Source organism: Chenopodium album, chromosome 21 (genome assembly GCF_948465745.1).
Source record: "Chenopodium album chromosome 21, dcCheAlbu1.1, whole genome shotgun sequence".
NCBI classification, from domain to species: domain Eukaryota; kingdom Viridiplantae; phylum Streptophyta; class Magnoliopsida; order Caryophyllales; family Amaranthaceae; genus Chenopodium; species Chenopodium album.
This window is the reverse complement of record NC_137854.1, coordinates 27,628,056-27,700,144: the sequence shown is the minus strand read 5'-3', so window position 1 is coordinate 27,700,144 and position 72,089 is coordinate 27,628,056. Positions and strand designations below refer to the sequence as shown.

The 72,089-nt window shown below is 36.1% G+C and overlaps 2 protein-coding genes across 3 annotated transcripts; one reads left to right on the top strand and one right to left on the bottom strand.

Annotated features, from left to right (window-relative positions):
* The first annotated feature begins 35,600 nt into the window (after window positions 1–35,600).
* LOC145600590 (uncharacterized) lies at window positions 35,601–36,029 on the top strand. Its single transcript, XM_081656477.1, has one exon. It carries the CDS (start codon window positions 35,601–35,603, stop codon window positions 36,027–36,029), a length of 429 nt encoding a protein of 142 aa, XP_081512603.1.
* A 701-nt stretch (window positions 36,030–36,730) lies between these two features.
* LOC145600936 (protein virilizer homolog) lies at window positions 36,731–67,460 on the bottom strand. 2 transcript variants are annotated; one of them, XM_081656808.1, is made up of 28 exons: window positions 67,277–67,460; window positions 66,948–67,036; window positions 65,607–65,730; window positions 61,481–62,140; window positions 60,787–61,155; window positions 60,614–60,718; window positions 57,506–57,688; window positions 54,955–55,096; window positions 54,688–54,875; window positions 54,476–54,561; window positions 53,870–53,918; window positions 52,517–52,583; window positions 51,943–52,421; window positions 51,469–51,568; window positions 50,575–50,708; window positions 49,419–49,486; window positions 49,120–49,336; window positions 48,622–48,837; window positions 48,301–48,456; window positions 48,167–48,220; window positions 47,879–48,081; window positions 43,383–43,446; window positions 41,479–41,801; window positions 40,120–40,303; window positions 38,680–40,035; window positions 37,792–38,523; window positions 37,624–37,695; window positions 36,731–36,963 (listed from the first exon to the last, which is right to left on the bottom strand). In XM_081656808.1, exons 1-28 carry the CDS (start codon window positions 67,370–67,372, stop codon window positions 36,943–36,945), a joined length of 6,537 nt encoding a protein of 2,178 aa, XP_081512934.1. In that variant the 5' UTR covers window positions 67,373–67,460; the 3' UTR covers window positions 36,731–36,942. The 2 variants fall into 2 exon arrangements, with proteins under 2 accessions (XP_081512934.1, XP_081512936.1); XM_081656810.1 differs by having other exon boundaries at window positions 54,700–54,875; window positions 67,277–67,459.
* Window positions 67,461–72,089: the final 4,629 nt, after the last annotated feature.

Here is a 72,089-nt window from a genome sequence, read left to right as displayed (position 1 = left end):
TATTGAGATTACCAACATCATAAAGAAAGAAGGAAAAAAAAAATAGAAATGAGAGCAAAGTTTTTCTTCATATATCAATACATAACATGTTTAAACTTCTACATGAGACAATCCTTAATAAAAAGGAAAAGGAAAAAATAAATTAAGTTGTAGTAAAATGCTCTAGAAGTAATACACAACCCCCACCCCGTCAAAACCCCAGGTGTTACAGTAGCGAAGGATGTGGAAAGGTTAAAATACTTGTTCTTTCATTTCTTTCTCAGTATAGTTCTTGCAAGTTTCATTTGACATAATGCGATGTAGCTAAGAAACCACGCGCCCATAATTTGAATATACAGTTGTGGTAGTAACAACCGAAACAGTTAGTGTTTCTGTACCAGATATGGTACATTGATCACGGATTATGTTGTGCGAATTTCATTTAATTGTCTTTTAGGATTCATAATAGTTGTGAGTGATCAGAATAGTTAGAGTAGACTATTAGAGACTTCAAGCTATTATTGAGAGAGATGGAAAATCTTTCAAAATAACTCTAAATAGGAAGTAATTTTGGGACTAATGCTTTGTTGTTTAGCAAGTAAATTTTGAGTGCAACAGGAAATTTAACGTTCAATGTGGGAGTGCAGGGTGATTTGGGGTTGGAACATTTGATTCGGACAAAGAGAACGCAGGTTTTTGAAAAACAACATATTAAACAAACAATTTTGGTTCGGTCAATTGAAAACCCTTTACAATATGGCCCAACCGAAACGGTATGGCCTCATTTTTGCACCATGACCCTATCCATAAAAATTTAATGTCCCTGGCTTGCGACTGGCAGAATAACACACAAGACTTGGCTAGGTTAGTTCAGCGTGGCCCTTCACACATGCCGCAATATTCCCCCTCAAATGTAATCAAGTTCATTGATATGTTAATTGTCGAACAAGCAACAATTAATAATTGAATATGTTCCCCTAAACTGTAATATACAATAAACAGCCTACACAAGGTAGCAATTGGCCCTAAAGATATTTCCTCCAACACTATGCTTCTTATCACATTCACATCTAATTCCATCCTATTACTGATTTACCCCACACAAGCTTGTATCATTGTTTATTCAAAAACAAATTGAAGAGGAAAGATGGAAAAAAGTAATTGTGGTACACACAAATTTATATACTAGGATAAAAAAATCAGCAAAGTGGTATGAACTAGCATATCTGAACATGACAATGGCTGAATTAATAGATGAAGATGATAATTGTGATTAATAATCTGGAAATCAGAACAATTGATTGATAAGAGTTCACATTTCTTATTCTCTTTTTCCTACACTACCCTTCCAGTAAGGCTAGTTCAAAACACAATCATTTCCTACAATTGCTTAAGCTCATTTTAGAAACAAAGGCTTCCTGGTTGCTTTTTACCACAAGGCTAGTATTACAAAGAGAGATGATTTCAAAATTAACATTAAACGCTCCCTTGCAAGTATTAATAAATCAACCATATTTTTCATAAAACACTTGTTCAAACCTAGCCAAACACCAAAGGTTCAGCTCTTGGACACAAGCACATAAGTTCAACATAATAGAAACCAAGGAAAGAACAAATGCAACGCAAGTGCTTTGACAAACATCTCTCTTAACTATGTCTCTTCTCCTTATCAAGTAACTTGTTAATGATCCAAAAGCTTCCTTCAATGGCAAATACACTCTTCTCTGAGCTTCAATCATAGGAGCAAGCATGACAAAAATAGTTGAAGCACAAAAGTGTAGGCTTCATAAAACATATTTTGCCAATCATAAAGATTAGTAAGATATGTCCATGGTATTAATCCTATCTGAATGCTCAACAACATCCACTTCATCAAAGTAGTAATAAATTCCACTAATATTTCAAGACTAATCTTCATAGGAGCTATCCTTTGGATCTAGCTATCCAATGATGCCACTAAAGACAGGTCCAGAAATTACTAATTAATTATAATTTATCTTAAACAAAAAGCAAGAGACCATATGCGACTTCCAATAAAAAGCAACATGTGACTATGTCACAAAGTAAACAAACATTACATTTTTTATTTTCTTTTCAAAGAATTTGTTCAGCCTCTTAATTCAAAAAGTGTATTTCAGAAAATTAACGAATGAAAATTTTTAGCACTCGGGTTGAGTTGTGGAAATTTTATCCACATGAAACTTGTGTGACAGACGATGTTTACCAAACAAACAAATTTGATGGTTTCAAATAAGTGCAACATAAAACAGGTAGGTTGGACCAATGGACTCTAGCATGATGTAATTGACTTGCAACAAGTGACCAAGGCTTACCAAGTTATGAAACCATATCAATACAAGGGTACAATTAATTCATTCAATAGTTCTCACATGACCTTTATCCTTAATCAATCACCAATATCACTCACTGGTACATCACTAATTTTAAATTGATCTCTGAATATTGATCTGAATATCAAAAGCTATGCACCCAGTATATAAATCAGTAGAGAAGAGATTCCATGAAAATTCTACTTTCCCCATTTCTCTTCTACTTCAGTCTATCTCCAAAACAAATGTCTTAGACTCTTAGTAGTTCACTAATTCTTTGTGCATTTAATGTACATTCCAATAATGCTTACTGCTACTGGTCCTTTGTCATTTGTTAGTTAGGGAAATCAAGGGGAAATGGAGAGAAAAGTAAGAAAAGGCCACGCTCAAGCACAACTCCACACACGGTGTATGTAACACAACTACATTCTATTTTTAACATATAGAACACAGCTACATCGCTCATGACACATATAAGGAAGCAATAGCATTTACACACAAAATCACATGTCCAAAGACACAAAGCTTGACTTTTATCACATCAAACATTGGTTAATTAGGGTTGTGTCATTAAGAGACACCCATACATTCCAATAAAAATTGTGAAATCCTTTAAATCCAAAACAAAAGCTTGACTTTTATCACATCGAACATTGGTTAATTAGGGTTGTGTCGTTGAAAGACACCCATACATTCCAATAAAAATTGTGAAATCCTTTAAATCCAAAACAAAATCAGTCCCACAGTACTCGTTGAGCAAACATAACAGAACATAAAGTTATATTGATATACCTTCTGCCAAAAATGAGAGCAGCTACAGCATCAACCATCATGAAATAGACATATACTTTAAGAGTCCAAATCAACCCAATACTTAATTGAAAATCAAAGCAAAACCCACATCAAATATAAAAATACCCAATCCAATCCAATCCAATCCAACCCAAGTCATTCGATCATTGAAAATTAAGACTAAAAAAACAACACCCATTATTCAAAAATCAATGATTTAGAGTATAAATAGATTAAAGATGGGAAAAAAGAAATAAAAAAAAGAAGAAGAAATACCCAAGTAGGCGATTGATCTTGAAACTCAATGGTGAGATGAAGAAGAATGAGAGGAAGCATAGAACTGATTGTAGATGGTTTCGCCGACAAGGTAAACACAGAAGGCGCCGACACCAAGACCAAGGCCAGGAACAGCGTGACGAAAACGCAGTTGGTTGCTGAGAGTGGGGTGCTTCCTCCACTCATCGCGTCTCCTGAAGAATTCACCTGTTGATCCCAAAGGCTTCGCCATTTTTTCACTCTCTCTCTCTTCAACAAAACACTTTTCTGGGATTTTTGATTTTGGTTTTGGTATGATGAAATTAGGGGCGAACAACGACAATAGTCACAATGGTGAGGGGAGTTTGGGCTTTTGCCTATTGTTTATAATCTGGACTTGAAATGTTAAGCGTACGAGTGTATGACATTAAATATTTTCTATCTATGAATCCATATTAGTCCAACAAAGAATGAACCGAGTGGAACACCAAAAAAAAAAAAAAAAAAACCGATTTCTCTCTATTAGTATTACGGAGTACAAGAATAAGTCGCTAGCATTAGACTTGGCCTAACCCATATTCGATTATCCAATTCGTAATTTGAATTGGACCCAAAATAGCGACTCGATTACCCAATCTGATTGGATCCAACCTGATTTTTGATCTGATTTCTGAAGTGACCCATCCCGACTACCTCTCGAATCAAAGTCAACCCAAAAGCCAGAATGATCCAACCCGAAGTTACCTATACCCAAATAGACTCAACCTGTTTTTAACCCGAATTAATTGACCAGAACAAACCCAATAATCGAAGTGACCTGAACTAAAATTACCAAATATCTGAAATGACACGAACCAAAATACATAATGACCGAACTTGTTTTAGCCCGAGTTACTTGACCAACAAACCCTGATTGAAAATAGCTTGAACAAAAAAAAAGGCCACAAATGTAAAGCATAAGTATATAATTTGGATATTTTATGCATTCATTTTCTTCCTCTCCTTTTCTTCATTGAGTTAAAAGTCTTATAACAACTTGGTGAAAACATTGAAAATCAACAAACATACTGAAATATTCCTATTAGACTATAAGCAGAGTTGTTAGCTTGCGGTAGTTTAGATCACTAAAGTTTAAGGGTCTGTTTTGATTTACTAAAATGAACCGAACTGATTGGAGCTAAATTGAACTGAACTGATTGGAGCTGAATTGAGCTGAACTAAACTGGATGGAGCTGAACTAAACTTAAATATTTGACTATGGATTAATGATTTTCAACTATGGATTACTAATCTTTTGTTTATTTTAATTATATATATATAAGTGTAATAAATACGGAGTATATATAACTAAATAAAAACACATAAATATATATAAAAATATTTGTGATAAAAAAATAATAATTTATATAGTGGATTGTGGAAAAATATATAAGTGTAAAAAAAATAATTCTATATTTTTAATTTTTAATTTTTTTTAATATTGTATTTAAAAATAGATATACAAATAAAAAAAATAAATTTTTTAAAAAAAAAACGGAAAAACACAACCCTGAAACCTCAACACAAATTTTAAAAATAAACAAATTATTATTAGGAAAAATTGAAACTAATAATCTCACCTTTGCCTTTTCTGCTCAAAACAGTCTTACCTTTTCGAAATATGGAAACAAACTCACCTTATACCCCCATCTTTTTATAACAAGCCTTTTTTATTTAGTAACCGGTTAATTTAATTTAGCTTTTTTTTCTGGTTAATTCTTTTGATTTCATCAAATTACCGTTGGATCATTTAATTCCCCATTAACTATCCCTACCTATTCTACTCTCCCTCTCTGACATTTCCCTTAAATTCCCACCCCCTCCATTCAATTTTCTCACTCCTTTTCAGTTTTCTTCATCAAATCATCTTCTCTAAGTTTTTTCTCCCTTCTGTAATGGCAAGTCACCACTCAATTGGCTCAACTTCAAGGAAATCACCCTCCTCCTTTCAAATTTATTGCTACCACAATGAAGTAGCTCCATTGAGGACGGTGAAGTACGATGGTCCCACAAAAGGGAAGCGATTTTTCGAGTGTTCCTATTAGCCGGTTTGGTTTTCTCTGTTGATTTTTTTTTTTATTTATTTTATGTTTTCATTTTTATGGTAGAATAAGAATTGAATCAATTTTGTAGGAATAAAGGACTTGCGTTTCTTCAAATGAGTTGATAAGGTGGATGATGTACGCAATTTGCAAGGGATAGATTGTTGTTGAAAGGGATTCAATTATTTATGAAAACATGACAAGGTGGAATTGCTGAAAGACAAGATACGAAAGTTGAAGAGAAAAAAAAAAGAGAAATTAAAGGACAAGGTTGCGTAAATGGGGATAGCCAAAAACATCGACAAGAAATTAATTATGTGTTTGGTATTCTCTTGGGCTTTTTTCACTTTAGTTTTAGTATTGAAGGATTTTCTGTAGGACTGTGTTGGTGGGGATGGAAAGGGATGGTGATGGCTTTTTTTTTTTTTGGTATGTCTTAGGTTGGTGGGTTAATGTTGTGGGGTGTATCTCTTTTTGGGTAAAATATTAGCATGTAAAGCTGATGATGCTGATGTTTATGGATGTAGTAGCCTGTAATTATGCATCATAGTAGTACTTTTGTGGGGTGATATTGTCTTAGTTGAAAAGAGTAGGGGTTGCATTATGTAACTTTATTTTGTGGAATTGTTGCAGTGAATGAATATGATGACTTTATGGACTTTACATTAAGTTTTACTGTTTATTTTGTTATCTGATTTGTTGCCAAAAAATATTTGGGAAAACTGTGTCTTTGAAATGAGTTCAACAGACACAGAGGAACACAAGTATATAGCTGAATGGAATACAACTCCTTTTCAATTAAACATGACATAGTTGAAATTGTCTGCTACATACATACAAAAATTAAAGTTTTTGTGATCTTAGTCACAACTACATAATTCAAAGTACTATAATACACAAAAGTCTAAGGCAAAATTTAACTAATTTACAATCGCAATCCTCATTCAGTGTTGGCCAACATTTCTTGAAGTTGATCCTTAACATTTCTTGAAGTTGATCCTTAACTTTCTTGAAGTTGATCAACATTTCTTGAAGTTGATCCTCAACATTTCTTGGGCACAAACATCTAGAGGTGCACTGATTGCTGGTGCCTGCATTACCGAAAAAAATTAACTGGATTTTAGTGTCATGTAACTTTCAAATGAGGCCTGCCTTACCAAAAAAAATGACAGTCCAACAAATAAAAAAAAAAAAATTAGAGAACTTCCATAAACATTTACATGTGTCATATATGTTCCATCAGGTGTGACCAAAACACCAAACCCTTGAGGTGGAGCAGTTATGCCACCCCTGGATCCCCTGCCACCACCTCTTCCTCCCCTTACAGTAGTTTGTCCACCCCTTCCACCAGTTCTCCCCGCAGTTCCTTCCCCATTCCTTCCATGGACTCTCCCTCCACTAGATCCTCTCCTTACTCCCCTGCTTGCACCACCCTTGCTGCCAACACTATCCCCTCTCCCTAATCTTGATGGTTTTATAGTTGATGTGTGATGGGCAGTGGATTGTAACTGTGGTTGATGGTCTGTCACATGGGTCTTCTTTGGCCTGCCCCTTAGTTTGTTTGCTGGTGGCTCTTGTGTTTGAAATGTAGCAGGCGTAGGGTTAGGGCACCCCCTTTTATTATGACCATTTTCTTTGCATAAGCTGCATGTCATTTTCATCCCATGCTTACTTAGCCTTCCTGGATTTTTTGGATCTGGATCCTTTCTCCTGTTTTTTCTTGGTCTTCCTGGCCCCACTTTGATGGGTGGTGGATCAAGATCAAGTTGAACTCTTGGACAATGCCTTTCACCATCAATTGGTGGGATTGAGTTTGAATAAGCCTTAATGTATGCTTCTGTCTTATATGATGGATGAACAAAGTCTTCAGCATTTTTGTGTGAAAAAAATATTGCAGCAATAGTATGACAGCAAGAAACCCCAGTCATATCCCACTTTCTACAAGTGCAAGTCCTTGCACTCAGATCAACTTTCAGTGTGTCCAAACGATAATTAACTTGAAACACTGTAAGAGTATATGGGATTACATCACACATTGCATTTTCTTCTTTTTATATCAACAACTTATTTGCTATCCTAGGACACACATCACTCTTCCATTTCATCATTTCATCTCCCTTTGTAAAAAGCCTCTTCATCAGCTCATCATAATACGCAATTATACTAAAACATACACCAATTAACTCAATCAGACGATATTAAGCAAGTTAGGGTTCCCAATTTTACCTCAAAATGCTCTCCTGCAAATCGCACTTAACTCGCAATTCCTATGCAACTGCTTCGACCTTCGACAAAATCCAAGACTTGATGTTTGATTTCCCCTACAAAAATATTAAATTTTCATCTTTTTTTTCCCCTTAGTTTGTACCTCCCATGAAAATCCATTGAAGAAGAAATGGTTAAGTGAGGAAGATTGAGGGAAATGGAAAAGGTTAACCAGTTGTGTAGGTAACCATTTAAAAGGCTTGTTATAAGAAGACGGGGGTATAAGGTGGGCTTGTTTCCAGACTCCGAAAAGGTGGGATTAGTTTGAGCTGAAAAGGCAAAGGTGGGATTATTCGTTTCCATATATATATATATATATATATACCAATAAACAAAAAACTGTTGCGATATAAAATCAAATTTATGCATTGGAACTTTTTTATCATCTCCAATTAGCCATCCATATAATAAGTATAAAACATCACATCGTATGCCACTACATACAGTACACATGTAATCGTTAAGTATCCCAAATAAATAAATACAATGTAAGTAATAATTACAAATATAGATTTAAACATAAGATTTAAAATATTACCCAAATATTGATAACCTAAAACTAACACAAAATTACTTACACAAAATTTGCTTGATGGGGTTTTGTGTTGATACAAATTTATGTTTGTGTCTTATGATGCGTGTAAAAAAAAATAGTAAATAATTGCAATATAAGAAATAATTACAAATACAAATTTAAACATAAGATTTTAAAAATTAAGCTAAAAAGCCATTGATGACCAAAAATTAACACAATGTTTGTATTGTATTATGTGTCAATTTATAATGGTAGATATCACAAATTTTTATTTTATTATAATTAACAAACAATTTTTATTTCTTATCATAAATACTGTTAAAATTTTATCTTATAATGGTAGGTAGAAAACTTTATTATAAGCATTTATCATTTGAATATTTTTTATTATTGGAGATTTATCTTTTCCTATAATTTTTTTGGATTTCTTATGCTCGTAGTATTGATTTAATGAATTTTTCTTTTCCGATATTTTTAAATTATTTTTTTTCATTAAAATAATTTAATTCGTGATTATAATCTATGCGGCATTAAAATTTTAGATATATCAAATCTAATTCGTTACTTTTACCTAGGTGGTGATATAATTTTTTAATTAAAAAATAAAATATAAATTTTTTTTTTATTGGAAGAAATAAGTATATTTCTTACGTGGCGCTCTGAATGCTCTTAAAAAATGCGTACTTTATTTATATATAATAATAATAATAATAATAATAATAATAATAATAATAATAATAATAATAATAGATGCAGTGATCTTCGTGAAATATATATCTGCCAACTTTTTCTTAAGTCTGGAGGCAGAGATCTCACTAGGGTTACTCATAAGGTTAGTCTCCACAACTCTGTTAAAAAGTCTAAGAGCACCATTGATGGCCGGTCCTGAACCAACAATACCAGTATTAGGAAGAAGCCTAGCCTGAAGACCAGAAGACTGTAGATGCGATGCAAGAAAAGCATAATGCCGAACATCACCCGCCGAATAGACACCCAAACCACCATAAGAAAAAGGTAAGGTGGCAAGTCGCCATTGCCAATCACCAAAACCAGGCCCTGAAATTGTTACAATGCGCTCCAAAGTAGCACGAAGAAGCAACAACTCGCATTAGGGATCATTGAACATAGCAACAACGTTCATTAGCACAACGGTCTTCGACATTCTCTGTGAAACAAGCTCACCACAGAAAGAGGAATCAACACTGACAAGGCCACCCAGTAACTTAATACCATGCACAGAATGACCAATATCCAGAGGAAAGACACCGACGAGTCGGCAACGAGGGTCCTCTGAGGGCCAGAATACTTCTGTTTTCTCAACGTTGACATGGAGTCCGAGACGAGGTCCCTCCGCCAAAATCAACCCCAAAACCTTTCCTACCACTAAGGTGTCACCAATAATAGTCCCGTCATCTAAATACCAAGCTTGCAAACATAAGTCAAAAGAATCCCTAATTTGGCACACTAACGGATGAAGAACCAAAGCAAAAGGCAAAGGGCCTAGAGGATCACCCTGTTGCACTCCCTAACATGACCAAAGGTATGCTCCCCGTAAAACAGCCTGGATGGAGTAGAGAAAGAGAATTCCACCCATCGCGAGAGAGCTAGACAACAGAGACGAACCTCACAAAATATAGCCGAACGGTTTACCAAATTAATAGCATTCTTAAAATTCACCAACAACATAGAGAGACCAACATCACCACCACGCGCCTCAACCAAACGATTAACAACATGAAGAATATCCTCACCACTCCCGGGTACCCCAACACCAAACTGAAGACCTCCTAGATAGCTTTCTAGATGCGAACCAATTAAAGCAGCCCCAACCTTTGAAACTAGACACCTCCAAACTGTACCTACAGCAATAGGCCGAAAACCACCTCCAGGCTTAACAAGTGGCATGAGAGGAGCACTAGCAATATACTCCCCCAACTCAGCAAGACATTTCCAAGCGAGAAAAAGATTAACCACCTACGTTATTATTATTATTATTGTTATTGTTATTGTTATTGCTATTGCTTTTATTTTCATCATTATTTTCATCATCATCATCATCATCATCATCATCATCATCATTACTACTATTACTACTATTACGATGATTATTATTATTATTATTATTATTATTATTATTTGTCGTTGTAATATATGCCAAAAATTATGAAATTTGGCTTTAATTATCATTAGCAATATAATATCATTATACATGCATAAAGATGACTAGATTGGCCACCAAAACTAAATTATCATTAACAATATCAAACCTTAAATCATATATAGCAAAAATATTAGCAAAAGAACTGAACTGAACTGGTTAGAGCTAAACTAACTGAAATAAATAGAGCTGAACGGAACTAAATTGAACTGGACTACTGGACTGAGTTAAGCTGGAGAGAATAGGCCTTAAGAGGCTTGAATTTTTGTATTTTTTAAAAAAATATACAAGTAGATGTTTTGATTATAGTTTTGAAACCGAACTTGATTTGATATATTTTCAACAACAAAAAAAAAGACCCAAAAATCAACTCCACTTGAATTATCTAGACCCTAAACAGATATGGTTATTTATTGATCGAACATAATCGAAATTCGAAATGACCGCATCCAACCCAATATATTTAATTTGTTATGTATAATATCACGAATTAATATTAATCAATTTTTTTTATATAGTTATTCTTTGGTCATGTATCATCCTATGTGTCATACCCTTATTTAACCACATTCACATGATTCTCTATTATAATGTTTAATTTACTTGAAAATTTGTTCATAGGTATAACCTCCAATTTTACATTTAATATTCCTTATATCTCATACCGTAGATATTAATGAAAGATGATGTAGGTTATTATAATTTCATTCATTTATTAATATTGTTCAACATTATCCTTATTTAATTAATTTTGATCAAACTTGTAAATTTATGATGAGTTAAGGCATCGTCTGGGCCAATGACTAGTTATCTTATCTAAAAATACTATATTTTAACTAAATATTTCTTGTTACCATCCTTATAAGAATCCTATACGCTATCGAACCTTTTCGTGGTGACCCCGACTCGCCCCTAAACTTCAATGTGCTCACGTAATAGTCATTAAAAAGGGGCTCACATATTCAAGTCTGAATCTAACAGTCATGGTCTAGAAGATTTAGGAGATAGGGCGTGTCAATGGCAACTTGATAGGTTAGGTGGATGTTAAGGGTAGAATAGTTATTTCTCCTATTTTTGTTATAACTAACTCTTTTTAGAAGTTAGTTATTTGTTAGTAGTTTGTTAGCAGGGTATAATCGATTAGCAAACTATAAAAGCTAATCTTGTTTTCAGTTTCATTCATTCAAGAATTGAATATCAGTGGTATTAGATCCCCCAATTCCGCCATTTTTTGTGAAACTTCGAGCTTACTAGTGAACCTAACATGTTTGATAAAAAGCCTAAGTGAAGTTTTGCTTCAATTTGGAAGAAAATCAAGAATCCTAACATCAATTTCTAAAGATATTCCATCAAAGTTTGCAAGGATGGAAGACCAAGTTAAGTAGTTGGTGAAGAAGATTGAAGAGAAAGCCAGTAATATGCAAGCATTGATGCAAATGGTAAAGGAGCTCAAGAAGTGTGAAAGTACGTAATGCAGATTCATAAAGAGGTGTTAATGGGGGTACCCAAATTCCACCTCAAGGTAAAATTCAGTTTCCTACATTTTATGGGCCTAATCCTAGAGTTTGGATTAAGAAGTGTAGTAGATATTTCAGCTTGTGCAAGATTGCTAATGAGGTTAGGGTGGATTTAGCTTCACTTTACATGACTGATAAAGCTAAAAGTTGGGTCTCTAGTTATTTGTCTGTTCGAAAGAATGTGGAATGGGATGATTTTATAATTGATGCGACTGCTAGATTTAAAGATGGGAAGGGTATTAATGTTGTTAAGAAGTTTAATACATTGCAGGTTGATATATAATTTTGAAGATTATATTGATAAATTTGAGGATCTGAGATCAGTTTTGTTGGAATTTGTCTAATGAATATGTTCTTGACAGTTGTGTTGGTGGATTAAAGATAATAATTAAACCATTTGTGAGAGCCTTTAGCCCTACTTCTATAACTGAAGCTGTAAAATATGCAAGATTGCAAGAAGAGCAATTGGTTGCTTGTTTTTCTAAACCTGTAACAAAGCCTTTTCGAAATTACCAAAACACAAAACAATACACACCAAACACATATAAGCCTCCCCTGTTACGTACTATACACCTCCTATAAATCGACCTCACAAGTTTTAACTAAATACCAACAATGACCTTTTAAACACATTCCAACTGATGTAAGAGTAGAAAAGATAGCAAAAAGGCTTTGCTACTACTGTGATCAGAAGTATGATAGGGATCACAAGTTCAGTTTTAAAGAAATTTACTGTTTACTGTATAAAATCCAAGTGACATTGATGTTCAGCAATATTCTGAGGAATTTGATGAGGATAGCTTGGTTAGTGACAGTGGACGAAACCTTACATATATTTCTATGAGTGCTTTGTTTGGAAATCGAAACTTCGACACTATGAGAGCGGTTGTAATGATGTATGGGAAGCCATTATATGTATAGACTCTGGAAGTACTCACAACTTCTTAGATCTGTCACTGGCTACCAAGTTGGGCTATAAGGTTGAGAAAATTAATCCTCAATCAGTTACAATTGCTGATGGAAATCATATTGCTTGCCAACATAAATGCCTTAAGTTTGAATGGACAATGAGTAAAAAAAATATTAAAGCTGAGGTTATGCTTATTTCTTTGGGTGGGTGTGACATGGTGTTACGAGTCCAATGGCCGAGTACCTTTGGGCAGATCAATTGGGACTTTAAGAAGTTGCATATGCAGTTTGAGTTAGATGGGGAATTGTTTTCTTTGAAAAGAATTCCTCTTAAGAAAGTGCAGGTAGTAGATGATACACCTGATGCTAAGATGTTAGCTAATGTTGCACAATTATGTTTACTGCAAGTGGTGGAGATGAATGTAGGAAATATGGAAGCCGAAGGTTTTCTATCTGGAAACAAGACTGAATTCAATAATGTTACTGAATTACATGAACTTAAGCAGTAGTTTGGTGATATGTTTGCTAACCCTATAGAACTTCCTCCTCATAGAGGTGTCTTTGATCATGGAATTCAATTGGTTCCTACATCTATTCCTTTGAATATCTTGCCTTATAGATACGCATTTAAGCAAAAAGATGTGATTGAATAGCTTATTCAAGAAATGGTTGAAAGAGGTATTGTTCAGAATAATTCCAGTCCATTTGCTTCTCTAGTAGTCTTGGTGGGCAAGAAAGATGGAACTTGAAGACTATGTGTGGACTATAGGGAATTGAATATAAGGACTATCAAGGACAAATTTTCAATTCCAGTAGTGGAGAAGCTTATTGATGAGTTAGCTAGTGCAAAGGTGTTCACTAAACTTGATTTAGGGTCTGGTTATCATCAGCTCAAAGTGCTTCCAGATGAGGTATTCAAAACTTCATTTATAAAAACCATACAAGGCATTTTGAGTTCTTGGTCATGCATTTTGGCCTTACAAATGCTCCTGCATCTTTTCAGAATTAGATAAATCAGGATTTTAAACCTTTACTAAGGAAATGTGTGTTGATACTTTTTTATAATAATCTTGTTTACAGTAGCAGTATAACTTAGCATTGGGTACATTTGACTGAAGTCTTCAAGCTGATGAGACATCATAATATGTTTGCAAAAGAAAGTAAATGGTCTGTTGCAATGGAGAACGTGGAATATCTTGGTCATTTCATTTTTGCTAAAGGGGTGGAGACTAATCCTAAGAAGATTGAAGCAGTTTCTTAGTGGCCAACTCCCAAATCAGTTTAAGAATTGAGAAGCTTCTTAGGTTTGTCTAGTTATTACAGAAAAATTGTGAATAATTATGTTATAATTTGTAAGCCTTTGAATGAGTTACTCAAAAGGGTACTTTTTCTTGGAATCCTTTGGCTCAACAAGTTTTGAAAGTTTAAAAGTTGCATTAGTATCTTCTCCTGTTGCTGTTCCTAACTTCTCAAAACGGTTCATAATTGAAACTAATGCTTCTCAATTGGGTATTGGGGCTGTTTTGGTTCAAGATGGGCATCCTTTGGCTTATTCGGCAAGAGTGGGCCCAAGGGTAAGAAATTATCAGTTTATGAAAAGGAGTTGCTAGATTTTGTTTTTGCTGTGCAAAAGTGGGAGCAGTACTTGATTGGTAATCAGTTTTTGATCAAAATGATCAAAAGAACCTTATATGGTTGCTTGAACAGAAGATTTGTACACCATTTCAGCAGTTTTGGATATCTAATTGATGGGTTCGATTATGAATTTCAATATAGAAGTGGTCAAGAGAATTTGACAGTTGATGCATTGTCCAAAATGTAAGGATATGGCCGGGATGATACTAATGGCTATTTCAGTGATTTCCACTGACCTTGTATCACAAATCAAATCAAGTTATCAGTTAGATTTTAACTTGATTAAGATTATTGAAGAATTGCATGATACTACAAGCTATGCAGGTTTTTATTTGAAGAATGAACTATGTAGAAAGAATAACAGGATTGTTGTTGGGCCAAATGAGCAGTTAAGGTTGAACTTGATTAGTTGGCAACACTCATCTCTTGAAGGTGGTCATTCTTTAACTCTTAGAAGGTTGAAATGCTTGTTTCGCTGGAAAGGTAGGACAAAGCATGATAACAATTCATCAGAAGTTGTCAAGTATGTCAGGCTTCCAGGTTTGTTACAACCTCTGCCAATTCTAGAACAGGTTTGGTATGATGTCTCCATTGATTTCATCACTGGTTATCCTAAGTCTGTAGGAAAATCAGTTATTTTTGTGGTAGTTGACAGGCTTAGTAAGTATGCCCACTTTTTAGCCATGGCTCATCGTTTTACTGCTATTCAAGTGGCACAAACTTACTTTAATAATGTGTTAAAACTACATGGGTGGCCAAGAAGTATAGTTACTGATTGGGATTCTATCTTTTTGAGCAACTTTTAGAAGGGATTGTTTTCTCTATATGGGATAGATTTTCTGATGTCTTTTGCTTATCACCCTCAAACCGATGGGCGGACAGAGGTAGTAAACAAATGCTTAGAGACTTATTTGAGGTGTTTGTGTGGTGAAAATCCAAAGGAGTGGAGTCTATGGTTACCTTTAGCTGGGTGGTGGTACAACACCTACTTTCACATTTTAACTCAGCTAACACCTATGAAGCTGCGTATAACCAAACACCACCCTTGCATCTACCATACTTGGATGGTGAATCAGCCAATGAATTAGTGGAAAGAAGTTTACTGAAAAGAGAAGCTATGAACAACACCCTCAAGTTTCATCTATAGCTCAATTCAGGATGAAATCTCAATCTGATAAGTGATGGGCGTTAGAACGGTCGCACATTCCACACTCAATTAAACACATTTATTAACAAAAACCTTACAAACCAAGCATAATGATAAGTAAGAGTTCGGTCCACAAGGAACGGGATAAGGTTGCTAAAGATCTTAACACTTAAGCTAATTCGAAGTCTATGGTGAATTGGGGTTCGTCAAGTAGACAAACAAACTATGGTTCTAAATAAAAGGACTAAGGACACTAGGGAACGGGATCCACTCAACCAAGGCAATTAGGCAAACGGGAGTAAAATAGACAAGGTATAGCAAGGACTATATGTAAAATTAACCTCATGCAATTAGAAAACAACTCACACTACTAATCTTAGATTCCTCATTAGTTTAGCAATAGATGATACATAATCGAATTGCAATAAGTAATGAAATACTCAATTTACATTTCCATGTCAAACTAGGCATATCATGCTATCAAGTTCCTAACTCAAGGGTAGCTAATCCTATCATGAAGAACTAACAAGCAATCTCATATAATCAATTTAATCGCAATACAAACATCAATACTCCTCCCACATTTGCATAATTAATCCAAAAGGTTGAGCTTTACCCAACCCCTAGCAAGAAGACTACTCACAGTTCATGTTCATCAACATGCAAACAAGTATTAAGGCTCTAATTTCTTCAATAATTGGGAAAAAGTGATTAACAATTGAAATAACTATCATCCAATAACAAATCATCAAGAACTAAGAAGATTTGAATAACATGCAAGAGCAAATAAAATAAGAAATTGAATAGAGAAAAGTAGAAGGAAATTACTATTTGAAGCTTGAAATTGTTGAATACAAAGCGCCAATCTTGAGAAATAATCTTGAAACCAACTATTACAATGATTAATTTGATGAAAACTAAGCTAAATTTACTAAGAGAAATGTTTCAAAATAAGAGGAATCTAAAAAGTAGGCTACTTCTGTCTAGGTTACAAATGAATTAAAGGGGAAGTATTTATACTCCTGGCCTGAAACACATAGGGAAATCCGTCAAAAGAAAGCGGAATTCGCAGCGAGGAGCGCTCGCTACAAAGTTAGAAGCGCAAGCTCCACAGCCAGGAGCGCCCGCTCCTCACAGGGTGCCCCCTTTTGAAGTTTTGGCCGAAAGTTTGGAGCGCCCGCTCCTGGGTGTGCACGCCCGCTCCAGCTGGATCGCCGTCTCCATTCTCAAATCTTCTTGCCTTGAACACAAACCATGCACCGAATTCTTGCCAAAATGAGTCCATAGACCTACAAAACATGGACAAACTCAAACTAAGAGGGGGCAAGGCCGAGACAAAACATTTTCATTCAAAAATGGGTTAGAAAGAGGGGAAATGAATGCAAAACCAGGTTTAAATTAACACAATAAGTGGTCAAATAAACCTGACGCGGGTGCATGGAACTTAGTGGAAGAAGTGGAAGACATGACACGTGTCATGACACGAAGTAGGGCCAAGCTCCTTGGAGGTCACCTTTCGGGGCTAACCATCATCACACTTGAAGACAAGAAGCTTATCAATATATGATGCAAATACTTCATTCAGCCATATCTCCTTTGTTACAAAGAATTTTTAGGTGATTCAAGTTGGAGGTAAAATTAGAGTTCAAGAGCTTTCCAACGACTGGTCACATGCCAAATTTGAGCGAGAAACGAAGAAGTTATGAACGTTTGAAGTTGAGCTGTCCAGGAGCAGGGGAAGTTAGGCCGAACCTACACTGTGGTTCGCCCGAACCTTCAAGGCAGTTTTAGAGCTGATTTTTGCATCTTTGCAGGAGTGGCCGAACTCCAAAAGTTCGACCGAACCTACCCACAAGTTCGACCGAACTTACCCAGAGTTCGGCCGAACCTTTTCCCGTTTTTCTGTCAGTTTGTGCGAACTATTTAAGTTGTTTTGAGACGTTTTTGCATATTAATTTTTGTTGAACTTTGTAATCAAGAGACTTTCTCTCTCTACCATAATCTTTGTGATTATCTTGCTTTCTTTGTGATTGCATCTCTTGTAATCTTTGTGGTTACACCTTAATCTTAGCTTTACTTGGTGTTGACAGGGTAAAGTCGTATCACCTAATCAAAAGAAATACCTAAATCCTCTAACTAAAGTAGATAGGGAAGTAGGGTCGAATCCACAGGGAAACTGATCTTTCTACTCCTAATTAATTAATATAGTCTAAATTATCAAGGTAACCAAATTGTTGTTATAATATGAAACTATACTACGAAGATTAAGTTTAAGGAGAAAATCAGATATAAGAAGGCCTAGGGTCACAGGTTCACCAATAATTAATATTCCGGGATAAAACATAACAATCAATCAATCAACATTGCACAAATAACATGATTAACAGGCTCTCGCAATTTATTAACCAGCATAGATCTAACAGGCTCTCGCAATTTACTAGATCTAAGTTCCTATTGAAAATAGCCTTTAATATCGAATTAACATCTGCTCGATTCATCAATTCAATATTGCTAAACATTCACAATCAAATTACATCTGCTCGATTCATAATCCAATTGCAAAGAATTAGAACAATTCAATAAGAAATTATCATGCATAGTCAATAATCAATAATAATAAATTACCCCTTCATATTAATTATGGATCCCCATAAACCCTAGAATTAAACTACTCGGACATAATCAAAACTAAACAAAACATAATAATTAAACAAGACATAACAGAAATCGGAAAGAGTAAAATACTGAGATTAATTAAAGGAGAAATCGTACCAAGACGGCGGAATTACAAGAGTGTGAGGAACAAGGAAAGAAAATAAAATCTAGAGAGAGAAAGTTAAGTAGAGAGAAGAGAGAGAAAAACTAAACTAGAGTAATAATAATGATAAGAGATCCTAATCTTGCCTAATAGAATTACATTAATACTAAGCAAGAGTTAACGCTAAAACAAAACAAAACGGAAAGCTAATCGTCTCTGAGGAACGACACGCGCCCGGTCGGGCAAGGGCTCGCCCGACCGGGCCCGCCTTTTTCTCCCCAAAAGCTTTCTCGCGCCCGGCCGGGCGCGTGCACCGGGCGCATGTTGATTTGGCCCGCCCGACCGGGCGCGCCTCCGGGCGGAGAGATTGGACTTGGGCGATGCTCATGGGCTTCGAAATCTCCAACTCTTGGGCCTCCGAACTTGGCCCAAGTCCTCAAATCTTCATAACCGAGCCCTTAATCACCGATTTGATCCCTCCAATCGGCCTTGGGCTATCGAAAGCGGTCGCGGTCTTCCAATACTTGTAGATGCTCCTCGAAAAACCCGGGAAATTGCTCCAAGTACGCAAATTCGTACAAAACTCAAGCAAAACTACCAAAGCACTGGAAAACACAAATTAGTAATAAAAGTGGCTCGTAGGAGCCAAAAACACTACTAATTACGACCAAGGGACGGGGATAAATATATATATAAAATGAACACATCAAACTCCCCCAAGCCAAACCTTTGCTTGTCCCTAAGCAAAGAGCTCCTCAATGAACAAATAAAACATGCCTCACCCCAATATAAAAAATCAAGCACAAACGATTCAAGGTAAATCAAGTGAACATGCTTCAAAATCAACCAATCTTATCCATCTAATCACCCTTCATCCCCAACAATTGTCAAATAGAGCAAACCACAAGAGCATATATAATTCAAGACTAGTGCTCACACACTCAACTCTCATTTATGTGGCGAGTAAAAGATGTACTCGATCGCTCTCCATCCCAACCCCTTTAATGTGAACAATGCCCTCCCAAACTCACAACACTCGTGTGTTTAAAAAGACATACACTCAACCTAATAGTCGAATCGGAATATGTCAAGTCATAACTTGCATTGATAAACAACACTTTCATATTTACACAACCCTGTGCACAAGGTCAAAAGGTCTTTAAAGCTTGTAATGTAAGGTTAGGGTGAAAGGGTAGGATAAATTTGGGAATATGTGAGAGAAAAGCCTTGCTAAAAGGGAGCCATATCCTAATAAACCCATGATAAAAAATAATGATCATAACATCTCCAACAAAACTAACTCCAACACAAATCTTCCAAATATACTTCAATCATAAAAACCAACCCAATACTTACAAAATTTCACTCATAAAAATATGATAACATAAACTAGAGTGAATAAACAAACTCTAAACTCAAGCTCAAATATTTACAATGAAACTCAATTTTTTTCTTTTGATCAACCTTCACTTAGAACATTTGAACATCAAACACTTTTTTTTTCCTTTTGCTCTTTTTTTTCTTTTTTTTTCTTTTCTAGAAGTTCACTTTCTTTTTTTTTTATTTTTCTTTTTGAACTTCTCTTTTTTTTTCTATCACACTTTTATTTTCCAAATACATACACAATAAAACTCATCAAATAAAGATATGATCAAGAACAAATAACTTCTCAAACCCACCCAATTGTGCAAATAATGTGCACACTACAAACTCCCTCACCTCACTCACTAATAGCTCCCCCAAGCCAAGCTTGGGACTAGTAACCAAATGGGGCAAAATAGGCTTGTAATGTGGCTAAAAACAATAAAAAGTCAAGGCAACAACATGGGTAGCAAGAAGGGAACAAATGTATCTAAATAAATCTGAAGGCTACCTAAAAGAACAAATGCCTTCGTCCTCCACATGTGCATAATAATGAGCAATGAAACACTACTCATAGTTGCAAACCAATACTCAAATTCATTGACATACCAGGAACTAATCACGCATTCCTAACCAAATCAACTAGTCAAGCACTATATTCACAAGTAGTTGGACAAAATTGACGCATGTTTAGGAATCCAAGCAATTAAACTTCAAATCATGATCAACAAATCCACAATGCTCACAATCAAATACCAAGAATCAAAACAATTTTTCTCAAGTATGGGGCACAGGGAAGCATGATTTACAGTTCATTGGTTCGTATTTTTTATTTTTTTGATTTTTCAATTTTTTTTGTATTTTTCATATAAGGAAAGCAATAAACTAATCTAAAAAGCAATAAATCTAAACTAACAAAACACACCAAAAATAAACAAAAATAAAGAAAAGGAAAGAGAAAAGTATATACCAAATCCAAAAATCCTCCCCCAAGCCAAGATCGGACAATGTCCTCATTGGCTCGAAAGTAGCCCAGCTGGCTACTCATCCTCATCCTGGTCCATATGAGAGGACCCACCTGCTCCACCACTAGAACCTGCACCATCTGCACCAAAAGAGCTACCACCAAAATAGTTAGCTTGAAAAGTCCCCCCCGGCGGTCCCCCAAAAGGAATGTCCTGGCCGTACCCATGGAACGAGGAATAGTCTGTGTAAATACCATGGGCAGTGGGATCCCTATCATATCCCTGAGGTGGGGGCTGGAACCAGTCTGGGTAAACAGCATCGTCGGGAATGTTGCCCCGACGAGCATAATCATCATAAATGGGGTAGAGTCCCCTACCCTGGTTCCTCTCTAGGTAGCCTAGCCTCTGGTCGACAGAACCAATCATTTGTCTGAACTCGGTCTGGGTCTGCTCTATGCGACCTATGGCCTGGCCAATACTCTGCAAGTCCCAAACTGGGTCAGAGTCACCGTGAGGGACGGAATGGGACTGTCGGGGTGGTGATGGTGGCTGTGGAATGGGTTGAACTACGAGCTGTGGTTGAGCCTGGGCCTGCTGTGGATCCTCACCCCTAGCATGGGCAACTAACAGGGCGTAAGTGTAGGACTCTTGCCCTGGGGGAAAGGCGGTCAGGTCTGGGTTGGGCAAAGGAAAAATGGGCAAGGGTTGTTCAGTCCCTGTCCTAATGCACCAATGGGTGACCTGGTTCTCGTCTACCCGCAACCACCCAAGCTCCTCAAGGTACCTAGAGGTCATGTAGGTGTCGGGTCCCATGTTAGTCATCCGGTGGGGTCCACTCTCTACAAAACCGGCCTTCTTGATGGCTATCCTAGTGATAAGGCTACCAAGACGGATGGGGGTAGTGTGGTGGTTGCTGGCCGTAGCGTGCCTACCTAGGTGGTGGATGATATACCGGGCTATGTTCAATTTCTCATACCCAAACATGTAATGGCCAATTACAGCTAGTTCATTGGTCTGACAGTTATGGGGTTCATTCCTACCCAGGAAACATACACCGGCAAATCTTTGCCACATTTTAGGGACGGGGTGGTGGATAGGCCTAGCACTAGCATGTTGTGCAGAAACATGAGGAATACCAGTCAAAGCTAAATACACATCCTCCATTTTAAACTCAGCATGCCATTGTCTGTTTAATTCCGGTTCCAGTTCAAACAATTTACAAAATTCCACAAAAGAAAGAGTGATGTTTTTATTGTTAAGCCTAAAAATTAATTTTGGACCACTTTTATGGTTTTGAATAACAAGAGATGACAAAAATTCACAAGTTAATTCACGGTATGTCGCATAATGCATATCTACAAATTTACGCATACCAATATCGTTTAAAAATCTCCTAACAAAACCATATAAACCTAAAGCTTCTAAAGTGGGACGGTGTAACCACCGTGAGGGAATTACCTCTCTTCCGTAGAGCACCTCCAATTTCTCCCGTTGCTCCGCCGTCGCGATCTTGATCGTCGGCCACTGAGCGAGTTGAAGAGCTGGATCGTACTGTTGGGACGAGCTGGAGCTACCCCCGAGCAAATTTCGAGCCCTTTTAGCCGCCATTAGGTAGTAGTCGAAAATTTAATTTGTGGAAATGTAGAATTTTTTATGTAGGAATGTAGAGGATGAAGAGAGGAGTAAGAAAATGTAAAAAGTTTTGGATTTGGGTAAGAGAAGGAGGAGAAATCTTAGAGAGAAGTCAGAGGAAATTTAGAGTTTTTAGAGAGATAAAGCCGAAGGAAGAGAAATAAAATGAGAAAAGAGGAAGAAGACGGGAAGAAAAAAAGATGGGGAAGGCGCGCCCGGCCGGGCTAGAGGGCGCCCGGTCGGGCGATCTTGATTGGCACTCAGTTCAGTTCTCGCGCCCGGTCGGGCGCCGTTTCGCCCGATCGGGCGATCACATTCGTCATGAGCTCCCTCTCTCGCGCCCGGTCGGGCGCCATTTCGCCCGATCGGGCGATCAGAGGGACCTGGGTTCCTTTCGCCTCGCGCCCGGCCGGGCGTCTCACTGCCCGGTCGGGCCAATTTCTGAAGATTTTCGATCTTCTTCTCGCGCCCGGTCGGGCGACCTTCCGCCCGGTCGGGCGACCTTCCGCCCGGTCGGGCCAATTTTTAGTCCGTATACGTCAACTCTCGCGCCCGATCGGGCGAAACTCCGCCCGGCCGGGCCCGAGAGCAAGTTTTTACAAACTTTTTTTTCTTCCTCAAAATTTGACTAACTCTTTCCTGTAAACTGTACCAAAAACTCATAAAACTCATTAAATTCCCTCCTCTCTCCTCTTATAAGAAAAAGAAAGAAAAACAAAAATTAAAGCAAGTAAAATACGGGTTGCCTCCCGCAAAGCGCTGGTTTATCTAGGTCCCGCACGACCTTTTTACCTCCATTGAGCTCATTTAGGAAGTGGAGTTAGGAGAGTCTCCTCCACATCCCTAATGGTAGCACCATCATGATACACTTTGAGTCTTTGACCATTGACCTTGAACTCTTCACCTTTGTTATTCACCAACTCCACCGAACCGAATTTGTTCACTTTTGTGACAGTGAAGGGACCGGACCACCTAGATTTCAACTTTCCTGGAAAAATCTTCAATCTAGAGTTAAAGAGAAGGACCTTATCACCCGGTGTAAACTCTTTTGGTAGGATCCTCTTGTCATGCCACTTCTTGGTCTTCTCCTTGTAGATGCGTGCATTGTCATAGGTCGACAATCTAAACTCATCCAACTCATTGAGTTGGAGAAGTCTCTTCTTGCTCGCGGCCTTAGAATCCATGTTAAGCTCCTTGATTGCCCAAAAAGCTTTGTACTCCAATTCTACGGGAAGATGACATGCCTTACCATAAACTAGCCTATAAGGTGAAGTACCAATTGGTGTCTTGAATGCCGTTCGGTATGCCCAAAGTGTGTCATCTAACTTCATACTCCAGTCCTTCCTAGACTTGGCTACTACCTTCTCTAAAATCGCCTTGATTTCTCTATTAGAGACCTCAACTTGACCGCTAGTTTGGGGATGGTAACCAAGCCCGGTTCTATGATATACACCATACTTCTTAAGTAAGTTGTCCAACTGTCTCTCGTGGAAGTGGGAACCTCCATCACTAATAATAGCTCGTGGGACACCAAACCTGGGAAATATGATTCTCTTGAATAGCTTGATGACTACCTTGGAGTCATTTGTTGGTGATGCTATGGCTTCAACCCATTTGGACACATAATCGACGGCCACAAGTATGTAACAATTCCCATTGGAAGATGGGAACGGCCCCATATAATCGATACCCCAAACGTCAAATATTTCAACTTCAAGTATCCCAGTTTGGGGCATCTCATGCCTCCGCGAAATGTTGCCAGTCCTCTGGCAAGAGTCACAAGCCTGCACAAAAGTGTTAGCATCTTTAAACATGGTAGGCCAAAAGAAGCCTGACTCGTTAATCTTGGCCACCGTTCTAGAGGGGCCGTGATGTCCACCATAGGGTGAAGTGTGGCAACTAGTAAGGACGCCGTGAACTTCCCATTCGGGAACACACCTGCGAAATAATCCATCTGCACACTCACGAAACAAAAAAGGATCATCCCAAAAATAATGTTTAACATCAGAAAGGAATTTCTTTTTCTGTTGGTAGGACAAGTCAGGAGGTAGAGTACCACCCACCAAATAATTAGCAAAATCTGCATACCAAGGGTGATTCTCTACTACTGCATACAGGTTGTCATCGGGGAACGAATCATCTATAGGAAGAGAATCCTTACCCTCATCATACCTGATACGTGACAAGTGATCTGCCACTACGTTCTCTGCTCCCTTTTTGTCTCTTATCTCAATATTGAAATCTTGGAGCAAAAGAACCCACCGGAGTAGCCTTGGCTTGGATTCAGCCTTAGCTATTAGATATTTCAACGCTGCATGGTCAGTAAAAACAATGACTTTAGAACCAACAAGATATGATCTAAACTTTTCTAAAGCATATATAACAGCAAGAAACTCCTTTTCCGTGGTGGCATAATTGACTTGGGCCTCATCTAAAGTTTTGCTTGCATAATAGATAGCGTGCAAAACTTTATCCTTCCTTTGTCCAAGCACGGCTCCTAGAGCATAGTCACTTGCATCACACATAATTTCGAATGGAAGGTTCCAATCGGGAGCACATATGATGGGTGCTGATATCAAAGCCTGCTTAATCCTGTCAAAAGCCTCAAGGCACTCGTCAGTAAAAACAAAAGGGGCATCCTTAAGCAAAAGCTGAGTTAGTGGTTTAGCAATTTTAGAAAAATCCTTGATAAAACGGCGATAAAACCCCGCATGACCCAAGAAACTCCTAACTCCCTTAACATTAACTGGGGGAGGTAATTGCTCAATCACTGAAATTTTAGCTTTGTCCACCTGTATGCCCTTATCAGATACAATATGACCCAAGACTACTCCCTCTGTCACCATAAAGTGACATTTTTCCCAATTTAGAACCAAATTGCATTCGTCACATCTTTTCAGGATTTTAGCTAGGTTAATTAAACATGCATCAAATGAGGAACCATAAACACTAAAATCATCCATAAAGACTTCCATGATAGACTCTATGAAATCAGAAAAAATGCTCATCATGCAACGTTGAAAAGTAGCAGGCGCATTACACAAACCAAAAGGCATTCTACGATATGCAAAAGTGCCATAAGGGCATGTAAATGTAGTCTTTTCCTGGTCGTCAGGGTGGATCGGGATTTGGAAAAATCCCGAATACCCATCCAAATAGCAAAAGAACTTATGGTTTGCTAACCTCTCAAGCATTTGATCAATAAAGGGGAGAGGGAAGTGGTCCTTTTTAGTGGCGACATTTAGTCTACGATAGTCAATGCACATACGCCACCCTGTAACAGTTCTAGTGGGAATTAATTCATTTTTATCATTTTTAACGACAGTCATCCCACCCTTCTTAGGAACCACCTGTACAGGACTTACCCATTTAGAGTCAGAAATAGGATAGATGATACCTGCATCAAGTAACTTCATAACCTCTTTCTTGACTACCTCTTGCATATTAGGATTCAACCTCCTCTGGGGTTGAACGCAGGGCTTGTAATTGTCCTCTAAGTGTATCATGTGCATACAAAAATCAGGGCTTATACCCTTGAGATCATCAATACTGTACCCTATTGCCCTTTTGTGGGTTCGGAGAACCTCTAAAAGTTGAGAAATTTGTGGGTCATCCAGTGCAGTACTAATGATCACAGGGTACAATTCCTGCTCATCAAGGAAAACATATTTTAAATGGGAAGGGAGAGGTTTTAGTTCAGGTTTCTTCACCTCTGCAGGTTTTGATTCCTGAACCAAATTTACTACCTTCACACAATCATTAAGATCAGATTCCTCGGTGGCAAGAGCTCTTTCTATATCGTCCACCTCCTTGCTCCATACGCTCATGTCACCTGCAGACAAATTTCCACAAAGAATTTCCTCCAAGGGGTCCCTTGCAAGAACCTGTGGTAAGCTTTCCTCACAAATATCATCCATTATATCAAGCACATCAATCAAATAACAATTTTCTTCAAGCATTGGACCTTTTAAAACTTTCCCTAAATTAAACGTGATATTATCGTCGCCTACAGAAAGGGTTAGTTTACCATTTTTGACGTCAATAATGGCTCCTGCAGTATGGAGAAAAGGTCTACCTAATATAATGGGAATTTGCGTGTCCTCAGCCATGTCTAGAACAACAAAATCAACGGGGATAAAAAATTTACCAACTCTAACAGGTACATCCTCTAAAATACCTAAGGGGTATTTAACAGAACGGTCTGCCATTTGCAATGTTATATTAGTAACTTTTAAATCACCCATATTTAATTTAGCACAAACAGACGATGGCATTACACTAACAGAAGCACCTAGATCACATAATGCTTTATCAATGAAGACATTACCAATATGACAGGGGATAGAAAAACTACCGGGATCCTTTAATTTAGGAGGGGATTTATTCTGTAAAAGTGCACTACATTCCTCAGTGAATGCTACGGTTTCTACCTCATTAAAGGCCCTCTTCCTAGTCAGAATGTCTTTCATAAATTTAGCATATGCAGGAACCTGAGTAATAAGTTCTGTGAAAGGAACTGTTACCTGCAAATTTTTAACAACCTCCAAAAACTTACCAAACTGTTTATCCAACTTAGTCTTCAAGTGACGGTTGGGAAAAAGTAGCTTGATAACTGGTGGTGCTTCCCTACTCTTCTCCTGGGGTGCATCCTTCCCTGGGGTTGTACCCTGCAATGAATCATCAAAAATATTAGCATCAGGAATTTTACCCTGCAGCCCTGCAGGGGAAATTGGTACAAAGGAATCAGGATTAGCAATGTCAGATAATTCAGGTTCATCCTCTTTGGGCATTTGGGGCCCATCATAGTGTGAACCACTCCTTAGGGTGATTGCATTTGCATGATCCGTTGGTTGCATTCCCTGCGCTGGTAAAGCTCCCTGCTGACGAGATTGAAGGGTAGAAGACAATTGGGCAATTTGGGTGTCCATGACTTTATTATGGGCTATAATAGAGTCAATCTGTTGGTCTCTACTCTCCATATGCTTTTGCATATTAGTCAGCATTGCCCTAATTTCTGATAAAGCAGGGTCAGAAGATGTAGTAGGGGGCTGTGATGGGGGTTTCTGATTAGCATGAGGATGGTAATATTTCTGCTGTGGAGGGGGTGCTTGTTGTGGTTGTTGTGGAGGTGGAGGATTTTGAACATTGGTGCTACGGTAAGATAGGTAGGGATGGTTCCGGTAGCCAGGATTGTAGGAATTGGAGTATGGGTTATTTTGCTTGTAAGTTTGAAAAGCATTAACTTGCTCCATTGAACTCCTGCAATCTTGTTCAAAATGACCTACATTTTCACAATTTTCACAGAAAGCATAATTAGCATTATTAGAAACAGCAGAAACATTAGCAACAGAATTAGGATTGTTAGTAGTAAGATTATCTAGTTTCTGACAAATAGAAGTAAGTTGGGCTTGCAATAAAGTGACTGAATCAACATGATGCTTGCCCTTGTTAGCAAAGCCTCTAGCATTCCCATATTGGGAATTATGGATTGCCATATCTTCGATAACCTGACCTGCATCATCAACATTTAAATTCATAAATCTACCGCTAGCTGCGGAATCTAAAATTGTCCTAGATGCATTTCCTAAACCATTGTAAAAAGCTTGAATCAACTGCCACTTCGCCAAATTGTGGTGGGGACACTCCCTCTGCAGATCCTTGAATCTTTCCCAAGCTTCATATAATGCTTCATCTGCCTCTTGGGCAAAATTCTGGATGGCGCTTCTCAATAAAGCTGTTTTCTCTACAGGGTAATATTTATTATAAAAATTCAACGCAAGAGTCTCCCAGTTAGTAATACCAAGTGCAGCTCTATTCAAACCATTAAACCATAATTTAGCTTTTCCACATAAAGAAAAGGGAAAAAGAATCTCCCTGATTTGATCCTGCGTTACCCCATTCTGCCTAATAGTATTGCAGTATTGACAGAAATCTGCAATGTGAAGATTAGGATCTTCACCCTTTGCTCCACTGAATTGCTTCCTTTCTATCATCGTAATGAATTGGGGCTTGATCTCGAACTGGACTCCCTCGAGATCGGGCGTAGGAGAAAGATGCGGAAAATCTGTCAGCGATGGTTGCGAATAATCGCTAAGCTTACGAGGTGGTGGAGGTGGTGGTGTACCCATCTCTAGTTCTGAATCAGAAGAATGCTCCGAATCACTAGAGGAAGGTAATGGATTTCCAGGAATATCACTACTCCCGGAATCTGCTAAGATCTGCCTGTAAAGATTCTTTTGTCTATGAAACGAGCGTTCGATCTCAGGATCGAATGGAATGTAACCTGATCTGGAACACCTGGGCATAAACAAAGAACTAAAAAAAAAAACAGATATTAGTACTACCTCAAAGAACTAATGTCCCTTGAGGCAAAAGAGAAAATAATCTAAACTATAAAAACAATTAGAAATAAAAATAAAACCGTTTCCCCGGCAACGGCGCCAAAGTTTGACAGGGTAAAGTCGTATCACCTAATCAAAAGAAATACCTAAATCCTCTAACTAAAGTAGATAGGGAAGTAGGGTCGAATCCACAGGGAAACTGGTCTTTCTACTCCTAATTAATTAATATAGTCTAAATTATCAAGGTAACCAAATTGTTGTTATAATATGAAACTATACTACGAAGATTAAGTTTAAGGAGAAAATCAGATATAAGAAGGCCTAGGGTCACAGGTTCACCAATAATTAATATTCCGGGATAAAACATAACAATCAATCAATCAACATTGCACAAATAACATGATTAACAGGCTCTCGCAATTTATTAACCAGCATAGATCTAACAGGCTCTCGCAATTTACTAGATCTAAGTTCCTATTGAAAATAGCCTTTAATATCGAATTAACATCTGCTCGATTCATCAATTCAATATTGCTAAACATTCACAATCAAATTACATCTGCTCGATTCATAATCCAATTGCAAAGAATTAGAACAATTCAATAAGAAATTATCATGCATAGTCAATAATCAATAATAATAAATTACCCCTTCATATTAATTATGGATCCTCATAAACCCTAGAATTAAACTACTCGGACATAATCAAAACTAAACAAAACATAATAATTAAACAAGACATAACAGAAATCGGAAAGAGTAAAATACTGAGATTAATTAAAGGAGAAATCGTACCAAGACGGCGGAATTACAAGAGTGTGAGGAACAAGGAAAGAAAATAAAATCTAGAGAGAGAAAGTTAAGTAGAGAGAAGAGAGAGAAAAACTAAACTAGAGTAATAATAATGATAAGAGATCCTAATCTTGCCTAATAGAATTACATTAATACTAAGCAAGAGTTAACGCTAAAACAAAACAAAACGGAAAGCTAATCGTCTCTGAGGAACGACACGCGCCCGGTCGGGCAAGGGCTGGCCCGACCGGGCCCGCCTTTTTCTCCCCAAAAGCTTTCTCGCGCCCGGCCGGGCGCGTGCACCGGGCGCATGTTGATTTGGCCCGCCCGACCGGGCGCGCCTCCGGGCGGAGAGAGTGGACTTGGGCGATGCTCATGGGCTTCGAAATCTCCAACTCTTGGGCCTCCGAACTTGGCCCAAGTCCTCAAATCTTCATAACCGAGCCCTTAATCACCGATTTGATCCCTCCAATCGGCCTTGGGCTATCGAAAGCGGTCGCGGTCTTCCAATACTTGTAGATGCTCCTCGAAAAACCCGGGAAATTGCTCCAAGTACGCAAATTCCTACAAAACTCAAGCAAAACTACCAAAGCACTGGAAAACACAAATTAGTAATAAAAGTGGCTCGTAGGAGCCAAAAACACTACTAATTACGACCAAGGGACGGGGATAAATATATATATAAAATGAACACATCAGGTGTCGGCTTTGATTAAGACCCCTATTTCATCTATCTTTGTGAATTTGAGATAGGTTATCTTGGTTTGTTGGTTTGAACTTGTTGTTACTTGATTTCTCCTCCTTTTTACTTGTCTTTCCTTGGTTATTTCATATCATTTGGTATCAAGAGCCTAGGTTATTAGCCTAGAAAGATCCTACCTTTTTTATTTCTCTTTCCCCTTTCAAAAGATCTCATCTTTTCCCACAAAATTTGAAATTTTTTTCTCAAAGATACAAACTTTCTATCTTGAAACATGGGTGATAGATACTATTATGAAGATGATGAAGGTTACAATGAAAACTCTAGATTGGATGCTCTAGAAAGGAAGTTTGATAGACTTCTTGAGGTCTTGGAGAATAGAAGAAGTCCTAGAAGGAGGAGGAGCCCTAGTGAAGAAGATGACTCTCACTCTCCTCACCGGAGAAGGGAACACCGCCAACGACACTATGAGGACAACCGTGACCGAGACATCAAGTTGGAATTTCCGGACTTTGAAGGTAATCTTGATCCCAATGAATTTCTTGATTGGGTTAGAAGTATGGAGAATGTGTTTGAATATAAGGGTTATAATGATGAAAAACGTTTCAAATTGGTCATCCTTAAACTCAAAAAACATGCTTCTTTGTGGTATGAGAACTTTAAGAATCGTAGGAAGAAAGATGGAAAATCAAAAATCACTTATTGGGAGAAATTGAAGAAACATATGAACAAGGCTTTTGTGCCTAGAGATTATTTGCAAGATGCTTATCTTAAATTGAACTCTCTTAAGCAAGGAACTATGTCGGTAGAGAAGTATACTAGGGAGTTTGAAAAACTTTCTATCGTGAGTGGAGTTGAGGAAGAAGCGGAGCATAAGATTGCTAGGTATATTGGTGGGCTTGAAAGAAAGCTTGGGCAAAAGGTTGATGTGCATGCCCATGGAAGTTTTGATCAAGTGGTGCAAGTGGCTTTGAAGTTTGAGAAGTATGACAAGGTGAGTAGTGCTAGTGGGTATCCTAAGCCTACCTTCAAGAATTCTTTTGCTCCAAAGAGTGAGACAAGCAAGTCCATTATCAAGGATGACAAAGGCAAGGCTCCCATGCATTTTCCTAACAAAGATGATCACAACAAGATGGGAAATCGAAAGACTTGCTACAAGTGTAGAGGCTATGGACATTTTGCTAATGAGTGTCCAAATAGTAGAGCTATGATGATTCGTGAAATGGATGATGATGAGTACGAAGATGATAAGAGGGATTTTGGTGACCCTATATATGATGAGGAGGATGAAATTGTAGTTGACGCCGATGAGGGTCAAATCCTTATAGTGAGGAGAGCACTTCACTCCATTTCCACCCCTTTAGCGGAAGAGCAAAGGGAAAACATCTTCCAAACTCGATGCACCATCAAGAATCGGGTTTGCAATCTTATCATCGATAGTGGCTCTTGCACTAATGTGGCTTCAACAACATTGGTGAGCAAGCTCAATCTTGAAACTACCGATCATCCTACTCCCTACAAGCTTCAATGGCTTAACAATCACAATGAGGTGAAGGTAACAAAACAAACTCTTCTTTCTCAATTGGCAAGTTATATAAGGATGACGTGCTTTGTGATGTATTGCCTATGGATGCTTGTCATGTATTGCTTGGTAGACCTTGGCAATTTGATAGATATGTGATGCATGATGGAAGAAAGAACACTTATTCATTCATGATGGATAAGAAAAAGATTGTACTCAACCCCTTGTCCCCCACCATCAAACACAAAGAACGCTTGGGTACGGGAAACACAATCAAAGAGAACCTTCTCATTGGGGAAAATGAGATGGGAAAGGAGATAAATCAAGGACACATTATCTTTATTTGTCTTCTTAGGGAAACACAAGAGAGTGAGCGAGAGAACCCAATCCACCCCCTTGTCAAGGAAGTATTGGTTGAGTACCATGACGTTTTCCCCGATGATCTCCCACCCGGTTTGCCACCTATTAGGGGAATTGAACATCAAATAGATCTTATTCCCGGATCACAACTTCCTAATAGACCGGCTTATAGGTGTACCCCCGATGAAGCAAGAGAGCTTCAAAGACAAGTTGGTGAGTTGATTGAAAGTGGATTTGTAAGGGAATCCCTTAGCCCTTGTTCGGTTCCGGCTCTTTTGGTTCCGAAAAAGGATGGTACATGGAGGATGTGTGTGGATAGAAGGGCCATCAATAACATCACCATCAAGTATCGCTTCCCTATTCCCCGACTTGATGATATGCTTGATGAGTTACATGGTTCCAAGGTGTTTTCGAAGATTGACTTGAGGATGGGGTACCATCAAATTCGTATGCGTGAAGGAGATGAGTGGAAGACCACTTTCAAGACAAAGCAAGGCTTGTATGAGTGGCTAGTTATGCCATTTGGGCTCTCTAATGCTCCTAGCACTTTCATAAGGCTCATGAATGAGGTACTTCGCCCTTTTATTGGTAAATTTGTTGTTGTTTATTTTGATGACATACTTGTTTGTAGCAAATGTGAACTTGATCATGTTAAACATTTGAGGCAAGTATTTGAAACATTGAGAAGTAGGCGGCTTTTTGCCAAGTTGGAAAAATGTACTTTTATGGTGGATAGTATTGTTTTTCTTGGTTATGTGATTTCAAATGTAGGGATTTCAATGGACCCTAGTAAAGTGGAGGCCATTCAATCTTGGCCTACTCCTACTACTCTCACTCAAGTTAGGAGTTTCCATGGTCTAGCATCCTTCTATCGAAGGTTTGTGAAGAATTTTAGCACTATTTTGGCCCCGGTGACCGAATGCATGAAGAAGGGTACTTTTGAGTGGACACCATCGGCTCAAAGGGCTTTTGAGACCCTCAAGAAGAAGTTGTGTGAGGCTCCAATCTTAGTTCTTCCGAATTTTGATCAACCCTTTGAAGTTGAATGTGATGCTAGTGGGGTAGGAGTTGGAGCGGTTCTTGTGCAAGGAGGGAGGCCGGTTGCCTATTTTAGTGAGAAGCTTGGTGGAGCAAGAATGAGATATAGTACCTATGACAAGGAGTTCTATGCTATTGTGAGGGCTCTTGATCATTGGTCACATTATTTGAGGCCTAGACCATTTGTACTACACTCCGATCATGAATCTCTCAAGTACATCAATGGTTCTCATAAACTCAATGCAAGGCATGCCAAATGGGTTGAATTCCTACAATCATTCACTTTCTCTTCTAAGTACAAGGAAGGGAAGAGCAATGTTGTTGCCGATGCTCTTTCTAGGAGGCATTGTATGATTACTATTCTTGATGCGAAGTTTTTAGGGTTTGAGTTTCTTAAAGAGTTGTATCACGATGATGAGGATTTTGGTGGGTTGATGAAGAAGTGTGAGGAAGGGGTCGATGGCTCTTTCATGGTGCAAGAGGGTTTCCTTTTCAAGGGAAACAAGCTTTGTGTTCCGAAATGCTCTCATCGACGGATGCTTGTTAAAGAAGCTCATCAAGGAGGGCCAGCCGGACACTTTGGGGTGCAAAAACATATGACATTCTTCGAGAGCATTTTTATTGGCCCAAGATGTTTGATGATGTGCAAGATGTGATAGCTCGTTGTGGGGCTTGTCACAAGGCTAAGAGTCAATTCCGTGAAGGACTCTACTCTCCTCTTCCAGTCCCTAGTCACCCTTGGGATGATCTTAGCATGGATTTTAGGGTTGCTCTCCCTCGCACTCAAAGGCAAAATGATTCCGTGTTTGTTGTGGTTGATCGTTTTAGCAAGATGGCTCACTTCATTCCTTGCCATAAGACCGATGACGCTTCTCATGTGGCTACCTTGTTCTTTAGAGAAGTGGTGAAGCTTCATGGCATTCCAAAAAGTATTGTGTCGGACCGTGATCCTAAGTTCTTGAGCTACTTTTGGAAGACTTTGTGGAAGTTAGTGGGAACCAAGCTCTTGTTTAGTACCTCTAGTCACCCTCAAACCGATGGCCAAACCGAGGTGACTAATTGTACCATGTCCACCGTTCTCCGAGCTATCATTAGCAAACACATGAAAGATTGGGATCTTAACCTACCTCAAGTTGAATTTGCTTACAACCGCTCTCATTGCATAACTACCGGGAAAACACCATTTGAAGTAGTGTATGGTTTTAATCCCCGCCTACCACTTGACTTGTTGCCAAGTATCCCTCAAGAGGAGTTGAGCTTTGAGGCAAAAGATAGAGTTGAAACGATGAAAAGGCTTCATGAAGATGTCAAGAAGAGAATTGAGAAGGCAAATGAGAGTTACAAGGCAAGGGCAAACAAATTCAAAAAGCCAAGGGAATTCAATGTAGGTGATCTTGTGTGGCTCCATCTTCGGAAGGAAAGATTCCCGGCTAAGAGAAAGAACAAGATCATGCCAAGATCCGAAGGCCCCTTTGAAGTTGTGGAAAGAGTTGGACCTAATGCTTATAATCTCAAACTACCGGGAGACTTTGGTGTTCATGCTACCTTTAATGTTGGTGATCTTGCTCCTTTTCTCTTTGAAGATGATATTGGTGATGATGATCCGGAATTGAGGGCAATTCCTTTTGAAGAGGAGGGGTTTGATGCGGGTGCATGGAACTTAGTGGAAGAAGTGGAAGACATGCCACGTTTCATGACACGAAGTAGGGCCAAGCTCCTTGGAGGTCACCTTTCGGGGCTAACCATCATCACACTTGAAGACAAGAAGCTTATCAATATATGATGCAACTAATTCATTCAGCCATATCTCCTTAGTTACAAGGAATTTTTAGGTGATTCAAGTTGGAGGTGAAAGTAGAGTTCAAGAGCTTTCCAACGACTGGTCACATGTCAAATTTGAGCGAGAAACAAAGAAGTTATGAACGTTTGAAGTTGAGCTGTCCAGGAGTAGGGGAAGTTCGGCCGAACCTACACTGTGGTTCGCCCGAACCTTCCAGGCAGTTTCAGTGCTGATTTTTGCATCTTTGCAGGAGTGGCCGAACTCCAAAAGTTCGACCGAACTTACCCAGAGTTCGGCCGAACCTTTTCCTGTTTTTCTGTCAGTTTGTGCGAACTTATATAAGTTGTTTTGAGACGTTTTTGCATATTAATTTTTGTTGAACTTTGTAATCAAGAGACTTTCTCTCTCTACCATAATCTTTGTGATTATCTTGCTTTCTTTGTGATTGCATCTCTTGTAATCTTTGTGGTTACACCTTAATCTTAGCTTTACTTGGTGTTGGCTTTGATTAAGACCCCTATTTCATCTATCTTTGTGAATTTGAGATAGGTTATCTTGGTTTGTTGGTTTGAACTTGTTGTTACTTGATTTCTCCTCCCTTTTACTTGTCTTTCCTTGGTTATTTCATATCAAAACCACTTATCAATAAGCATTAGTCAAATAGAGAATTTAAGGTTGGTGAGTGGGTTTGGCTGAAATTGCAGGACTACAGACAGTAGACCGTAGTAAAAAGAAGTAGTTAGAAAAATGGCATACAAGTACTTTGGCCCTTTTCAAGTGGTTGTAAAGGTTGGTAAAGTTGCATACAAACTGACTTTGCCAAATGATGCTCAGGTTCATGATTTTTTCCATGTCTTTCAATTGAAGAAATTTCATGGAACATTGCCTATTGCTGCCCACATTCCACCATGGTTTCAAGGACAACAAGAATCAGTGCTTCCTAAACCAGCTGCTATTTTAGGCACAAGGATGGTTAAGCATCAAAATCATGTTGTTATTAAGTACTTGGTTCAGTGGGATGGTTTTCCTGATCATGAAGCTACGTGGGAATTTGTTACTGAGTTCAAGAGAAGATATCCAGAGTTTGAGTTACCTGACCCTGAGGACAAACCTCTTTTTGATGGGAAAAAGTATGTTAAGGGCAGAATATTCATTTCTTGCCAAATCTCTTGTTAGAAGTTAGTTAGTTGTTAGAAGTTAGTTAGTTGTTAGTAGTTTGTTAGTTGGGTATAATCAATTAACAAGCTATAAAGCTAATCTTGTTTTCAGTTTCATTCACTCTCTAAAATTCTCTTCTCTTTTCTCTCGATTTCTCTCAGTTTCTCCTAGTCAACATTGTTGACATATCGGTAGGATTTACCTCCTACATCAGTGGACGGATGATGGAAGATGAATAACTTAATTTAAAGATATTAACATTATCTTCTCTCTAGGCTAGAAATCACTAAAGATCATTTTGAGAAGAATGCTCTTAAAGGTGGTATCGTACGGTCGTACCCAAACTTTTCCAAATTGAGACCACATTGAGATGAAGGGCAACAGTTCGTATTATTGTTGCAAGTATTTCTGTGCTTCAATTTATAATCACTCCACACCCTTAGAAAAGGGTATGCGAGTGTTGCTTTATTAACTGGCACCTCGTAACCTTACTCTACAAGTTTACATTCATCAATCATCATTTATACTCAAATTCTACAGGCAATGATTCTCCGCTCCTAAAATATCAATTTTATTATTGTATCGGTCACTATATATTTCTTTATGCTTGCTTTTGTTCACAAATATTGAATCATAAAGGTTGACTAATTTTCATGGAAAGGAGATTAGTGATCTTGTCATCTTGCAGCTTTGCACTTGTTTTGGCTCAACAGTTAATATGGAATTGCCAATAAAAGCATTAATTTATCAACAAATTACAATGAACAAATGTACAAACAATTTGTAGACAATGATACAAAAATAAATGTAGCCCTGATACATTGATAGTTATGCATATTTCGTATCTAACATACAGAGTGCAGACACAAAATATGTGCATATAATAAGGGCAGATGCAAGAAAATGATCATTCACTGCCTCAGGTTAAAGTTTAGAGATGCCCAAGTTGATCCTGCACGCCACAGAAAACTCATATATCAGATACGTTGGTAATCAACAGGAGAAAAAGAAAACATAGAAGTACCCCATGTTTGTAAGTAGATGGAGTCACACAACACATAAAAACAGGACAAGGCAGATACAGATATAGGCTCTAATTCAGCTTATTTATTATCTGAACTTATATTATCCGCTTTCCCTGTTACACAGCTTACATGGAAATGTATAAGATATTTATTTACTGGTGAGCTTAATGTTGTCTGAACTTTTTTGAAATTTTATTGCATAAACTCATTTTTCCAGAGCTTATCTTATCTCAAGAGAATTGAAAATTATTGTCTTCAATAAGCCAATATAGTTAAATCAAACAGGCCCTAAACTAATTGAAACAATAATATGAAGTAATAAATAAAGTGCTGTATTCAAGACTTCTCCTCTAACAAACACTCTAGTTACCTTTAATTAGCTATGCCTACACTCAATGTTCAATAGTCTATACTCTGTTATCAAAGACAATTGCTTCCCAACCTAAAAATTTTTAATCACTTTAAGCATCCAAGCACTAAGTGGAAGTGCTTTGCAGAAAGAAGGGATAAGTAATACACATGTCCAGAGAAGAAATCCTAAAAAACATACTAAAACCCACTGGTCAACATAAAGGTAGTTCTCAAACCTGAAGCATCTGCATCAACTTTGGGTGTTGCTCTAGAAGTTGGCAAAGCTTATCACGATCACTCAACAAGGACTGTGATTTGATCATTGATTAGAGAATGAGAAGAAAAAAAATAAATAAAAATTGTAGTTAAAAAAATGAAGCAACAGGACAATGGCCAATACAAACCTGAATTGCCTCAGGAGAACTGAAATATTGTTGCAGTGACATTGAGGAGTCCATCTGCTGATGGGCGGCAGCATCTGACATGTGATGTGCTGCTTGTGGTTGTTGCTGTGTATGTGGCATGTTCTCTTGCAAATGGGTTTGATAATACAAATGATATGAAGATAATTGAGACTGTTGCAGAATTTGCTGAGGCTGAACCTGCATCTGAATATGGCTCTGTGACATGGAACTACTTTGCTCTGTATGTCCCGAAGTTTGGATTGGAAGTCGTAGTTGCTGAGGTTGCTGAGGGCCAGGCAGCTGTGGAGGTTGTAAGGGTTGCAAGTGGGGAAGCGGTTGCATAGATTGCATTGAAGATTGTGGGGCATGGCTATTCTGAGTTATGCCAGTTATATTATCACTTTGTTGAACAGCAATATTCCCGTGCATAGTAAATGGCATTGAAGGTGGCCTGCCAAAACCCGGGGGAATAGGCGGAGATGCATACTGAGAAGCATCCGTTCCTGCATTATTTTGAATATACATCGAGGATTGGGATGTAGGAGACCTGGATGGAACATTCAATGGAGTAGCTGAGAAAGGAGGGGGTGTAGGAGGAAGCGGTGGCATAGGTCTATTAGAGCTCCCAGGGGAAGAGTGAGTGGTTCGTGCATAGCGTGAATCCGATATGAAGCTGGAAGATCCTAATGATGTAGGGACATTGCCAAAAGAAGAGTGGTAATCATTCTGTGCCTGCAAATAAAAGAACAAATTTAGAATCCACAATAATGAGATAAAAAAACTCTTTCTAGACAATAAGAACATAACAAACCCCTAGCATCTCCTCCCCCCCCCCCTCTTTACAAAATCCGAACAAGCGGAATTGAGGAACACAATTTCTTCTCTTACATAAGTTGGATACAGGGGCGGCTGCACATCATTGTGAGGATTCATGAATGGAGATCTGGAGGCTGGGTTTTCAAAGACCTGTGATCTTAAAGGCGAAACTGTAGATGGAGGTGGTGTTGGAGGTAACGGTGGCTGAGTTGGCAGATGTTTCTGCTCATGGAGACCTTGTGATCTTCCACCTGACATATTCCCAACCCTTTGGAGATTGTTATCAGGAATAAAACTGGGAGGTGGCACCCTTGAATCAGCTGGTACCTGAATCCTTGATGGAGAGCCTTTGCCATATACCGATGCAGAGAAGCCAGAAGTCTTTGCTCCTGCAACTGAATCAAAGCCACCAGAAATCATAGCTGTATTTTTGTTCTTCATCTCATCTGGTTGCTCAAAATATTTCTTTTCTGAAGAAACACTGGGTTCACGTCTCAATTGAATCCCAGGATGTGATACTGACATTCTAGAGGAAAGTTCACTTTGTGTATTCTCAACTGCGTTTGAGGCGACAGTTGCTTCCAGGTCCTTGGCTTCACTCTCTGATTCTTCAACAATTGAATGTTGAGGACTTTGCTCTGCTGAAGCTGATGCAGTCTGCTGTATGTCATCATCTGCTTGAGGAAAAGGCAGTTTATCATCAGGTTCATTTTCCTCAGCATCAAACACTATATCAATTCCTTGAAGATCATCATCAAGATCAACTTTGAGCTGCTTAGATCGGCTCGACTTTTCCATATCATTATCAGACTCAGGCATAGCCTTTTTCCCTTGAGATGCAGCCTCTACACCTGCTATGGGAACAGCATTTTGACGCTCCCTCTGCCTTGCCATGAATTCATCAACATGAATAGATGGAGGCCGCCCACCAGATGACCCAAGACGTGGAACTGCAATAACATTGGGATTTGAACTCTCATTTCTTTCTCTGGCAACATAGTCATCCACGTGCATAGACGGGGGCCTGCTTGTATTTGGCTTGCGTTGTCGGAAGGTGTCTCTCCGAGTTGGAATAGAAGGTACCACAGATGACCCAGATCCGCGTACATCGGCTGGAGCATTTTCTCCTTTTCCATGTCTGTTGGCTCCATCCACAGCTGATATTTTTCTCTTGCCAAGGAGACCAGCCTGCGACAATCTATTGCGCAAATTTTCAGAGCACTCCCATTGGAATTTATTACCAAACTCTCCAAAGTTCCATTCATTTTCAACCCTTTCAGAACTGCTATCTGTTAGCAAATGTATCTTTGAAGACAGTTTAACATCAGATGACAACAAGAGAACTTCCTCAGAGATAGCATCATCCTCATTAAGTGAATCAATAGGTTTCAGCAGCACTAAGGAAATGCATTTCGCGGATTCCACAACCTGCATATTACCAAATTATGCGAGTTCATTAGAAACATTAGCATATCTGTGAAGGGACATAAGCTGAAGATAAATGAAGAAAACCTGATGCAAGATTGCCTTCAGATGTGATGAACCCGCATACTCATCATCAGTTATCTTTGAACTCAACAGAGAAGACATATCCTGGACATAGTTCATGTTTTCCTCTGGAACACCAGTTGTTCCATCAACATCACTCAAAAGCCCAAAGAAGTACTTCATGACATCAATTCTATCCTTGTTGAAACTGGACAAAGAAATTCTTTTAGTATCCAAAAGGTAAAGCCACAATTATCCGACGTTTAGCACTTGTCAATTTTTGACAGCAAAGTACTAAATGTAATAAGCAAGTGGACAAGCTACTTGTATGATATTTTGTTAGCATACAAAACATAAAGCATCAGCAGCGGTGCTGAAAACCTACAGCAATACTCACAATACAATCAGATACACAATACCAATACTGCATATGTTAGTAAAAGGTTGCACCATTTTGAATTTCTGCAATATTTAAAACTTTACATGGACTATCTTTTACTGATATATAAACTATAAATGGTATTATATAAAAAGTTATTGGATATTCCACAATGCCCATTCTCAAAGTACAATAAAAAATTAAAGATAGTTATGGTCAAAATTGAGGGTTGACAAACTTGAGTCAAAATGGTACAAATGTTTCTAAATGGAGGAACTATATATGTTGTGCTTCCAGCGACAAGCTTTATGTGTGATTCGAGTGTATGGACCTGTGAAAGCAATCTTTAGTCTTAAGTCATCAAATTTCAAGTTTTACTACTACACATGAAATTAACGCTATTCGAATATTCACGAACTCCCATTAATTAGTCTTAGTTCCTGTGCAATAAAGAAAGTTCTTGTGGTTTAAAACATAAACCTTTTTCTTTTTTATTTTTAGTGGAACTGCAGTATCTACTAAGTTTAAGAGCCAATAGCATGAACATTTAAACCAGAGTCACATCTCTCACACGTTCCAGTAGTAAAATACTAGCACTCTATTCGAAGGTTCACGAACTCCCATTAATTAGTCTCAGAGATATGTTCCATAACAGTGTTATCAGAAATGCCTATGATCTGCAGAGACTGGACAATGATAGCTGTTTGGAAATTACATGTAGTTTATTTTCTTCCAAAAAAATAAAATAAAAATAAATTTAGTTTATTTGTCTTCCATTAATTTACTATAGCTTATGAGTATATACAACTTTGAAGCTTTTTGTTTCTTGTCTATTGATCTAGTCTATGAATCATTTCATCATCATTATCCCCAATGCTCATCATTATCCCCGATAACTTTTCGTCACAATGATAACAAAGAGCCGATTTCAAGCAGACTTGTTTTCAACAGTTTGAAGGGTTGGAGAGAAATGGCAGGAAAAAAAAACAAGCAAAGATAATCACCTTTTCCCAGTCATACAAAATCTCAATACACCAATTGACAGCAGACCAATAGCTTCAACGGAATAAGTGGATAGACCCTCATTCTCAATTGATCGATATAAATTAATCCAGCACCGTAGCAGAGGACATTTCTTCCATTCAGCATCAATTATGCGATTATAAAACTCATGACTTTCCTGTGATCTTCCTGATTGGATTTCACTGTCATTACTGGATCTGATAAAAAGGAAGATATCGAGCAAAGCACTCTGACCTTCCGCATGGGAGGCTAGTTCTTTCAAAGTGGCTAAACAAGCAAGCAATTCACTACCAGCTGGTAGATGCTGCAGTATCCCCATAAAAATGAAATTAATTGATTAATTAACGGAAAAAAAGCATATAATAAGCATAACATATAAAAGCAGATGAAACAAAGACAACAAAATAGTGCACATTCTACCGTATCTCATGTTTAGAACATTATGCAGCAAGAACACAATTGCTTTGCATGAATGCATTAGTAAATATGAATAGCTGTTTTGCATGAATGCATGATCATTGGTTAATGCTTCTTCCATTCTTTGATAATCACAGCGTTTGATTTTCACGCATGTTGATGCAAACATTTGACCAATAATAACTTAAATATTGTAATAGTATAATTTTATAAAAAGTTAATATTTAAAGAATACACATTGAGACTAATCCAAGTATCGAACCTTTTACAACATAAGTAAAATTGTTTTTTCAAATGTTAGTACAAAAAATATGATCAAAGTTAATTTAAGCATACTGCAAAAGTCAAACTACTACAGTTATTAAAGAATAAAGGTAGTACGAATACTTCCTTGCATTAGTTGCATAGATGCATCAGAATACTTTTCTCTTTTAGTTTGTTTCACCCACTTACAATAGACTTGAAAACCAGGAAAATTTGAAATATGTGGGGGTTTAACATAAAACAGGAAAAGGTAAGGACCTGTTCTGTTCACCTTAATTTCACTAATTTCAGGAAAAGAGATAAGTTAAGTTTAGGAAAATTAAGTTCTACTAAGTTAAGACAAGGGTTGATGAAGGCTAGGTCAAATAAAGTTTGATAAATTCAAATAAGATAAGATAAGTTTATACTTCCTCCATTCTTTTTTGATTACAACATTGGTGTTTTCACGAATTACACATTAGTAAAAATTATATAAATTTAATATTATGGAAGTATAAATCGAGATGAATCAAACAAGACCTCACGTGACTATGTTTTTACTAACAAATAAAACACAAAGAGTGTGTGTGTGAATAGTGCAAAATCTCAAACGTTGTGATTGAAAATAACAAAGGAAATTTTAATTGGGTGAATAGAACACACCATATGTAGATTAACAAGGTGGGTAAATGTAGGAAAAAGGTGAAAAATGAAAGAGTGAATGGAAAGGTGAATAAAGTGTGGGGTAAGAGGGGTAAGATTGTTAAAGGTATTTGTATAAAATGAAATTAAGTAAAAGGTAGAGGGAAAAAAGGAAAGAAAAAAACACGCGCACACAATATTTAATAGAAATTGGGTAGTAAAAATAATGATCGGGTCGGCACTTGTTTTGCATTAATGCCTCAGCATATATGAATCTCTGAATGAAATATAGCTTGCTCCCCAGCACCTTGAACTTTGACTAGTAGCTGGCACAACACCAACTATGGATCAGGTGCCACAAATGCCATTAATTACCCTTTAACTACTAGAAATATCCCAGTTTAAGTGCCAAAAACACCCATTAATGGCACACGTTGCACCTACTAGTCAAAATTCGAGGTGCTTGGTGCACCCAAAATACAGTTCATGTTGGACCATTTTTGCCTATATTTTACTATAATTTAAAACAAAATATGTTGCACGGATAAATAAATAGAAATTAAATGTGTAAAACTGCAAATACCTGACAGAGTCTTAACACATAGCTAAAGATTACAGCAGAATCTTCAGTACTCAGGGTCTCATTGCTACAAAAAACAGCAAAAATATTTAGTCATTCAATCCTTTACCTTAAGCATTCAAGTAAAACAAATAAAATCAAATAAAAGTAAAAGTAAAAATAAAAAAGGTAAAATGAACAACTGCCACATCCCTCAAATAAGATACTTTATCTAACATGTAAAGTGAAGAGGGGTGTTTTGGGAGATAAATTTCACTTTCCCAAATTACCCTTTCTCACCTTTTTATAAAACAAACTACCATCCTAATTTTTTATAAATAAAGAAACCCCTCCATCCTATCCTATTTTTTAGAAAAATACAATTATACAAGTACTTATCATAGTAAAATACTCTATGACTTCATCAACTGCTTTTATAAATAACAATTTTTTGATAACTTTCTTTTTTTTTTTTTTTTTTTTTAACATAGACCTAATAATATTAATATAACTTAATAGGTTCGTATATTGCGCACACACACGCATTGCGTGTAAATCTTAGCTTGCAATAGCTAAAATAAAAGCCAAATAGAAACATTGCGATCACCCTGAATAGATAGCCGGGGAAAAAAAAAAAAAAAAGGTTCCTTATTGCAATAAAGTCTGTCAATGATAGGAAGCCCCCCCGGAAAAAGAGCTTTACATATTGCATGATCTAGTACTTCAAGTTAGAATACAGCATTTCAGCACATACTAGTAAGAGTTTTTTCACCTAATCAACACAGCAAACTAGAGCTCATTGTTAAAATATAATATCCTAATATAATATCATGATAGTTACTCCCTCAATCCCAATTTAATCTATACCCTTCCCTTTTATGTTTGTCCCAATTTAATCATTACACTCCCTTTGATGAGAAGAACCCACTATTATTATATTCTATGATGGCATGGACTCAGATAGGAAGATTTGATACTGGTACAGATCGGAGTGTCTGGTACTCAACAAATACTTCAGGACATTGGGACTTTGTACCTATTCACAGCAAAAATCTTTATTTTTAAAAAAAAAAATTTCCAAAGAAAATCTAAATTAAATATGAAGTCTTTATTTTATTTTCTATCAAAATAAGAAAAATCAATAAGTTACTTCGTACTGTAATAACTATTAACTACTACCTCAATTTTCCTAAATCTTACTCACTTTCCGTTTTCATCTGTTTTTCTAAGTTCTACTCACTTTTACTTCATTCCTTTTATGAGAACTTACTCAATTTTTTATCATCCACAACTCCTCTTTGTGCCTCTGTGGTGCCTAATTTCTTTAGTAAATCTTACTCTTTACCTCTCTTCTTTAATACTTGTACTAAAGTATCCACATGTATGGTCCCCATTATTACCTTTTTCTTTATTTGTATAGCTACAAAGTACCACTAAGCAAAATGGAGGTAATGAATGTAAATAGGGTATTATTTTAAGATTATAAGTTAAATTTTATGGTTAATATTTTGTATAAAAATATATTGACATGTAATTGTTATAAGGTATATTACAATTTTTATTTAATACTTGCTAGAATAAATAAATAAATTAAACAAAGATTATAATAAAGGAAAAATCGACAAAAATAATCCTAACTTTCGTCCGTTCGCTCAAAATAATCCCAACTTTGGATTATTTTCAAATAATCCGACCTTTAGGAGTCGTTCGGTCAAAATGATCCCAACTAGTTACCAAACCTGTTATATCAGGTTAATGTGACACGTGTCGTCACATCATTGGTTGAAAAATAAAATAAAAAACTTCAAAAAATATAAATAAAAAGTTCAACCCAACCACCGACCACCTCGCCACCCTCAACCAAACCAAGTCTACCTCCAGAGATCCCGACCACCGCGGCAACTCAACCTCACGCCGGCACTGGCTCCCTCCAGTTCATCCCTCCCTCATGCCGGCGCCGACACCTCTCTCCTCCTTCCCCTTAAATCACCTAAGCTCCAGCTCCACCGCAACCCGAAAAGCCTAAAAACACCCGGCCCACGGCACAAACCCCCCAAATGTCGCTCCCCCTCTCTCGAAACCCTAGCGCTAAGGTTTCGAGAGTGGGGGAGCGGCGATTTGGGGGGTTTGTGCGGTGGGTTGGGTTTTTTTTAATAGGGTTCCGGGTTTAGAGTAGGAGGTTTTAGGGGAAAAAGTGTCGGGAAAGGACGGGGTCGGTGATAGGGGAGGTGCTTGGGATACGCCGGTAAGGGAGGGGTTTGGAATGCGTCGGTGGGGGAAGGGGTCTGGGCTGAGTTGGCTGCTGGTGGGAGGAGGGACGCCGGACTTTGGTGGTGGTGGAGTTGTCATGGGTTACGGCTGGGTGTTTGGTTTTTCTATTTTTTTTGTTTTTTTTTTAAAATTTATTTTCAACCTTTCAAGTGGTGACACATGTCACAAAAAACCTTAAAAAAAAAATTTTACCTCTTTAACCGGTTACCGGTCACTCGGGATCATTTTGAGCGAAGAGCCCCAAAGTTCGGAGTATTTAAAAATAATCCAAAGTTGGGATTATTTTGAGCGAACGAGCGAAAGTAGGGATTATTTTTGTCAATTTTTCCTATAATAAATGAGATAATTACTTTTTAAAAAAAAAATTCAATGAGAAAAGTCAAAGGCTGACATCTCAGATTAAATGAATATAAAAGAGAAGGATAAAAACCAAAAGTAAAATTACGTGAAGAACCCACTGAAAAAAAAGTATTTATTCCCACCTACTTATGAAGCACAAAGCTGCAGGGGAAAAAGAGGGAAAAAACAAGAGGTTTCAGTCACCGATGAAGTGGTGGTGGGCATTGAATCGGCAACTGGTGGTGGTCACTTCAGTCTTCACTTCAAAGAGAGAAGAGGGATTGAGAAAGTAAGAAGATGGAAATGAGACAATAGTGAACTTGGGGACCCCAAATATGTTTGGGTCCGTACCCAAGACGTACCCACATGAGCGCGTCGTACCCAAATTCTAGTGCCATACCCAAACTCGGGGACGTATTTTAGTCGTACCCTTACCCGATCTGTCCCCGGTACGAGAAACGCCAGTGAATTGCCGTCCCTGTGCTTCCTAGCCACCCTTCCCTTCCCCAATCTTTAACTAACAAAAAGTTGAATTATTTTGCTAACCTTGGCTGCCTTTTAGCATATGCGATTAGGACATATGTGGTTTAGATGAGTTCTTTACAAAAGTCTCCTCTAAATCTTGATTTTGAGGCTGGTAGATCATAAAACTGTGGGTTGAGAGTAGAGACTAAGAGGGGTGCATGCATTACAAACTATGTTGAACCAAGACCCCAATGGCCCTAGTTTTTGTTCATGCTAGTGTAGCTTAGCCTTAGCCAATGCTTAAGAAATTCAATCTTTAGATTTCTTGCCTTTTTTTTTTTTAGGGAAATTCTCTTTGGTGAACTCCAATTTTTAAATTTTCTCTATGGTGAGCAAAGTTTTATAAAATTATCTTTGGTACTCATAAACTCTCTATACTTATTACTTATAACATTAATTATTTATATTTTATTACAAATTTAACTATAGTTAGTTAGTTTTTTTTTTTTTTAAACAATAACATTTAACTATAGTTAGGTTTTCAATCATTTTTTAACAATTATACTAAAATAAAAATAAAAATTAAAAAAATCAACCCCCTGTCGGCGGCCGGCAACCCTACTTCTCCACCTTTTCCCCAGTTTTTCAGCCCCCCAAACCCTTTAAACCCATTCGAAACCACCCTAAAAACCCAAAACCACCCTAAAATCTAAAACACTAGAAAATGGGTAGAACGGATTTTAGGGAGGTGTCGGGTTTTAGAATGGTTTCGAGTGGGTGATTAGGGTTATTGGTGTCCGAAAAACAGGGGAGGGGTAATTTCGGGGAGGGAATAGGGCGGTTTGCGGTGGAGGTGGGTGTCGGATTGGGAAGAAATGGAGAAGGGGTGGGCGGGCAACGGGAATGGGGAATTGGGAAGGTCGTCGGCCGAGAGTGGGGGAGGTCGGGCGTCGCCGGTGGGGGCCTAGCCGCCGGCAAGGGGGAGAGGTTGCTGGTTGGGTGGGTGAGGGATTTGGTTTTTATTTTTCTTTTTGAAAAATATTTTTATAATAATTAAATTATGAAAAAAAAAAAAAAACTATGTAAGGATTTTTATTAAAATAACACTTATCAATGGTAATCAATAATTTAGATTTACCATTGATAATAAAATTTTAAAACGTTTACCACTCATAAAATTAAAAAGTTGGAGTTCACCAAAGAGAATTTCCCTTTTTTTTTTTCCTTCTTTAGTGTTTACTGAGATGACAGTTATACACTACACCCCACAAACTGCTATTTGTTGTTATCCTAATACTTTTCAGTATTTGATGTATGTACATGTTAGTATATAATTTCTACCCAACTTTTTATGCATCAGTGGCAAATATCACACGAGCTAGTCATAAATGTAGAAATAAGCTATGATATTTACATAAGCTGAGGAAACTTGTCCATTCACTAACCTATTCGACAAACGATGTAACTTTTGAGCAAATCGAGTTTCACATATTAAAGACAAGGACTTCAGCACTGGGAGGCAGCAATTATAGATACTGAATCCAGAATCTAGTGAGCTTCTTCCACTTGAAACAGACTTCACATGAGCATCAATTTTTCCAAGAACTTTTGTCAGAATCTGAAGAGAACCTTCTTTCAGTAGCAATGACTGTCGAAAAAGAAAATCAAAATCAGCAAAATTACAATAAAAGGGGTGACTAGGCCTTACAAAAATGGTAGGTAGGAGAAACAACCTTAGCAAGTGGATGTTCAAGCAAGAGAGAAAGGAAATCTAACAACTTGTACCCCTGCACAAACAAAATGACTCATCAAAAAGATATTCAGCACATCTAAAACAAGACACTGTGCAAACAGTTAATCAGATCACCTTGTATGCATCTATCTCATCCAGAAGTGAAGTTCCAATCAAGTGATTCTGAATCCAAGAAATAATAGGCTGCAGAAGTAACATTGCAAATTCTGTCCTTTGGCGTGCAATACGAAGAATGAGTATACGAAGCATATCTTGTACCACAACCAATGACTACAGAAAGAGATAGAATCAGATAAATGGACATAAGGTGAGACATATAGATGCTAACGTTGCCAGTTAAATGAAAGAAAAACTAGAAGACAAGCTCTCTTTTATAAACTCTCTCCCAAGAAAAAATGGAAAAGATATAAACCATGATATCAAAGAAATACGTACGCTAACAGCATAATGAAGGACAACTTGTGCAATTTTGTCCAGGTGCGGACTTAATTGCCCAAGAAGAACCTCAACATATGGGTGCTCTAGGTACCAGTTCACTTTTGTCTCCTTTAAAGGTCCTAACAGTGTCCCAACAGCCAATGATCGGGCAGCTGTTAGCAAGGGCATACCATTCTTCCAATGCCAGATACCCTCGTCGGGAAAGAGATCAATCTGAAAAAAAAAAAAATAAATAAAAAAACGAAATAACTCAAACATATGTACGGTTCTGCAGTTTTGGACATGACAGTTCAATGAAGAAAACAAAGAAATCAAACCACTATAAATGAATGCTAATATTAAAAGAACAAAGAGAAAAGCTTCTTTATACACCAAAACATATATATATATATATATATATATATATATATATATAATTTTACCACATTTTTTTAGATACTCATGTAGCAAAAGTTTACCAGCCAATGGACGGATGGACCAAACAAAGTTACATACCAATAAGTACAGCATGCTGAAAGTTTCCTTCGGACCCAATGTCAGCAATGAAGCTGCCTGAACACTATCAAGAAGCGTGTGGAAAAGACCTGGAGCCCAAGCATGTGCAGGCCAGCAAGCAAGAGCTGACACAATTAGATGGCAAACTGTTTCTAAACCAAGTGCAGATTCAGGATAAGATGAGGATAGATCCACAGAACAAGCCGCTAATTTGGGGCTGCAAGATGTAAGAATTCATCAAACAATGTTAGGGCCACGCTTTCCAATTGGAGAGCAAAAGAAGGGTACACCACAATTACCTTAACTCACGGTGCAGCCGGAGAAGGACATTCATTAGTTTGGTGTTTCTATGCTGCTCTTTTGCTTCCTACAAAAGTAATTTCATAATTATAATAACAAATAATAAAAATAATAATAATAATAATTATATATTGCAAATATAAATAAAAGCAACACTGGGGAAAACATACACGCCATGTCATTAAAAAAATAGCATTATACATAAAAATTGAAGAAAGAGAGCTGTCAATCAAAAAAAATAATAATAAATAAATATATAAATTAAAATCTTCTTACCAACAAATGCAAGGCAACACTTAATGGAGCATATACAGTGTCTTTTAGATAAGAATTAACTCACCAATTTATAACAAAGCTTTCATTACACTTGGCTTTTTTGTAGTATTAGTGAATTTGAGAAGCACTTACAGCTCAAAAAAGAAAAGAAAAGAAAAGAAAAGAAAAGAAAAGAAAAAAAGGTAAACTAAGGCCCGTTCACTTCACCTTATTTTTGCTAAACTGAAATTATTTTTATTGATCTGAAATTATTTTTGGTGAACTTAAATTATTTTTACTGAAGTGAAATTAATTTTACTGACAGAAATTATTTTTGCTGAAGTGAAATTATTTTTACTTAACTTAAATTATTTATACTGAACTGAAATTATTTTTAGAGAACCGAAATTAATTTTACTAAATGGAAATGATTTTTACTGAATATTATTTTTTGAAGGTGAAGTGAACAAGGCCTAAAAGGATATAAAACAAGAAGAGGGCCTTATTTATGCTAATCAAACTAAGTTGATTTTAAACTACCACACATATATAGGTTTTCATTTACCGATTCCTTGAGATACTAGTGATATTAAATTAAGAAAAAAAAAATGGATAATATTTTTCCTAGATTACGACACGCTAAAAAAAATTACAACAGTCCAACCTCTACTAGATTCCACATACAGAGTATATTGAATGCAAGATGGGAACACAATCTAATAATTCAATAGTGATGTTAACCACCACTCTTTGTAATTTCAACAAATAATCTAGTTTAATTTGAACCTCGTATCAAGTTAAGTACCATCAGTATGAGTTTCCACTTATGCACACAGGGTGAAAATCATATATACCAAATATATAGCGGAAGATGATTCTTAAAAATAATTGAGCTATAACCTTTAATCTTTGCAGAAGCTCTAAAAGTATTAGAAGCGAAGGAATTAAGAGATCAATCAGGTACTTCTCTCGATTACGCTCCAGCAATAGATCAGATGTAGAACTGCACTCTACGCCATCATCAACAAGATAATCTGTAACAATAACAAATTCAATCACACCAGAAGTAAACTTTACCCTAACTATTTAAGTCCTGTGAACATTGAAGCTTCTTAGTCCTAAAATAAAGTCCATAAATTCATAATGAAAATGTCAATCTTCATATATTAGACATAGCACACACTAGTATACTTCCTTGAAAGAGATGTAATCAATATACCATCAGAATCAAAAGGGAAATGTCATAACACATCAACACACTAACAAGACGTTAACAGAAAAGGCTCGTTGAAATTACAGAAGAGAATCGATACCACAAGTCCACATCGTTATTTTTGAAGGTTTTTTTTTTTTTTTGTTTGTTTTTGTTTTTTTGGGTTTTCTCCATATGTAAACAGCCGAAGCATAGACTTACTACAAAGAATTTTTCAAAACACAAATTATTTCTTCCTACCTTCTTTGTTCCCCCCATAATTTTTCAATATGATATCAGAAACCTAGCATGAAATGTGATCTTTTCAATTATATACATAGCAATTTATTAACTATACTACTTGTACTCGTCAAAAAAAAAAAAAAAACCTATACTACTTGTAATTGTTATGACATCAAGGGGGAGAAATCAAATATAAGGGCGGGGAGCATTATTCAAGAGTGGAAAAAATAAAACATTAATTTTGCGATCAAGAAGAAAAAAGTTTGTTGACTTCTTAATTGCCTCACTGGGGCACTAACAGAAGCCACCGGTCATCAAAAAGATTAGGCTTACATCACCCAATTCAACAAAGTAATTACCATAATTATTGGAGGATCTTTCAAGCATCAATCTGGAGTTGACAAGGATTATATAGACAACCGTCATAGCACCTTCATCAAACAGTGAAGTAGCAACGTCCTGTGAAAATAGTAACAAGAGAGAATTTAATGGAGCATATAAGACTTATTATAAATACTGTCAAGCTTTTAACAATTTCCAAGTCCTACTTTATTGAACATTTTACAGGTCCCATTCTAATGTAATGAGCATCCTGTATTCAGCAAATTTTATTCTATATTCTTTGTGCTATGTGCTGTGCAGAGATTGAATGAGAATCATCATGATGCAGACAATTCAAGTAAAGTGCATATAGACACCCGATACAACAACTATTTAGCACAAGTTCCACCATATGGAAGCGACTAGGGAGGTCCAGATCTCCAAACTACAGATAATATGCACGCTAGAAAGACAAGATGTTCCTACAAAATGTACACTATTAAATTCCATACCGCATTCTCAGAAATGAACGCCAAAATCCTAATTGCTGTAATTAACTGAGCCACTGACGAATCACGAAGCACAACCCCATCAAACGACTTGTCAGAAACAAGTTTCCCAAGCAGACTTTCAACAACATTGACATCGGATTCATTAGAAGTATCTCCAACGACATCCTCCACATCCATTGAGTCTGAGACCAGAATGTTTGTAGAAGTTATTTTAGCATCACCCCCTGAAGCCAGAACAGCTGCATACCGTAGAAGACCAACAGCCCCATTTTTATGGTAAACAACCCCAGCATCTATCCACTCCAAGAGCCTACTAGGGGCATCTTTTCTATTAGACCCAGGAGAAGAAGAATGCAAAGCTTTATGGAGATCAGTTGCATGGTCGATCCAAACACTCACTGAAGATGAAGTTGGATCCGTAACAATGATCTCACATATCTCAGCAGAAGCATGAAAGATAGCAAGATTCAAAGGTGTGCCTGAAAGCCATACAACAATATGATTTGTCAATGACAAGATAAGAATATTACAGTAGAAACGTGACTCTTATTACATATATATCATATCATAATACCACAGGACAAAGAAACTGTTTCCAACTCCTTGGCAGAATGCAGCGCTTCGATCAAAATTGTAAAAGCCTGCAAATTCAAATAAAATATAATTAGAGTGATTAAGTTTTTGCATTATCATGTATAATCATCATGTTTATGAATACTACATTGCAGAAACACTCATACAAGGAATTCTTTAATTTTATGAAGGATAATTAAAATGTCTGAATTGGCAAAGGCTGTTCATTCATGTAATAAGTGTGTCAGATCCACAACATGTAGACCACTACTCCATGATTCATACAATAAATAATGAAATAATAAAACTACATATATATATATACTTCATCGCTTAGCATTTAAAGAGTTATCGATAGCAAATCATCCTTAAATAAGCCTATAATCAAAGAGCTACCCCTACCTGCAGAAAATACAAAGAACTTACCCATATTTATCCATCTCTTTACTTTATTTTTATCAGTCAAATATTAGATAATAACACGTAAACGCATAAACATATACTTCCTCCGTTCTGTTAATATTGCAACAAGGAGGAAATTACGCATCCCAAAGCAGATTTTATATGCTAAATATCTATAATTGTGTAAGAGTAAAAATTATAAAAAGTTGATATCGTGAAAGTATTTTATGAGACGAATCCAACAAGATCCCACATGACTACATTTTGCTTAACGTATAAATCATATTATATGGTCAAACAAGAGTGATGAATAGTGCAAAAAGTCCATTGTTGCAATATTAATAGAACAGAGGAAGTATATGACCACATATTATTAGTATTTTTTCTTCTCCCGTGTCTACATAAACATTTGAGTAGGAGCAATCACGAGGAGAGAGGAATGCTTATAATTGAGGATAAACAAGATTTACACGCTAAATCTTACATTTAACTGATGGAAACGGTTTAAAATTTTAATTTAGAAGGAAATATAGACATACTAGTGTTCTATGCAATTATAGTTTATCAGGAAGGGATTTCATATTTTTTTACCAAAGGCCACTATGGGACAATATTCAAGAATTAATCTGCAACCCCAGCTTAAATGAGAAAGAGCTCAAGTCCAGCAGCATGACAATACATATGCCTTTGTTTCCACATGATGCACCATTCAGTTTACTATCCATTAAAAAGCTCAAATTTGACCATGAATTCTCACTAACATGCAAGGGAAACATAGTCATGTAGGGGTCGAATTAAATTCATACCGACACGTTTTTAAAAATTACCTTACTATAATTTTATGTTAATACAAAATCAGAGATATCGACCTAAAGAAGTATGTTGAAAAGAGTGAAAAGACAAACAGGTAAAGTAGAAGAACACGGAGGGAGCATCATATATCAATTCATACCTCTGGAAAGTGTGTGAGAGCCAATAATGCTTGACGCCCACCATCAGACCTACATAAAATTGCACATGTAAGCAAGAATTACTAGAAAGAATAATTGACAGTATATAGAAAAAGGTGAGATGTAATCCCGGTCCTTTTTTACTAGCAAAAAATTACAAGAAAAGTTTATATGAGGGCCAATAAATTCAAACAAGAGAAAAAAAAAAGGGGGGGGCCAACAAATACACTTCCTCCAATCCTTTAATATTGAAACATTTATCTCTTTGGGAAAATTCATAAATATTACAACATTTAGGAAAACAAAATTCTCCTTTCACATTGCAAATTACTCATGTACACTTAGTTCTTAGTACTTTTTGCTGAATTAATGCTTGAAATTCCATGGACAAGTTTGTAATTTTGCCTTTATCGCACTTCCTTCTCCCTGCTACTTAAAACCTTGTATACTCCCATCATTGAACTCTTGCCCACATCACGAAAAAAAAAACAGTGGGAGTAAGATTATGGCATGTTGTGCTTTTTACAATAACAAGAGAACATGCAATAAGAAGTTATGGCTGAGAGGGGAGGGAAATGAAAAAGTGAAGTTTGCACAGCCTAGGCTACCTGGATAGACCACAAAGCTCCCACAGCACCCAAAGAAGTTCCTCTGAACGTGGCGTTGATGTAAGCAAGCGATCAACGGCATAAACCTGATCCATACAGAATAAAGCACCAAGAAGTTAGCAACAACCACCTTATTATTCGAAGATGAATAAGAGTAAAACAAAAGAAAGAATAAAACAATGAGGAGAAATTGGAAAAAATAAATACTCAACAAGGCCACTAACCACCCTCAGATGCATCTCAAGGTTTATTCCAACCTCTTGCAGATGGACAAAGAACCCCTTTGATACCAAAGCAAATGCATATCGGAGAGGAATAAATTTATTCACATCATCGTCCCCTTTAAATGCACGAATGATTGTCGAGGAAAGATCGGGATGCTGCAATAGGAAGACAAGACCTGCCAAATTTAATGTATGTTATTAACAGCACAACATAAATAGAGAATAATAAAAGCAAAAATGAAACATTTTAACAACCTGAACGGCAAAACATAAGCGAAAGAATTGTGGCTTCAATAGAAGATGTCACATCCAAAAAGGCTTCGAGATCATGTCCTCTTTCAGCCCGCAACTCTGTTGACGATATTATTGCAACTGACAAGGGAAGAAACCCCCTCTCCTACAATAAAAGCAAACCGTGTCAAACCCAGCACAGACAAACAGTGGGTTCAGCCCAATTAAAAGATTCAGAAGAAAGAAAAAAAAAAAAAAAAAGGGTACTCCCTTCGTCCTTTATTTACTTGCTCCTCCACTTTCCTTTTGCGACCGTATTTTATTACTTGCTTCATTTCCTATTTGGGAAACCTTTTACAATACTTTACTAATATCTTCTCTCCTAGTGGACCCCTCAACTATCATACTTTAATATTTTCATATTCTCTCCTCCCAACTACTCTGGTACATGGATTCGGCAAAAATCATCATGTACCCGTGTCGACAAGACACGGACACCGGTGCAAGTTTCGGATCGACTCACCTGATTGCACTCAGACACGGCAGTTTCAGTTGACAACTTGAGCTTCATGTTCTTTAAGCTTCAAAAATGGCAGCAAGCTCGAGGATAAAGACCGTTCAAATTTACTCCATTTAAGAGAAGAGAGAGGGTATAGGAGAGAGGAGAAAGAAATAAGAAATTTATGGCTGAAATTAAATGTTTGACTGACACTAGACCCCAAATAACTTTCTTTCTTTTTTACTGTATGGACCCACACTCCACTATCTCAATTCAATTTTTTATTTCTAATGTACTCCCTCATTCACTCATTGTAATACTTGTATTCCTTGTGTTAGATTACACTACAGAGTATTTCATTTTTTGTTCACTATTGATAAAAACATATAAAATTATAAAACTATAATTTTTTTGCAAAAAAATGAAAGTGCCGTGTCCACGCACCCGTGTCCAAAGAGTCCCCATGTCCTAAAATTTTGGAAATTGACGAATTGGACACTCGGACACGTGTCTGTGTCCGACACACGTACCCGAGTCCATGTAACATAGCCCAACTATCATACTTTAATATTTTCATATTCTCTCCTCCCAACTATCATACTTTATTTTTCCACCAACCCCACTTCCTTCCTATTTTATTACTTTCTACTATTTCTCCTAATTCTCCGCGCATGGAGAAATGGAGCAAGTAATAAAATACTAAGAGAGCATGGAATTTTTACAGGCAGGCCGGTGAGAAAATGATGGAAGCAAGAAAGTAAAACATCCAATGACAATAGACCACAACATGAACTCTATCTTTGTCTATGCTTGAAGCATGATGCCAAAGTTTTCAGATTTAAGCATAAAGTCAGCTAATAATATAATTGGCTTTATATAAAACAAATTAATTTTCCTATATTTGATCAGGTTTCCAATCATGAGTTTTCTCATAAATAATTTTTCTATAGCCATGCAGTAAACAGTGTATGCATATGCCTGTTTATAAGTTAACTTATATGTGAGCAGATTTATTCTTTTGCAATAAATTCTACGTATAGGAATCAAAAATTCAGGAAAATATGACAAAATCAAACAGATACTTTTTTTCTTAATGATTTGAGAAAATGGTAAAAGAAAATACATAAAACAAGAAATTACTTAGCTCAAATTTAAAAACTTCCAGCAGTTTTAAAAAAAAAAAATAAAACAAAATAAAATGAAGTACAACAATTGATATATAGTATGTGACATCACGCCTCTACTGCTGGAACAGCAACCAAAAGATGAACAAGACTTAAATTCATATCAAGTTTATGCCCTTTGACAACTAGATCACATCAATCAATTTTTAAAGTGGTGGCAAGCAGCAAGTTATGGTGGCGGAGGAGCAGAGTGGTGGTCGTTGAGGCAGAGGCGGGCAGTGGTGGGAACTGGGAAGAGAATGGGTTTGGGCAAGGAGATAGAAAGAGAGTTGCGAGGAACTGAGAAACCTTTTTTTTTTTTGGCAAGAGGAACTGAGAAACTGTATAAAACAAAACGCAAGGTAATTAGGAACCTGAGGAAGGGTCATTTAAAAAATTTAAACTACACGTGTATGGGCACTTGTAAAATGCTTCATATATAGGGTCAAATCTGGATCTGTAAGCTTTGTGAAACCCAAACTCTTGATTACAGCCAATTACGAAAAAATCTGGAATCTTACACAGCATAAGGAAATAATTAAAAACAAAATGAAAGTGTAACAGATCAACAGAAGATAATTCTGTTGACTTGATTATCAATACCAAATCTGGATCTGTAAGCTTTGCAAAACCCAAACACTTGATTTTATCCCATTCCAGAAAATTCTGGAATCTGAACTTACCATAAGGTAATAATTAAAAACAGAAAAGTGTAATAGATCAACAGAAATTAATTCTGTGGACTTGATTACCAGTGCTTACAAACTATCCAAGAAATTTTAGAAAAGTATATTTCTCATATCGCAATACCCTAATTCTAAAAATTATTGCTTTTTCTTTTTAACAGATTCTGGAAACAATGTTACATAAATTAAAAGAGGACACTGAGCAAGAAGCTATAGTGAAAAAATACCTTCACAAGCGAGAGCAACTTTGCATCAATTTTCTGATGCAGAAAACGACAACTTGATGAGGCGATAAGTTTGCTAGATGCTTTGAAAGACAACAAACCTTCAGGTGCTGCCACCATTAATGAACGGATGGCACAGGCTGTAGGAGAAGGATCCTCAACCCAACCAGATGAATTAATCATTTTCTGCATATACAATTGTCAACAAACAGAAACTAAGAATAAGTGCAACATTACAAGAGAACTAGATAGCACATGATAGACATCCATTTCCTAGATACTACAAGACAAGCAGTTGGACTACACCAAAATTCAACAGAGAATAAAAAGAAAAACCATCCCTCCATTGATTTTTTAACACATAATATAATTGAATTCAACTGTAGAGAACTTACAAATAAAGAAATTGCTTTTTTGACAGATAAAGAGAGTCAACACCTATAAACACAGCCAAAAGGTGCTAGTTGAGCACACAGCTCAACAACTGAAGTCAAAATATTCAAAATACTACAATGCCATAGTGTAGTTCTATAATCTAAAATTTAACTGTTGTGGATTCAGGATCCTTTTATCGATAAATTGAGCACCCTAATGGTATATTTTTTTTACATCAAATGGAATTCACAGAATCTAGTAATTTAAAATAGAGTCAAACGGACCTAAACAAAACGATTTGATCAAACAGAGCAACTAATAAACCAAACTAGAACCACAAGATTGGGCAAATAAGCATTGCAATCACATGTTATCACAAATGACAACCTAAGACTCCTTATATAGGCAATATAAGTTTAAAATAATCTCAAACCAATCAAAATAAATGAGAAAATATACACCTAATTAGACTAGGACTTCTAATACTAATAAAAATCTTTTATTTTACACATTAAATCACTATTAAGGGATTAGTAAAACTATGACTCCTAACAAAACATCAAAAAGATACGACTTATCCTGATTTTACTAGGATTAGGCCAATCCTAGTAGCTTCCTTGTACATTTCCCTCAAAAAAAAAAAAAAAAAAAAAAAAAAGTAGCTTCCTTGTACATCAAGCGTCCTTCATAGCCCAACAACCCTTGTACCAAAATAGCCAAATAACCAGTCCCAAAACAACAGCATATAGATAGCACAATGATGATGTTAACTTTGAGTATTGATCAAAGCCACTCAGATCCACGTCACCTAATCACACATTTGGCATAATCACACAATATTTACAAAAATGATTTTCCACATCTGAAATTGTGTTGTTGTGGCAATAGAATCTTTTAATCTTATTTTGGTAGTTTCCTACCCATTTTGATGTTCTATAAGTACCAAAATCTAGTTGCTATCCTCAAGACACCATCACTTTGGTAGTTTAGAAAAGTTCAAGACATTTTAATTCACAACCTTAAGGCCCTAACAAATAAAAAGACCTTAAACAGGCACAGGCAACAAGCATTTTACAAATTCTCCTTAGAACTTGAAAACGTTAAGGTCACGTTTAAATAGTCAGTTTGACATCTTATTTCCTATAATCATCACATGATAGTTCAAAAAAACTGACATTTTGACCCTAATTTCATTATTCATGTCACTATTCACTGCATTCCATATTGCCCTTGTTTGGTTGGGAGCAGGTTCATGAGAAATTGGAGGTTTGACTAAATGAAACCATTGATATAAGTGTTTGGTGGAAAGAGGTTTGTATTAGCGGATACAACCCAAACATTTGATTTTGAAGCAGAGACAAATTGCACCTTAAATGGTATTTAATTTTATTTACATAATATTTGAAAGGATAGAAGTAACAATAAGTTTCTCTATAAATATTAGTGAAACATATAGAGCAACTAGCTTTAATTATAAATTGACTTGGCTACCCAATAAATTCTAGCATGTTCATTTTTTCAATAGAAATAAGATCTGGTTAAACAAGTTTGGAGATGCAGGTGAGCTTAAAAAAAACTATTGGTTTCCAAGTTCATTAGATATGAAAAATTGTTGGTGAGTGATTTAGAGAGGATTAGCAAAGACTATGTCACATGAGACTGATTGCAGTTACAATATAATCAATCGGTTTCATGGGTTACAGAAAGATAAAATAAAAGAAATTAGTGAGCATTACATTGAGACACCAAGAATGGTGGAGAAAGAGCCAAAGAGAAGACAAGGAACTGAATACAAGGGAAAACGTGAAAATAGAGAGGGAAAAAAATAGAAAAGGACGAGAATATAGGCTAAAAATTAGGATGGGCTAATAATTGGGATATTTGCCCATTTCATTGTATTCGTTTTAAGGGAATTACTCCCCCCTTCCCTAGTTTTATATAATTTATATTCCATTTCTGATATTCTCATTATTCCTCTTTTCCTTCTTTTCCTTTTTATTTATATCTTATAAGAAGTATGTATTAATATATTATCCATAATTATCTAATTACTCCATCACTAAATAATGCACCATTTGCTTTTTCACGATCTCCAATGCCCTACTTTGACCATGAATATCTTTAATCACACATAGTTAAAATTACAAACAGTTGATATTTTGAAAATACATTTTGAGACGCTTCCAACAAAATCTCACTAGACAATATTTTCTTTAATATAATAGTGAAATAATATGGTCAGTTTTTAAAGTTTGAACTTAAAATGAGAAATAGTGCAATTATTTAGAAATGCAGGTAAATAATTTTTATTGAAATTAAATTAATCAATTAATGAAAAATCCTCAACAATAATGTCCTTATTGGTCATTTTGTGTGACCAAACTGATAATGAAAACAGCTAGTCAAACCAGTTATACCAAACAGTCAACTGCTAACACTCAGGCACGCATAAACAGGACAATAATTGGAACGACCAAACTTTTTTTTTATTCCATGACATAAGTAAATTAATTATCAATGTACTATAACTTGTCACTTTGGATACCCAAAAAAAAAAAAAAAAAAAAAAAAAAAAAAAAAAAAAAAAAACACTATATGCCACCATTGAATACCAATGCAAAAGCTACTCTGGCATACAAAAAATATTTAAAAAAATTCTTTAAGATGGAATAATACCTACCCTAGTAACACCCAAAAAAAAAAAAGAAAAACAAAATTGAACAATTTGATACTAACCAAAAGCTTCCTTAGCTGTAACTTGGCGTTCATTAACAGGCTTAAAGTCGTTGGTGTAGCATTACCATCAACTGAGAGTCCTTCCAATATGGATAACACTGCATACTGCCAATCAGAATAATGAGAATAGCTCCTTGTATCATAATTAAGCGTTCAGAAGCCAGAAAATATACCTCATATCTTGAAGCAACTTCATAGAAACGCAACCGCTGAAGGATATAAGTCGCCAATCCAGCAATATCATGCCGTTGTTTTTGCATTACTAACTTTAACAGTTGGCTATATCCCTCACTTACACCAGATGGAACATTATCACCTTCACGAGGCCACCAACCTAAGAAACCTTCACACCCAACAGAGTATCGAGTTGCTTGTTCAACAGCCCCAAGAAGCATCAAAGTTACAGTCGCACTATTTTGCATTTCTGAGCTGAGAAAATGTGCAAGCTGCTCCATTCCTCCACCATTTACATAATGAAAACAGCTTTCCTTTCCCGAGCATAGAATCAGAGATAAACTCAACCAAAGAAGTACATTATTACTCTGGAATGAAAGGAAAATCAATGGAAGAAGGGACAAGTCAGAAGTCAATGTATCAAAGAATCAACAAGAAACCGTGTATAGAGAATTAATAAAGTGCAATACTTCCCATTCATGATATTACACAACACCCTAAAATATAAGAGAAGGAAAAAAGCATCTCCCACATGTAATAAGCAAAGGTGGAAACAAGGATTGCAAAAATATTGGTACTGTGAAATTTGAGAAGTACAAAGAAGCATCTGGATTCTGGAAGCATAATATAATTTTATGTCCTCAAGCAAAACATGACCATGGAGGAGGGCAAAAATTCTAAACCATACTTTACCTGTGATAAATGAGGATGTCCAACAAATGCAATATCCCTATTAAATGGGAAATGCTGGAACAACATATCCACCAACTCTTTAGAAGTAGCTAAATCAGCTTCAGACTCTAGAAAACTGCACTCCGCCAAAAAATCTTCATATACATGACCTGCTTCAACATATCTTTTACAAAGATTGAAAAGATTCCTCTGAGCCTCAGTGAAAACATGAAAAGATTCTTTCGCATTTGCTAATGCTCCCAAATTTAACTCTTGCAGCATGATTCCAGCACTAACCAAGTCATTTGTGAAGAAAGATGCAGCTGATGAAGTAATTATAGCCATGGCCTTCTGACTAATATCACCAAAATTTGGTAGATCCAGTACCTTATATATAAGTTGCAAAAATTGCCGCATCTCTACAGAAATATCTATAGCTGGAAGTATTGAAGACAAGGCCTGCAAAGAGGAAATTGCATCCTCAAATTTAGGATTTCTAGAATGTAATAGAGGTGGCAGGTCCTCAAGCTTCGCCTCAGAAGAAGAAACAAGATTCGCAACAGAGTTGTCCAAGTCAAAGTCAACATTAAATTGCCCAAGATCTTCAGCTGTGTTTCCATATACAACCAAGCTTAGACTCCGATAACTGCCCCTCACAACCAAATGATTAGTCACCACAGCCTGACAAACCGTAGCATATGTCAGTAACAAGAAGGTTATTCTGAAAGCATGTATTTTTCTCTTTTTTTATTTTAATTTGGGGAAGCAGGGTGGGGGTGGGCACTCAAGAATGAATAAAACTCATCAATAAAGATGTGCCAAATACCAAACCCATGTCCACAAAGATAAATGAACCGTATTTTGGGAGGAGGGAGGTACACAAGAATGAATACATTTAATCAACAAAGGAGATGTGCCAAATACCAAACCCATGTCCATAAAGAAAAATGAAATGAAAACAAGAATAGTGCTTCAGCAAACCTAGTAAGGGTGAATTTAAGGTCCAGGATGCAACCAAGAATGAAATGAATAATAACATTTAAACGGAACAACAAACCAGGACAATAAACAATGTGGGAAAGAGAGTGACAGAATCAAACATAGTACAATAAGCCTAACTACCTCTAAATCTCTAATTCCTTGCCATAACTATTCCAGACATATATTTGATATGTTATATGGACATGGACGCTTGGCTGTAATCCTTCGAATAAAAATAACACTCAAAAACCTTGATGTGTTTATGATAGATAGTTAGATACAGCTAGAATAAAGTGTAAGTAGCTTAGACATTATGGAGGCACTCTTTTAAGGTAGAAATTATTATATCCTCAATGTGCAAAGTAATGAAGTTGCTAATTGAGAGCCTTTTTATTATATGAACAAATCTCCCTTCAAATATTTAAATGGAATTTTACTTTCTAGCATACGTACAAGATATGTTGATGAGTAATTTAACAAGGTAAGGAAGATCAAATGTTCTTAACTTTTTAACGTTTCAATGGCTTCATGACATAAAGAATAGATTATAATTAAAAAATTACTAAAAACATAAGTCGGCCAAAAGTCTAAATCTCTAAATTCCACACGTACATTCAGGCACAAGAGCCTTACAAGTTTCAAGTGCATGAAAACTACAAAGTGAAACACTTATCATAAAAATTATGCACCCCACCTTAAGGTATCAACCACAAAGTTGTCACAAAAATATGTTTGATCAAAGGCATGTGTCCTTAATATCTTGTGTCTCATACATTTACGTTATATAGATGTGACTAAGCAAAAGTCACTGATGGATGAAGAAGAAACCATACGAGACTAATATCAGCATTCACCATTACATAAACAGCCATGGTTTTCCATTGCTACATATTTCTATGCACTCCCTTCTTTATCCAAATAGAAGGAATTCAAATGTTAAACTAGCTGGTACAAACCACAATAACATGCCACATGACTACCAAGCACATTTCTCAAAGAAAATGTTTTATTTTTAAGATTAGAAGGGAGCTCAATTGGAGGGGAAGGTACGGAAAACACTCAAATGAACTTTATGAGATTTGATTCCCAGACTACAAGGCTTTAAGGTTGGGAAGAATGCCATTGCTCCCCACCCTAATGGCTCAACCTCATTTCTCATAGGATATTCATAGACACTACAACTCTAAGAGTTTATATAAGCCCTAAACCCATAATAAACCTTCTAAAGAAACATAAATCAGACCTAGCTCCGAAGAAGGTGACACGGAATAAGTATTGGAGACATTGTTGCTTATACTTCTAAATTTTCTAATTGGAAAAGCAACACTTCCTTCGTTCCCAAATATCGCACCATGGTAAAGGAACACAAAATTTAAGAAGAGGGGAGAGATAGAGAGTAATAAAGATAGGGTCCATATGATGAGGAGAGAGAAAGAGAGAACATGTGCAAATGGGAAAAATGGTAATTATTGCAATATTTGTGGAACGAAGTAAGTAGACAAGGTGCCCTTAACCAAAGGAGTGAATCCTAAACGGCTAAACCTTAAGAACGAAAAAAGTACTAGATAGCCACTACAAGGCACTACAAAGGAAGTAACACCCATTATAAGATCCTTTTCCATGTAATCATATAAGAGAAGAAACATATTTCTTTACATATTAATCAATCGAAGATAGATACTTCCAAGGATTCTCCAAAATATTACTTCCTCCATTTCCATTTACATCAAACACTTTCAATAAACAAAAAATGTCACAATACTTGCAACAAACCTTTTAAAAATACTTTATTTTGCCAAATTCACAATTTTACCTTTATTTAAGCAAAGCTTAATATCATTTAATTAACCCTCTCCTTCCTTATAAGTCTCTCTCTCTCTCTCTCTCTCTCTCTCTCTCTCTCTCTCTCTCTCTATCTCTCTCTATTTTCACCAACATCCAAGTTAACCACCCACTCTAACCTCCACCCACCTCACTGAAATCAACCCCCCACCCCCACCACTCTTGCCGAAACCACCATCAACCTCACCAAACCTCTCCCATCTTCACCAAACCCACTGAAACCACCACCCACCTTCACTATTTTTTCGCCAAAACCACTAGATATTCAAACCCTATAAACTTCATTCAGCAAAACTGGCCAAAAGACCACCACCATTTTCTATGAATTTTAGTAAATGGGGTAAATTGAACCTGTGGTAGTTGAAATTTGCTTTAGAAACTTCAAAGCCCTTCACCATGGTCCCCAAATCAATTAGATATACAAAGTGCATATATTTCATTAAGCAAAACCAACCAACTACCACCGCTATTTTCCATGAATTAAGTAAATGGGCTAATTTTAACCCATGATGGTTTAAATTGATAAGAGACTTTCGAAAGCCAAACCTATCCACCAAGAGGTTAATTGTAACCTAGTTCATACTTCCTTTCTTGATATTTCTATCCTCCAGTGGTCATGAAGGTGGTGATGGGAAAAGAATGAAAAGAAGATGGGTTATTTTCACAATAATAGTAAGTCATTCAACCTTTATGTTTTCTCCAAAAAACATTGACTGGTATTCTTTGGTGATAGTAGTTTTCAATTTTTAGTAATGCGCAAAAGTGTGTGCATTTGCTATAAACGTTCAGTCGTTGATTTTATACATCCTTTTACGATGATCTATGGTCTATGGTGCGATGGTGGTGGCAGATGTGGGCATTAGTGGTGGCGACAATGGTTGTGGAGGTGAAGGTTTAGAAAGTGTTTGGTAATTGGTAGAAAAGAGGTTATGGAGATGAAGGTCTAACTTAAGTGTATTAAGTATAACTCGATTCCACTCTCTTAAAATGAGTAAAATAGTGTGTTTAAATCTAATAATGGATTTTGTTGCATATCAAAATCTTAAATGCGTTAATTTTACTCACTAAACCACAGATTGTTGATCCAAATCACAACACCAAAAAGTAGAACTCATAAACACTCTAAATCAGGAAAATGTAAACAAAATGCTAAACTTTATTGTATCTACTACATTAACATATCAATTTATTTTAAGAGAATTGTCATTTCACTATAAATTTTACAACTATGCCAAATGCTTCATTACAAAAACACGACTTTGCGTGAGAAGACTTATGTCAATGAGCACATATACAAATTTACAAAACATGAAGAATTAACTACCTCAACTTCAAGTACATTCGATGATGAGTGTGAATATAGAAATGGTTGGCAAAGACGCCTGAATCTCGCTTCCCCTTCACATTGAACAAATACTTCCAAAGCGAATGAAGGAGGTGAAGTAGCCCTGGAAAAGTTAACATTAAAGACGATAATATTCACCATTAATCATTCATGGGAAAAGACACAAATGTCTAAAATATCATTACTACTTCAAAACTAACTTAGAAGAGTAAGTACTCCCTAAGTTCGACTAGCTTAATACTATAGCCTCTTGTTCCTAGGAATGCATAGAAAAAGGCAGTGGACAAAAGGAAAAAGTGAATAAATTAAGACAGCTGGAGTAAAACGGGTGAGTACAAGAAAAAGGTGGAAAAGGTAAGAAAAATATTGTAAAAGGGTTTAAAATGTAAAATGGTGCGAATTGTGTTAGGTGGGATAGGTACGATAGTAAAAAAGGTTTTCAAAAAAAATAGAACAAGTAGATTTGAAACGGCTCACAATGGAAAGAGAGATGCACTTTAAGGAGTAGTTCATTATGTAAAAATAAGAGATTAGAGGTGATGTTAAGTCAAGATTAAGGGTTGATAAATGAAATAAGATGACATAAGAAAAAAGAGAAATGGTGAAAGTATAACCCTCGTAGTGAAGGTAATAGTTACCAACTGTCACCATTTAATCACTATTACCCAAAATCAGGGCAATAGTTCTCCTTATTCTCACCTCCCACCACACTATCACTTCATAATCTCCCTTGAAATTACGGTTACACCAAAAATATCCCATTCCCTTCTTATAAATACTTATATTCACTTCCATTTTCTTTTGTTCGACTTTTATCACCCTATTTATAAATTACCTTAATACCTTAGTCCAAGCATGCCCTTAAAGCTGTTAAGTTAATAAGCATGCCCTTAACGCTGTTAAGTTGATAAGCATGCCCTTATCGCTGTTAAGTTGATAAGCATGCCGTTAAAGATGTTACGTTAATGAAAATTGATAATGGTGTTGCGTGATTATTTGGTTTTCTTACATCCAAATTCCGAAACACTTGATCCGATTTGTGTTCACTTTGTTGATTGCGACAGATAAGAAACTCTCAATCCTTCAAACTACCCTTGTCACTATCTCTATGTTTCCGCTTAAAAACACATCAAAAACCCTTGACCTAAACAACTAAACCTCTACACTAATTTCGAATTGCATTTTCCAAGTTCCGAAAACAAACACGAAGCTAGTAAGTACAAATTGTCTTGCAGGAGAAAAGCAATTAATTAGCATTGAACATTACAATCAGGAAAAAGCAAAAATGAAAAGAACGAAAAAGAAAGAAGTCATATATACCCCAGAAGAGAGACGGCAGACGAAGCCGACGATGCATTTTGCTCCAAAAACTCGCAGGCAGTAATCACAATAGGTTCAGCAAACATGACCTAACAAAAATCAAACGGCATAAATCACAAAAATTGACAAATTCAAAAACTTTAACCAAGAATTAATTCGAACCTCCAGCACAAATTGACCATATAAACTCAAATTCATAGTAATTCATAGCAACCAAAAAAACCCCAATTCACAAATTTCTTGGAATAAAAGTGGCGGGAAATATGGAGCATAAATCAAAAATAAAATTGCAAGAAGGAAGAATAAATGGAAAGAGAAAGAGAAGTTACTTCGTCAACATATTCGTCTAATTGAGGGTGAACGAAGGTTTGAGCGAAGAGCACACAGGCCCGTCCCTGAGGCAGTGCAGGAGGGGCGGCCGCCATAACTGGGTATCCAACAAGAGAGTGAGAGGAAGAATAGGACGGATCCACGCTATTGTTTGCGAATTGCTCCTTATAGAGTCAAAATAATTCACTATTTTTTTTTTAATTTCCGAAAACTCAAAATACGTAGTAATAGCTAACTCAATTAAAATATACTCAACAAAGTTAGTTATACTCAGTCTCCTTGTGTTTTAATAAATGTTACACTTTAAGTCTTTAATCGGATGTTGGCTTTCCTCATCCCCGCCCAACATTTTCATCCCATCCCCACCCCCATCTAAGGGCTGGCCATTTCGGATATCCGATTCGATCCGAAATATCGGATATCCGAAAACGATCCGATCAGATCCGATACGAAATATCGAATATTTGAAATTTTCGATTCGGCAAAAATTTGATCCGAATCCGATCCGAAAAACCGGATTTCGGATATCTGAAATTATCGGATCGGATCATCGGATATCCGATCCGAAACACTATGTAGTTTTTTTTATATTTTATTCCCTTTATTTTACATTATCATAGTGGAGTATGTCGGGTGAACCAAATAATCCAATAAGCTAAAGTAATGGAAAAATGTCAACTATTTTGGGAATCAATTGCTACCCATAAAATCATTACATAAAAACCAAATTGAAAAGTTAATTGAATTTTAACGAAATCAAAACAGATCTAAAACTAAATCCAATTTAACATCTTATAATAATTGAAATTTTTTTTTTTTAGGGATATAATAATTGAAATGTTAGTATTAATTTCGTAAACAATATAAAATTTCCCAAGAAAACAAAAAAAGAAAGAATAATAAATATTAGGAAAAATTAACAAGAATAATCCCAACTTTGGATTATTTTTCAATAATCCTCGCTCAAAATAATCCCAACTTTGGATTATTTTTCAATAATCCGAACTTTGAATTAATTTGCTTTCAATGGTCCCAACCGGTTATTTAACTTGTTATAACAAGTTACTTACACGTGTCAGTATATGATTGGTAAAAAAAATAATATTTTAAATAATAAATAAATAAATATTTAATAATTTGTTTAATAAAAATAAAAAACAATTATATTTAATTAACTTAAAAACTATCCCAAGTCCCAAACTCCCAACCCACCCTTCCTACTGTTACCTGGTTTTTAATGGACAAAGAATAGTCTATAAAGGTTCCACTTAGGTGTCTGATAAGACTTATAAACAAAAATTAAAATCGCCACCTTATTTTTATCCGAATAAGGACGGATTTTAAAACAGTCAATTTTAAGAAATAAAATTAAATAAATAAATAAAATCAACTGCTAACTCCATAAAAAAAAAGGCACAGGGTTCGGGGTTTAGGTTAAGAGAATCGAACGTCTGGACTCGTCTTCTCTTCCGTTCTAAGGAACGGGCTCTTACCATTGCGTTGTTAAAAAAATCGAGTTTTAAGACATATCAAACACAAAAAAAAAAAAAAAAAAAAAAAAAAAAAAAAAAAAAATTAATACAAGGTAAGTTTGAGCACCAAAGTTGCACTCCGTACCGATCATAGTGAGATTTTGAATTCACTCACGGATCAAAACCTTCGTAGTTCGGACTGATGCCATGTTTTAAATAACCAATTCCATTGGGTTTTTAATTTGGGTTGTTGACATAAATGTCATTTTTGTAAGTGGGATTTAGTGATCTTTGACGAATTCACTCATAAAAGTAAAATGAACCACCTTGGTTGAGGAAAATCACCCCGATTAGTGATCACCAAAAATGTCTTTTGAATAAGACAATTCAACAAATGCGTCCCAATTGACGACTTTTTAGTGGTTCAAGGTATTTTTTGGAGCGAAACTGTAAGGTTTCACTATATAATCTCACTTTGGGTTTAAATTCACTCAAGGTTAATTTTTGTAAGGTTTTAAGGGTTATGTGTTTAGGCTTAATGGAATTGGCCAAATAAAACACGACACCTGTCAAGGCCTTACTTCCAAATAAAATGAAACAATAAACTATTTAATCATATCTGATTGTCAATTAATCCATCGGGTAATTATGATGGGATATAAGATTATTTCTATTTGTGGAGATGGATAATAGTTACAACCTTATACAACTAAATAATCAATTTTAACCTCATGTTTGGAAATGAGGCCATAACCTCATATTAACTATCATTACTTATTAAAAACAAACAAACATAGTTATGATTCATTCTTGTGTCACAAAAGGATTTGAAATAAAAAGGTTCACGAAATTAATGAAAGAAAATAATGCTTGTTAAAACTTTTATCTATAACTTTATACTAAAGGCGAAACCAGGAATGACACATGTCATTTCCTGGTAAAAAATTTTTCCTCCAAAAGTTTTTTTTATTTTTTTTGGCCAAAGCTTCTTAGAGAAGTTTTTAATACAAACTATACAATAATAATTCACTTCCTATTTGATAAGTATATCTTATTTATATGCAATAATAGTTTTCTATCTATAACTTTGTAATGTAATTCAGAGTTATTTTTATTAGTCGTGCATATATCAATCAATTACATAATACTAAAGGCGAATCTGACATGACACTTGTCATGTTCTGATTAAAAATTTTCCCGCCACTTTTTTCTTTCCCTTTTTATTTTTTCTTTTTGTACAAAATCTTCATTAATATCAATTTATATAACCTATAATATTTAACCTTCAATTTGGCAATTATATTCAAAATGTATTCTATATGCATATTTTTTATAATTTTTATAATAGGTATTTTTCTATAATAAACAAACATATAAGGTAATATATTACATTAGAATAATGTACTAATCCCGTACTTCGTATCATTCTACAATGTAATTTTTTCCCTGAAAGTTTTTTTTTGCTCCAACCAGGATTAGACACTTTAGCTTTTACTATAAATTTTTTGATTTATTTATAGTTATAACACTACAATTCAATAACTATAAACATAAATATAAAACAAAAATTAAAAAAACCTTGATTATTAATTGTCGTAAAAGTTAAGTCAATTAAATTTGTATAAAACATTTTTCCGGTTATAGTATGCTATAAAATATTGTGCCGGTCAAAACATGCCAGCAAAATAGGGAAATACGGGGTATATAATTACATTGCACGGGTTATAATTAACATAAATTTTATTCTCATATAAACAGTATAACCATTAAATTTGAGTGTTTTTTTTTAATGTTTATTAATCAATAACTTTTGATAACAATATAATATTAATTCAAGTTTTTTTTTTTTGAAAAGAAATTCAAGTATTTGTTTTAATTTTTTTTATATATAAATATATTTATGTTATATTAACATTGTAATTCATAATTTGATTAAGTAAAACCGTGCATTGCACGGGACCTTAAACTAGTTTATTTCTAAAGTCATCTTAAAATAAAAATAAAGATTTTTTAAACAACGACATTTAGAATTAAAGACTCTTATTTCTGAAGTCATCTTTTAAGGTAAGATTAAAGTTTCTTGAAATAACACTTAGAATTAAGGCTTGTTAAAACTCTTATTTCTAAAATCATTTTTAAAATAAGATTAAAGACATTTTCAATCAAACTTCATAAGTTAAGAAGTATATATATAATATAGTGTAATATAGCTTTCATACTACCATTAAATTCTTAAAAAGAAATTAATAAAAATTTCAAAAAGCAATTAAGAGAAAAACGTGCATATTTCATCTTTTGATAGCTTGAACTAAAAAAAATCATTAAAAATCATAGAAAAATCGAAAAAATTATTGTGAGATATGGTTGGAATGCTCTTGAAATGTTCTATCACTTGAGCTAAATTAAAGAACTGGAACTGATTCTGGTCGTAAAGGTTCTTTCATAGGCCATCTTTGGGACGTGGTAAGTAATTCCTAACTGTTGAACAACTAACCTTTACATAAACTCTTAATTCATTAGGTCTTTAAGCTCACTTTAAGAAATAAATCATTCTTAAAAATATGTTTTAGGCAGACACATGAATGTATTAACCTTCCATATTTAAAAATGCATTAGAAAGAGATGCAATGCAAGATGCAATTACCCCCTTTTTATAACCTATCACCTTACCAATAAGCTTGGCTGTAATACCCGTATATTTTATGATTTTACAAAATATAAAATTAGAGTTGTATACTTTAAATTTTATTTTCTTATCTTATTTGATAGTATTTATATCCTTTAACCCTACATTATTATTTTTATTAAAAAAAAAGGGAAGCAGTCGTTTTTACGTAGTATTTGTTAACCAAAACCAAAACTTTGATTCTTCTTTAAATTTTCTTTTTTTCGTTCAACAATTCCATCATCATATCAATTGTTTTGTTTGATGATTGCATCATGATGAAATCAATGGAGAAGCCACATGATATTTGATTTATTCTTTTGTAAAATCAAAGCCTACGATTGCCTATTTCTTGCCGTAGTCCGAAGCGAATTCATTCGTATGGTAATCACACAAACTTCATGTTTAATTATTATTTATTATATGTAATCACACTATATTTTTGAGATGTTTCTATTTTCGTATTGTTATGTGTGATATGATTCATTATTTGTACTCTTTGTATATATGATTAATTATTATGGTATTATATGATTTGATTAGATTTGAGTATCGTATTACTTTTATTGTTTATGATTGATTATTTCTAGGGTTTTAATGTTGTTGCTATAGGGACTATTTTTTTTATCGAGGTTTAGGGTTATTAATGCAAAGTATTATTCTTGGGTTGTGAGT

What these genes read in the sequence shown, in the direction of transcription:
- LOC145600936 (XM_081656808.1), bottom strand. Translation starts at nt 67,372, where the DNA reads ATGGCGGCCGCCCCTCCTGCACTGCCTCAGGGACGGGCCTGTGTGCTC. An exon ending in CGGCTGCACCGTGAGTTAAG is followed by an intron (nt 49,337 to 49,418) that starts GTAATTGTGGTG and finishes TACATCTTGCAG; the next exon opens with CCCCAAATTAGCGGCTTGTT. An exon ending in ATGTGTTAAGACTCTGTCAG is followed by an intron (nt 41,802 to 43,382) that starts GTATTTGCAGTT and finishes GGGATACTGCAG; the next exon opens with CATCTACCAGCTGGTAGTGA.
- LOC145600590 (XM_081656477.1), top strand. Translation starts at nt 35,601, where the DNA reads ATGGCATACAAGTACTTTGGCCCTTTTCAAGTGGTTGTAAAGGTTGGT.